The 72,089-nt window shown below is 46.0% G+C and overlaps 1 protein-coding gene and 5 non-coding genes across 6 annotated transcripts; 5 read left to right on the top strand and 1 right to left on the bottom strand.

Moving 5' to 3' along the window:
• The first annotated feature begins 24,801 nt into the window (after positions 1 to 24,801).
• On the top strand, positions 24,802 to 24,873 carry trnaq-cug (transfer RNA glutamine (anticodon CUG)). The gene has a single exon. It is a non-coding gene; the product is annotated as a tRNA-Gln (tRNA).
• A 5,200-nt stretch (positions 24,874 to 30,073) lies between these two features.
• Positions 30,074 to 30,155, top strand: trnal-aag (transfer RNA leucine (anticodon AAG)). Its single transcript has one exon. It is a non-coding gene; the product is annotated as a tRNA-Leu (tRNA).
• A 972-nt stretch (positions 30,156 to 31,127) lies between these two features.
• Positions 31,128 to 31,209, top strand: trnal-aag (transfer RNA leucine (anticodon AAG)). The gene has a single exon. It is a non-coding gene; the product is annotated as a tRNA-Leu (tRNA).
• A 1,745-nt stretch (positions 31,210 to 32,954) lies between these two features.
• Positions 32,955 to 33,026, top strand: trnae-uuc (transfer RNA glutamic acid (anticodon UUC)). Its single transcript has one exon. It is a non-coding gene; the product is annotated as a tRNA-Glu (tRNA).
• Positions 33,027 to 42,379: 9,353 nt separating this feature from the next.
• trnan-auu (transfer RNA asparagine (anticodon AUU)) lies at positions 42,380 to 42,453 on the top strand. The gene has a single exon. It is a non-coding gene; the product is annotated as a tRNA-Asn (tRNA).
• An 8,595-nt stretch (positions 42,454 to 51,048) lies between these two features.
• On the bottom strand, positions 51,049 to 67,242 carry LOC144481068 (uncharacterized). Its single transcript, XM_078200721.1, has 5 exons — positions 67,068 to 67,242; positions 55,408 to 55,707; positions 54,415 to 54,525; positions 53,942 to 53,974; positions 51,049 to 52,362 (listed from the first exon to the last, which is right to left on the bottom strand). The coding sequence occupies exons 1-5, from the start codon at positions 67,123 to 67,125 to the stop codon at positions 51,872 to 51,874; spliced, it is 993 nt and encodes a 330-aa protein (XP_078056847.1). The 5' UTR covers positions 67,126 to 67,242; the 3' UTR covers positions 51,049 to 51,871.
• Positions 67,243 to 72,089: the final 4,847 nt, after the last annotated feature.

Genomic DNA, 72,089 nt, shown 5'->3' with positions numbered 1-72,089 from the left:
ACCATTACTAGCCATTAACTGGATCATACAATACCGTGCAACTTAAAACAACTGGTGAAAATGGAGAAGGGAAAAAGCAGAACCTTCTTCAGTTCATTTCGGAACTTGGTTTGGGATACTGCATAGATAAAGGTATTGTTGCAGGAACTGAGTAACTGCAGCATGTTTGTAGTTTCTTGAAGCATGAAGTGCGGGTCATTGAAATCCAGGCCGGTGAAGTAGGCCTCACCCGTAATCCGCACGTAGAGGAAATGTCCGACGTATGTGACCCACAGGAGGAGGAAACTGAGCGAGATAGTGAACAGCAACACAATGGATCTCTTGCGGTTTGCCATCTCTGCATCTCCATGATTCTCGGCGCTCCGGAGCCTCCTGCGGGCTCTGCTGGCCACTAAAATGTGCTTCACGGTTAGGGCGTTGAGAATCAGAATGAGGAGGAATGGGAGAAAGGGCGTTAATATATGGTCCAGCCAGTCATAGGCCTGCCAGGTGGGCAAAGAGTAATAGCTGGACATAATATCACAGAACCAGGGTACCCCGTCCAGTATGTACAAGGGCTGATAGGTGAAATAGAAAGGAATGTTCTTCACGTAGCTTAGAGTACAGACAAGTCCTATAACCAGCAATGCTGTTTTCTCAGTGCAGTATCTGGCCTTTAGTCTCTGACAGCAGATGGCCACATAACGGTCTAAGGTGAAAGCCACTGTCAGCCAGACTGAACCATCCCGGGTTGCATACACCAGCACAGTGCTGACAGCGCATCCGGGGGTGGTAGATAGGACACTGTACCGAAAATAAATGCCACCTATCCGGTTGAGGATAACAGCAGTAACCATGACAAGAAAATCAGTCACCGCTATCGCCACTAGATAGTAAGTGATGCACTGGGAGAGTCCACACCGTCCACGGGATAGGATGATGATCGCCACCAAGTTAGCTGTAAGAGAATAAAAGGAGAAAGACGTTACCAAGTGGACAGCAAAAAACAACTACTCCCTGATCCAATCAGTTGCTGAAACCCTCCTGATCCGTCTATTTGCCACCTCCAGATTTCAATTATTCCAAAGCCATTGCTACTTGTTCCACAGCCACTGCTGGATCAAACATTTGTCAATTCATAGAATATACTAATCAGTCCCTGTCACAAACACCACTCTCTGACAACTGATTCAATTCTTGTGGCTAACCATCATCTGAGGCTGGAAACTGTTTACAATATCGATGTTTTGACAGTGGGCTGAAATTGCAGATGCCACGTTCCTAAGTTGACCATAAGTGGCAGGTGGCACAGTGGTTAGTACTGCTACCTCACAGCGTCAGGGACCTGGGTTTGATTACAGGCTTGAGTCACTGTCTGTGTGGAGTCTGCACGTTCTCCCCGTGGCTGCGTGGTTTGCTCTGGGTGCTCTGGCTCCCTCGCTCAATCCGAAAGATGTGCTGCTTGGGTGCATTGGCCATGCCAAATGCTTCCTCTGTGTATCAAAACAGGCGCCAGAGTATGGGGACTGGGGATTTTCACAATAACTTCGTTGTTGTGTTAATGTAGGTCTACTTTGTGACCAATAAATAAAAATAAGCACGAACGCAACTTACATTTACTTTCTAATACAGTCCATGGTGTCGCCTGTGCCTTAGCGTAACTTCGATTAAAATCCTTTATTATATCTCGGCTCACGACCATAGGAATAGGTTCCTGCAGCCTCAGTGAACTCTAACCGACCCAAAAGATTTGTTCCCAATGCTTATACTCATGCCACACCCATTCAGCCATCATCACTACGCTTGCTGATCTATTTTGGACAATTGCCTAGTTACAGCTCAGTTTCAGTATTCCCTCCACAATGATCCATTAAGTCGTTAGCCTCGTCAGCCTCGCCACTCCCTATCCTTGTAATATGCTGCAGCCCTAAAGCAATCTGAGAGGCTATCGTACATCTAAATCTGCCCTCTTGTCAATTCCAGACATTAACGATCCATCGCTTTCAGTGATCATTTTAGCTGCCTACACTCTTTTGCCTGGAATTCCCATCTTCAAATTCTCATTTTTCCTCTCTCTTACCTTATCTACGATTTATTGAATTAACGTACCTCTTTGACCAAACATTTCGTAATTCTGCTTGATGTACATTTCTCTGGTTCAGTAGAACTGTTGAATAATATAGCGTGTGTACAATGTTACAGTTATAATTCATATTCCTGCATTCTAATAAACTGTTGTTCAAAAAGTGTGAAGTGCAACATACTGAACTGCGTATTGCCACACACCATAATGCAAATGGAAGCAATGCACCCGAACACACGAAAATACAATGAGGCCTTTTCACCACCGTACAAATGAATAATTTAACGGGGATTCCTTTCTTACCTGGGACACCAATAGCAGCGAGCATCGGATAATAAATAGCATAAAATGGTCCATTCGCTGGCCCATGCATCGCCTTTCAGAAACTAATTGAATTCTGCAAGTTGCGCACACTATCTGCGCAAGAGCAAAATACACTCTCCTTTATACCAGGTGAGAGCCTCCAGAGGGACAGTTAAGTTACAACATCCACTTTATTAACAGGTCAGAGAACAAACAGATTAAAGGATGATCTCATATATTTCATTTGTTACATTTGTAAGGGAGATGAATGCATTGCCGATGTTTGTGAATTGCTGTCCACAAATTTACCGTCCCTCCTCGGCTCACACCATGTCCTAGCATCTCCATCAATCAGAACCCATGTTTTGTATACTGAACTGAGGTCCCACCTCTAATGGAAAAACCATCTCTTCCCATCCCACCATGATGTGGTTATAGTTGGTGGATGAGTTAATGTGTTTGGCTTACTTGGTAACTTTCTGGTGTTTAGTGCTCTATTGCTGTACAAATATTTGAACAGATTTATGATGCAACTATTTGAAATAACTATTCGCGAATATGGGGGGATGTATGAGGTGGAACCCATCGCTTGCAAATACTGCGCTCTGTGGAAACACCACACCACTTCGGTTGTTCTGATAAACCACACCTGTTGAAAGTGCCTTCAAATGATCAAGAATGAATTTAGAATTTCTAGTGAAGGAACAATTGACGCATGTCCTGCTGTGTATAAATTGATATATCGTTGGGGCAAGTAATTGCCGAGACGTGGTTTAGAACTAATAGCACCAAGTGCAGTGAAAATGAAGACAGTATCGACATTAAATAGAAATATAAATTGTTGGTGTAATAATAACTGAGACAAAACCTCATGAAATGCGAGCAGCACCAAGGCGTTATAGAATACTTGGAATATATAAATAAATATTGTCCTCGTACATCGGAGACAGGGCAGAGTGAAGTACAAATGCAGTCGATAGAATTAATTAGCATCCAGCTTCTCAGGAGCAAATGATCGTTCTGTAAATGAGCGAGGGCCGAGTATAATATTAACAGGGAAACATGTCAGATAATTCACCTCATGCTCACATGCCCTTCGTAGACCTACTGTAGTGCTTTGCTGATGCCCAAATGATTTGAATAACAAAACTTCATATTCCCTTTCAGAACATTACAGGCTGCTGGATACAACGTTGAATTCAAGAACTATGGATAGTAACCCCTCCCCCCATCCCTATTAATTTTACCACCCCGCTCCCCCCCACCCACATTTGTACCGCCCCCCCCCACCCCACATTTGTAGATTGCTGTTAGTTGTTTTTCCGCTCTCATGGCCTGCCCCAACACAAGAGACAACATCCACCCATTTGACCACCTGTCACTGTTTGTTCAGTTCCATCATTCCAATATCTGACCTTTTGCAACTACTAACATTCTTCGTCCCTCCATGGAACCATTAACACTCCTCTTTCTCTTATGTTCAGGATAAAACTGCCATATTTCTTTGGTGCCGACCTATCCATGTTATTTTATTCTGCCCCATCTCTTACTATGTAGTTTTTTTTTACCTTTCCTCAGTTCTATAAACAGATCATTTATATCTTAAAGGTTAATTCTGTCTATCTCTACAGAAAGTTCCAGACCTGCTGAGTTTATCCAGCATTTTCGATTTTTATTTCAGGTCTCACAACGTAGTGACTGTGACCATTGAGTCAAAACCAAGAATGGACTGCCCCCGATGTCCATTGTGCTCCAAATGTCTCCCGACTTCTACAATATTTTTTTTCTCTATGTTGTGTGTTTCTGACAATTAATGATGACATTAGCACTTTAGAGAGGAATGACCTAAGAACAGGAAAGCATGATATGGAAGCAGTTTGGGTTGAGGTAAGAAATGATAAAAGTAAGAAGTCACTTGTGGGCCCTAACTGCAGCTATATGGTAGGACAGATGATAAAGCAAGAGATAATGGGTGCTTGTCGGAATGGTACGGCACTAATCATGGATGATTTTAATCTACATATTGAAAGCAAAAATCAGATGGGTAAACGTAGCATAGAAGAGGACATAATAGATATGTTTTCTGGGTAGTTTCATAGAATTACACGTTTTGCAGCCAACCAGTGTGTACGTTATACTAGACTTGGTATTGTACAACGGGATGGGATTCATTGAAACTTTTGGTGAAGGCACTGCTTGGTAGCAGCGTTCATAATAATAAGATTGAATTTTGCATTTAGTTTGAGGGAGAAAAGACTATTATTTTAAACATAAATATGGGTTACTATGGGGGCATGAAAGTGGAGCTCGCGAGAGAGAACAGTAAAATGTCTTTAAAGGATAAATCAATAGAGGTTCAATGAAAGACATTTGAATAGACACTTCAGAACACAAAACAGATACATTCCAATTAGAAAGGAAAATTCAGATGGGGACCTAATCTCAGATGGCATCTTAGAAAGTAAAGACACCATTAAATTGAAGAAAAAATCAAACTTGTGCAAAGATGAGTAGCATATCAGAAGATTGGAAAAGTTATAAAGCACGTAAAAGAATGGCAAAATTATAGAAAAGGGAGAAAAACACTGGAGTACCAGCGGCAGCTAGCCATTAACTTAAGTATGAAAAGTAAGAATTTCTATCGAGATTTAGGAAAGAATAGAGTTAACAACGTGAGCGATGGTCCAATAAAAAGTACATCTGGGAAATCGGTAATGGATAGTTGGGCTGTGGCGGATTACTAAAACAGGTATTTACATTGGGCTTCACTATAGTGGGCACAAGTAACATCCCAGAAATAGCTGTAAATCAGGAAATGAAAGGGAGGGAAGAACTCAGGAAAGTCAGTGTAAGCAGCAAATGGTATTGAGCAAATTTTTGGGTCTATGGGCTGACAAATTCTGGGGTCTGAATGGCCCTCAGTGGCAGGTTCTTAAAGTAGTCGCTGATCAGATTGTTGATTGTTTTCAAGTTCCCAAAACTCTCGAGTTTCGGTGAAAAATCTATTGGAGTGGAAGATCGCAAATGTAACTTTTTTTTTGAATAGCGAGTTACGCCGTAGTACAATTAGCATTATATCTGTCGGAGGAAAAACAGTCGAAGAGATTATTAATGATGTTATAGCAGGGCACCGTTCAAGGTAATTAGGCAGAGTCAACATGATTTTGTGAAAGGAAAATCACATGAAAACAATTTATTGGAGTTCCTTGAAGGAGTCACATGTGCTGTGGATGAAGGGATATAATGTACTTAGATTTCCAGAAGGCTTTTAATAAGGTGCCATATCGAAGATTCTTACATGAATTAAATCTCATGGAGTAACGGGGTACGAAATCAGCATGAATCGAAGTTGGCTAACAGAACACAGAGAATTGGAATTAATTAGTCTTTTTCAGGATAGCAGGAGGTGATGAGCAGTGTGCCACAGAGCTCAGTGTTGGGGAATCAACTTTTTTCTTCTCATATAAATTACTTGCATGCAGGGACTAAATTCGCTGATGTCACAAAGGTAGATAAGAAAATAAACTGTAAAGAGAAAGCCAGGGGACTATAAAGCGAAATGGACACATTAAGTGAGTGAGAGAAGCTCCAGTAAATGGAATATCGTGTGGGCAAATGTGCAACTGTCAGGAAGAATAAAAAATAAAGTTAGCAATCTAAATGATGAGAGATTGCAGAACTCTGAGGCACATAGAGACCTGGATCTCGTAGTTCATGAATCACAGGGGACTAGTCTACATGTACAACAATTAATTAAAATCATACCGTTCTCAATTTTGTGAGGGATTTTATAACAAAAATAGGCAGGCGATGCTTCATTTGTACAGGACATTGATAGGATAACATTTGGAATGCCGTGTACAATACATCACGGCCCCTTCTGTCGAAAGTGATTGATTTGCAGGTATCAAAATGGGCGGGGAAAATAAACCCCAGCCAATCGCATTATATTCTCCTGGCTCTTTCAAATTCTCGCATTCCAGGTCAGGCACACACAATTATCGCTGTTTCTGTTTCAGGAGCTAATGGTAGTGGAATCATGGTAGTGAAAATGTTCTTCATTTTGCTTTTTACCCTGGTTAAAAGTCAATCAAACTTCCTAAAAAGTATTGCGATCTTTGTGCAATTCGCCCTTCCTGTCTCTGCGTGATTATCATCTTCATCCTACTTCTAATCCATCCTGTGTCTATTGTTTATACGGTAAGAAGTCTCACAACACCAGGTTAAAGTCCAACAGGTTTATTTGGCAGCAAATACCACAAGCTTTCGGAGCACTGCTCCTTCGTCAGATGGAGTGGAAATGTGCTCTCAAACAGTGCAAACAGACAAAATCAAGTTGCAGAATACTGATTAGAATGCGAATCCTTCGTCGTCCAGTACTTCCCCAGAGCGGAGAAGCTACGGCATCTCCTCCGGAGCCTTCAACATTTCATTGATGAAGACGAACATCTCGCCAACGCCATCCCCACACCCCCACTTCTTGCCTTCAAACAACCACGCAACCTCATACTACCCAGCCTTCAGGAGAACAGTGACCACGACACCACACAACCCTGCCACAGTAACCTCTGCAAGACGTGCCGGATCATCGACATGGATGCCATCATCTCACGTGAGAACACCATCTACCAGGTACACAGTACCTGCAACTCGGCCAACATTGTCTACCTGATACGCTGCAGGAAAGGATGTCCCGAGGCATGGTACATTGGGGAAACCATGCAGACACGACGACAACGGATGAATGAACACCACTCGACAATCACCAGGCAAGACTGTTCTCTTCCTGTGGGGAGCACTTCAGCAGTCACGGGCATTCAGCCTTGGATCTTCAGGTAAGCGTTCTCCAAGGCGGCCTTCACGACACACGACAGCGCAGAGTTGCTGAACAGAAACTGATAGCCAAGTTCCGCACACATGAGGACGGCCTAAACCGGGATGTTGGATTTATGTCACATTATCAGTAAACCCCACAGCTTGCTTCCTGGGCTTGTAGAATCTCACTAGCTGTTCTGTCTGGAGGCAATACACATCTCTTTAACCTGTGTTTAATGCTCCCTCCACCCACATTGTCTGTACCTTTAAGACCCGGCTGGCTGTAGGATTCGCATTCTAATCAGTATTCTGCAACTTGATTTTGTCTGTTTGCACTGTTTGAGAGCACATTTCCACTCCATCTGACGAAGGAGCAGTGCTCCGACAGCTTATGGTATTTGCTACCAAATAAACCTGTTGGACTTTAACCTGGTGCTGTGAGACTTCTTACCGTGTTCACCCCAGTCCAAAGCCGTCATCTCCACAACATGACTTCTATTGTTTATATTCAGAGATGAGTAATTGAGATTCAGTGTCCCAATCAGAACCAAGAGTTGAAGCAACAGGGAGTGAAGGTTCAGCAATACCCTGCAGTTACCCTGTACAGAGTTTAGCTAGAGTATATGGCCTGTTCTGGTATCGGCAGTCTTCACTCCAAGCTCCTCAGTATCTGCTCAGAGCCGATAGTTACGGGTACAAGAAGACGGCCCCCGGCCTTGAGCTCTTCAGCGGGAATCACATGCAAGCACAAAACACTTTTCACTTGTCCATGAAAGATTTGAAGATGACAGACAGCGCCGTGTATTATTGTGCACTGAGAACCACAATGAGCGAGGGTCTATTGGGCCTCATACAAATGCTGCCACAGGTCGATAGTCAAGAGTTTGGTGTCAGGAAAGCACATGGAGTTGAATTTCATAAAAAATGCACAGATAGTGAACGTGACATTGTGCCTCATCTGAATGGTTTTCCCTCACTGAGGTCAATGATTGCCACTGTCGAGAAATTTGACTTTTGGCGGTCAGATTACTTCTGGATCAAATCCAACCATTTTGCGATGCCATTCACACAACCCACAGATCTTCCAAGTGAATGCCATCATCTATTTGTACACTTAACCTTTCTGTATCAGATGCCTCGCTGTCAGGGGACACGTTTTTAAAGTGAAATAATGTCATAGGCACACTCAGTTGTTTCACATTTTCTGGGTACAAAATATTGACTGGGTTAATTAAGTACCTTAACGGTACAAGAGCAGTCCCACTGGAACTGCATCTCGACATGAAGTTGGGTATCAACGTTCGCCCAGTGTAATTAAGACAGTAACCTTTCATTTATGCTCATGCCCCTTAATAATACCGGATTTAAAAACATTTATTTGATCTTTCACTTTCATTAGAGAGAATGATCTTCCTCAGGAAAGAGTTCGAAGGAAGGCAAGTTCAACCGAGGTAGAGACAGAATGAGTGACAAAGTGAAACCGAGGAAGAGAGAGAACGCCAGGTAAAAGCAACCAGGGGTGGAATGTGATTGGTGTGGTTCAGCCGTATAAAACATTTAGATGATTGGGCAACAGCTGACATCATCTCAGGGAGACAAGCCAATCGCGGCACTGAGGAACAATTTCGCAATAATTGCAAGATGCCTCTGATCTGAGTTTATTTTTAGATATAAGACTAGAAGCACCAGCACATCTGAAACATGTTCATGTCCAATCACGAACCATGTGTTCCCTGTGTGCTTTCTTGATAATAATGGACATGCTGCCCGGTGAGTCTGAGCTCAAATCCTCAGTGTGTGTTTCACGGATTATATTTACTCACCGATTTCTCACACATTCCATATGTTGTTGCAGGAACCAGTGCCAATATCTAGTCTCCCAGGAGCCGCTTGAATTAACTGTTCAGGAAGGACAGGTAGTAATATTAAACTGCAGTTACACAACAAAATACTCTGCTCCAACTCTCTTCTGGTACATCCACTATCCCGGAGAAGCTCCGAGATATTGACTGAGGAGTTACGGCAACAGATAGGGGGATAAGTCTCTAGATTTCCCTGACCTGTTTTCTGCTGATTTGGACAAAAACAAGAGAACAGCTCTGTTAAATATCACCGGGGTCTGTGTCTCTGACTCTGCCATGTATCACTGTGCGCTGATCCCCGCACATTTGCAGAGGCACAGTTCATAGAATCATAGAACCCTACATTGCAGAAAGAGCCTGCACCGACCACAATCCCACCCAAGCCCTACCCCCGTATCCCTACATATTTTACCCGCTAATCCCTCTAACCTACGCATCTCAGGACACTAAGGGGCAATGTTAGCATGGTCAATCAACCTAACCCGCACATCTTTGGACTGTGGGAGGAAACCGGAGCACCCGGATGAAACCCACGCAGACACGAGGAGAACGTGCAAACTCCACACAGACAGTGACCCGAGCCGCGAATCGAACCCAGGTCCCTGGAGCTGTGAAGCAGCAGTGCTAACCACTGTGCTACCGTGCCGCCTAGCCCGTACAAAAACCAGCAAAGGCATTCCCACTGCCTCTCAATAAATTCAACTTGTAACATGGATTATGAACTGTTAATACAAACAGGACAATATTACAAAGGACAGCAAGCCCCAATTCTCTCTTTCTGTGGCGCTGGATGTGGGCTGTTTGATGGAAAATTCCTCTTTATTCTAATTTTCATCGTTTGCAAGCAATTCCCTGAACGGAAAACACTGGAGGTGTTATCGCGGTATTGATCCATATCCATCATTGATTTCGGAGAGCTGCTTGCCTCCCTGGAATACTAGATCAGCAGCAGAACCTCAATGCTATTGTTCCCGTACCCGCTGCAGTAAACCCACTACCTTGGTGAGGCAGCTCCTTTTGGTGGTGATCTGAGCTAACTGGCCAATTACGGGAAAACCATCGAAATCTCAACGTTCTGAACGGCGTTGCTGCACGATTATGTCGCTTTATTCTTGCACATATTGTTACTATTGTACTGCAATGAACGCATACAAGAGAGCAAATTTCATCTTTATTTTAAACCCTGACGATTCTCTTTCTTTAGTGTAATGTCCGAGCCATTCTGATGAAAGACTGTGGAAGGAAACATGAGCACCTGGAGGAAACCCACGCAGACACCGGGAGAACGTGCAAACTCCACACTGACAGTCAGGCAAGGCCGGGAAGGAACCAGGGTCTCTGACACTTTGAAGCAGCGAGACGTGGAGAAATTAGATTTTCGACACTCTGAACTTTCGGGAAAACGGGAGACACGATAATCCAAACTCATCAGTTGTTGATCTATGAGTCGATTAAGCGACGTCCATATATTCATACACAGCAATATGTACTCTACTAGTTACGTTGGAATGCCAGCAAACGAGGAAAAATAATATTGTAATTAATATTAAGTAGGAAACGTGACAAAAACAAAACAACGAGAAAGCCATAAGCAGCAGGAATAATAACATGAAAGCAGTAAAATCCGTTATTAACTGGCATAATAACATTTCAGTAACATCATGATGCAATATTGGAGACTAAATGTGTTTACAGAGAACATTCCAATAGGTGGCTCTACAAGACATTATGTTTGAACAAAACTGCATGAAACTACAGTTCACCGCTTTCACAGGTGTCAGCCATAAATTACAGGAAATAATTTTGCGATGTGACATTGCACTGTGAACGACAGTATATATCGGACAAGCAACTGCTGATAAATTTCTGCTTTTTATATTTCTATAACTTTGTCTGTTTTCACGAAGAAATTAGATATTGCTCCAGAAGTGAGAGGGGTGTGGAGGGATATGGTCCAAGTGCAGGTCAGTCGGACTAGGCATAAAATGGTTCGGCACAGACAAGAAGGGCCAAAAGGCCTGTTTCTGAGCTGTAATTTTCTATGGTTCTATGGTTCTAAGTCTGAAGGGATCTTGGGATATAGGGGAAAGGGGTTCAGGATATTAAATTTGATGATCATCCGTGTTCAAAATGAATAATGCAACTGGTCTGTGGGCCGAATGGCCTACCGCTGCTTCTGATCTCTATGTTTCTAAGTTGCCAACGATATAGCACAGGTGAGTTAGAGAGTGACCTGTATAAACCATTGTACTCCATGGTCCAATACCACAAGTTAGTTGGTCGAAAATATTCAGCCAATGTTTCTAATTAATAGCGTTGATCAGAAAACAGTGTGTTTTTGTCTGTCTGTGTGTGTGTATGTATGCGTATGTGTGTGTTTAAAGAGAGTGAGAGAGAGAATGAGATGTGGGGAGGGGCATTAGTTCTTTCCATGCCGAAAGACTTTGGTTACTATTGATCACAAACTCAAAGTATCCAGAAAATTATGGGACTCGCAAATCTCTTCACTCCACTATGAGGCTCAGTGTGACAACGCTCTCAGATAGAGATCCACAACGCCCATAGAATCATAGAATCATAGGATTCTACAGTGCAGAAGGAGGCCATTCATTACACTAATCTATCTGCACGTGTAAATATAAACTATACATTCATTGTCAAAACGGTGAAAGTGTCTCAGAATTAGCAGTACAAGTGTTAATCTACAAACACCAATTGTCAGGCGAGGTTCAGTTGTTCGTTCTATCGCCTATGAATCAGACGTTTTCAAAATTCCAGTCGTTCTCCAGAGACTCCAGACCCAGGATCCATTCATACGCGGCAGTGCAGTCCGAGGGTAATGGTGAATTATGAGAGGTCTTAGATTTCGAATAAGATGTTAAATCGGGGGCACCGACTGCCCTTTCGGAAGGGGGTTATCGATCTCAAGGACACTATTTCTATGAAAAGCTGTGGAATTGCTCTAGTCAGTAACTACCCAACAATAAACGTCCTAAAACATGTTATTCATTAAAATGGTGTTGTTTGAAGGATAATGCGGGGGTCAACTTGGCTGCTGTGCCTTGTCCAGTCCATTAACACAGTGACAGTGAACACACTGTGGCACATCAAGAAAGGCGTCATATAAATACTCAACTATCATTCAATCAACTTCCCAAATTAGTGTACTGAGTGACGCTGTGAGAGTTTTTGTGGAGGTTCAGCGCAGCTCTATGCCTCTGTGGGATCAGTGCACAGTAATACACCCCGGAGTCTCTCAGTTTTGTTTTAGACACTTTCAGCGGGATAGTGCTCTTCAACAAATCAAACTCGGCAGAGAATCGGTCCCCTGGAAATCTCTCTGTTTTTCAGCTGTATCTATTCCTCTGCAGCAGAAACTCCATGGGTCCGCTGGAATACTGACGGTACCAAAATAGGTCGGGGTTGCTGGCTGTATCTGTAAAGTTACAGAACAACTGAACATCATCTCCTTCCAGCCGTTGTCTGTGTAACAGAGTCTCCTCCACAATGTCCTGTAAGAATCCAGAGGATCGTCAAATCAAACGCTGACAATCAATTACTTTTAACTCACAGAATCCGCTTTTTGCTCTGAATCACAGCCCGATAAACAAATCAGCGCCACTAAAAGTGTAACATATTTCCCACAGCTCAGGGACTGTACCGAGAAGGAGTTTGAATGAGGTAATAAACTCTCACGAACGCACATTTGGCACCGTCTATCGGGATCAGTTCCCTGTCTGTGTTTTCTGCAATTTGAAGGGGAACCTAAAACAACTGTCCGTCGAATTTAAACTCCAGTGTTCGTCACAAGGTGTGTGGAGGCAAAGTGGATAGGGTTCATTTACTGAGCTGCGATCAATCCATTGTTCTCGATGTGTTAATGCAATGTGTGGTAAAGATGTGAAACTTGTGAACTTACCGGTTAACTGTAGGGATTCTATGATTCTCTATTCTATGAATATTTCGGATTGTTACTTAAGTTGCCATCTGTATGTATCAATATGTTTATCCGGCTTGATGACCGTTTTCCAGTAGTTACGATGCAAGAGCGTCACCAGTATGATCAGAAACGTCTCTAACTGAATCCCCCTCAGTAAATCGGAATGGGACGAGTCAGAGATTAAGAAGGAGAGAGGGAACACGGGCTCTGTTCAGCTGATTGCAGTATGTGTGTGTGCGTGTGGGGGTGGGATGGGGGGGGGGTGGTGAGGGAGGGGGGGGGGGTGACTCTTCTGTGTCATCACAAGCCTACCATACATACAGATTTAATTTATGACGCTGGGGCTTGAATTTGGCACCGTCTATCGTTTTCAATGCACGTTCGGATTTTCCTGATGAGTTGATTCAAGGTTTACTATAACATATGCCAAGACAAAAATGCAGCTCAGATATCTAAATTGGAGCTCTTTAGATACTGACTTTGTTACTGTTGATAGGCATTTGGGAAAACGATGCGAAATCTGCGGAAATCATTGCTCGAGGTCTCTGTTCAAATCCTGGAGACAACGAAGTCGAGAGAACACCAAGTCGTCGGAGAAATTGGGGGAGTTATAAATCAGAATAGCGCCAGGGATTAACAGACTAATTTGGTTTATTTTGCTTAGAAAGCGACCGAATTGATTTGTTTAGAATGTTCCCCTTTTCAGGGAGCAAAATGTCGTGTTATCGATATATTGCAAATTCACCGCTTCTTCTGTCTGAACTGCTGAGCACAGCGGCTGGGCGATAGCATATCTGGGAAAGGATTCTATTTGTCTGTGGGAGATGGACTCATAACAAAAAAGATTCTTCACCCAGGTGCAGTCTAAAATTTGAATAAAGGGTATAAACAAAATCGTAGCAGAATTCAAGATCGGAAATTGCTGAACAAGAACTTGAGTCCCGAAGACTCACAAGTGGGAGCAAGCTGCACTTTGTAGTTCCATTTCACCCCCACCAGAGGGCAGTGAAATACCGTGTTGGGTTCAGCGTCGGGGCGAAGTCCAGACTCACAACCGTGGCCAGTAACCACATTGAGGAAATGTAACTAAAAGAATAAATATCGAAACAGAAATATCATATTAACATCGATTGCAAACTTATATTGCTTCAAAGATATATATTATTATGGTTGCCAAAGTTGTGAATTTTTAGAAACTCTTTGGGAACAGGAATCACAGAAGATTCCTGTTCCCAAAGAGTGGACTGTCTGACTGAGCAGAGACAGTAAAGGGGTCTTTCCCTTCTGAATGATACTGGAACATTGAATTTGACGTTAGCAGTGAAATTAACTGATGGGAGATATTGAAAGTATTCTCGTTACAGCGCATCAGGAATTCAAACCTAATATCAGCTTCGGGACAGTCCGAATGTTTGTTTACAGACAAGTCACCGAAAGGCTTGAAGGGAGACAGCACCTATTATAGGAGAGCTGGTTCCCGGTGACATGCATGTGTCTGCAATGGGTGTTCTGCGACGATTAGCCTTAAATTGTGTCTGCTTCGAACCCAGTAGAAATCCATTCAATTATTCCATTCTAACATCCCCAGTAATTATTCTCTCTTCCTCATTCTACAGCGAATGAGACAGGGGAGAGCAGCAATATTCCAGCCGCCCCCGCCCCCCGGTACTGTCCAAATACCTCCTGCCAGCAGAAAGCACTGGCGATTTTGCTGTGTGTGTTTTCTCAGAAAAGGTGAAGATAAAAATATTCAATATTTTGATTGATACCCAGTTCCGTTCGCATTCAACAATAAAATTGAATTCGGAAAAATCAGAACACTGAGTTTTAATAATGTTGATACCCCGTTGACCAACTGGGACCTCTGCAAATATAAACTGAATGTGGTAACATTCAGTACACAAAGTCCTCTCAGGAGAAAAACGAATGGTCTAGAAGGGCAAACCGTGCAGTCTGATTGAACTTCAGAACCTGTGTTGTGGAAGTCCAATTCGGCTGAAACCCTTATTGATGCGGCAGAGAAATTGATCTAACATTTGAATCATAAATTTAAATTTGTGCCAATTCTTGTCTCTGTCGACATAACTGAACATTTTGCAGAATAGCATCTAATACTTGGGTAAGAGTAAATGTGAGATAATGTTTTCTGTCAATGCTTAAGAACAAACGGATGGGGCTGAGGTATCTTTTCCTGACACTGAGAGATGGGTAAGTTTGAAGACTGTTGTCCTATTTCAAACAGGGAACCTTTCGCACGTTAGGTGAAAGTATTAAACACCACACTTCAGAAACAGATAAAACATGGATCTGAAGTGCAATCAGACTGCACGGTTCGACATTCCAGCTGGACCCAGGATTATAAAACATCGCATTTGTAGTGTAGTGACCGTCACATTCACCGACACACGAACGTTTCGCGTGTCGAAAACGTTTTTTTAACCCCAGAGCGAGGAAAAGAGCAATAATTCACGTTTACTGTTGAATATCAACAGAATACTGTGTCTTACACTGTGTTACATTGAGCCTTCCCCTTCACAGTGCACATTCAAACCCGACAGAATATCATTCACTGACTCCGTTTCGAGCTCTGACGGTTCAGAAAGCTTCCCTCAAACCTGCACATTCCGGCTGATTGCTGTTGATTTGTCTCAGATTATTAAAGGCTCGTGCAGCACCACCTCCGTTAATAACAGTGGCTCGAAGACAGTGGCGGATTAACCATTAGGCTGAGTAGGCTTAAGCCTCGGGGCCCGGAAGGGAGGGGGGCCCGAGAGCAAAACAAAATTGGTTTAACCCTTTTAAGGGTGAATAAAGTTTCATAACTGTACCCCGTGGGTGAATTAATATTACAAATACCTATTTATAGAGGATCTTCACCCCGGACTTGTACTACATGCAAATAAATACAAAATAAATGCAACAGTTTACTTTCATGCTATAACATGTATACATACTTATTTTAGTGCATATTTAGTTACATATAGTACTTTTTTCAACATTCACCCTAACATAGTATTAGTCCCACACCACAGCACGATGACTGTCACCACTGCCTCCAGTACTATCAACGTATCATCAAATTCACGATAATCATCTGATAATTCACCAATATCAACATCAAAATCCTCGGCATCTAAATCACTCCCACGATCATCACTGCATAATCCAACATCAAAACTGTTGTTGAGCGCATTTACCGCCTGTGAAAACGTCAAAACAGACTTTGTTTGCGCGCCGCCATTGTTGTTTACAACGCGACAAATGACTCGCTGTCACCACTCACCAGACAAAGAGTCCTAATTCATTATCATAATGCATTCATAACACGTGTATGACATCATCATGAAGCTGAAGAAAGAAGGCATCTGATTGGAACAAGAGCTGTTCGTTAATCATGTTTGACCAATCACTGCAGACATGACAAAGTCAGCCTACCGAGAAACGACATTTATGTCGCCTTACACTGAATACGATGGACGACATTCATGTCGCTCTACCCTTCAAAGGGTTAATTGAGTGTACTCGTGAGTATTTTGGATGATATTCCACTACTTTTGCATATACTTTTTTTCATACCTGGAATATTACAAATACTATTTCGTTTTCTAAATTGGGCTCCAAACATATAAACATTTAGAAGTAATGCTTTTAGGACATCGTACTGCAACCGCGAGATTGTGTTTACAATGACGAAGTTATTACATCACGAGTTGGCGTTAGCAATGAAAATGTGGACCTAAAGCTCTCTGTTCATACGAGTATTTTGTATTGTTGACAGTTTTTTCCCCTGCAAAATGGCTACTATTGAATACAAACATAAAAGCAGAGCACAAAAAAGGAAAGAGACCAAGAGAGTACAAGAAAGTCTACGAAGGAATACATGCAAGCTTGACAAGTTTTTAAGCCAGCAAATGAAGCAGTACTTGATGATGTGGACGGTGATGTGGACGATGGAAAAGTAGGCGAAGATTCGCAACGTGAAGTTCATTCCGGATCCGATGATGAAGAAATCGCAGACAAGTCGTCGAAGTCGATGGAGAGTGATTTGGGCACGTGGCCTGCCGCCTGACAAAATTACAGAAGACATCACCGTATACTGGTTAAAGACAGGGAGCGAAGTCTGTTGGAACATGAATGCCAGTGTTGTGAAGTCTATCAAATATGACGCTAAACAGAAACGTTACTTTAGTAAGTCCATGTTTTACCGCTCCCTTACAAATGGCGAGAAAATCAGGAGAAGTTGGCTGTGCTAATCTCCAAGCACAGGTAAGGCATTCTGTTTTAACTGCAAACTGTTTTCAAGTGAAGACCATGCTTTTTCGAAGCATGGCTTCTCTGACTGGAAAAATGCAAGTCAAAGATTCGAAAGTCATGAAAACAGCCAAAGCCATTGGGATGCGACCATTGCCCTCACTACAAGGTCTCGAGGTATTGAATGTGTAAACCGCTTGATTACTCGACAATACCAGTCAGAACGTGATTACATGAAAGCACTTCTGGAAAGGGTTGTTGCTACAATTAAATTTCTTGCTGAGCGGGGACTAGCCTTTAGGGGACACAACGAGTGTAGTGGTTCACCAAACAATGGCAATTTTCTAGGGACACTAGAATTGTTAGCGCAATTCGATCCTTTTTTTGGCAACTCATATTGAAATGAATGAAATAAGGGTAAAGGCTCTGTTTCCTACCTTTCATCCACAGTATGCGATGAGCTGATTTAAATACTTGGACAAAAGGTGTCAGAGAAAATTATTTCGGAACTCAAAGAAGCCAAATAGTTTTCAATATCTGTGAATTCATCCCCTGATATTTCACACGCGGATCGGCTGTCTTGCATTTTTCGATATGTGCGTGAGAGTGGTCCTATTGAAAGATGCGTCATATTTCTGAATTGCAGAGGTCACAGTGGTGAACAACTTGCCGAGAGTATTCTGATGTTTTTAGAAACAGATAAAATAGACTTAGAGAACTGCAGAGGTCAATCATACGACAACGCCTGCAACACGAGTGGCAAGTGTAATGGTCTTCAAGCTAAAATACAGGAGAGAAATATAGTAGCTGACTATATTCCTTGCGTTGCTCACTCGTTGGACCTTGTCGGTCATTCAGCAGTGGATTGTGTTCCGAAAGCTGCTGCTTTTTTTGATTTTGTTGAACAGTTGTACAATTTCTTCAGTGCTTCAACCCACCGATGGGAAATACTTGTGGGTGAGCTTGGAAAGAATCTTGCAGTTGTGAAGAGACTTAGTGATACTCGGTGGTCTGCTCACGCAAGTGCTGCGGCCGCCCTCAATCAGGGATACGAGAAAGTGAAATCACAATTGGAAAGCATTGCTGACAATGCAGATGAAAAGTCAAACACGCGACAAGAAGCGAGAGGTCTTGTGAGCAAGATGGAATCTCTGGAGTATGGAATACTTCTCAGCGTTTGGGCAACAATTTTGAAGCGATTCCACAAAACTAGCTTGAATTTACAAAACCCAGAAATATATCTTAACGAAGGCGTGAGACTTTTGCAGTCTTTGGAGGCCTATATCTTAGACCTCCGGATCAATGACTCATTTGAGAACTTTAAGCAAGAAGGCATTGCAAAGACTGCGACATCAGTTCACAAAGAAGAAACGCAAAGGAAGCGAAAAGTTAGTACCAGGAAAACAAAGCACAGGCAACAGATTTTTCACCTCGCCAGAGTTTCAAAATTAACGTGTACTTACCGATCTTAGACAAATTATCAGCAGAGCTTAAAAAACGCACTGAAGCATATAAATCTGTGTCCAAGCGATTTGGATTTCTTTCTCGTATTTGCAATATTGATGTCGACGCACTTAAAAAGGCAGCGAATACCCTCATACAAGTTTATCCGGACGACTTTGACTTGGCCTTTGTGGAAGAGCACGTCCACTTTCAGAAGTACATTCAAGGACAATCCGATGATGATGTCACTGTCACTGGGATGTATCGAGCTCTGGCAAGAGATCGACTGCACGAGGTGTTTCCAAATACATACATTTGCTTTAGAATTTATCTGTCCTTAATGATCACTAACTGTTCAGGTGAGTGTTCATTTTCGGCACTGAAGAGGATCAAAATCTATTTGCGCTCAACAATGAGCGATGAGAAACCTAGTCATCTGGCACTCATGCACATTGAATCAGACATGCTTCGATCTGTTGATTTACATGCTGTTATCGACACTTTTGTAAACCAAAAAACATGGAAGTTTTTTAAAGTACAAATGTAAAGAAAATGAAAAATAAATGAATAAAAGGGCTGTAATTGATTCATATAATTTTATGATATTACACATGTAGTACATTATACATAGTACAACGATATAAGTTATCTGACGTCATTTAACGTCACTTTATTCCATTCAACGAAGGTGGGACAGGGGGCAGGGGGCAAGGTCAGGGGGCCGTACTAAAGCTCAGCGTAGGGGTCCGGGTGGTAGTTAATCCGTCACTGCTCGAACCCACATTTCAGACGGGGAAACTATTCTCCAGCTTCACAGTGAGTGAGATAGGGACACGCATCAAGATTTTACTCCGCACTCTCCAATCACCCGCTAACAGCAGAAAGCAGCGACTGCAGATGCACCTGTACGTTGTTTTAAACTCAGAGTGAGGATTAATAATTTACTGTTGAAAATTAACCGAATACAGTATTTTACATTTCCCCATCCCTCTATAGACTCCCGTTTCCAACTCTGACGGTTCAGAAAGCTTCTCTCAAACCTGCATGTTCAGACTCTTTCTTTCGTTCGTTCGTGGAACATAAGCGTCGCCGACCAGTATTTATTTGCCCGTCCCAAGTTGAGATGCAAACACTTTGCTGTGGTTCTGGAGTCACGTGTCAGCCAGACCAACTAAGAACAGCAGATTTCCTTCCCTCACGGACATCAGAGAATCATCGGTCAATGGACACTGGTTGCATGCTCACTTCCAATCGCCTTTATTGTATTCAAATTCCACCAGCTGCAGTGGCGGTCCCCCAGAATCTTCGCTGGACGAGCGATGATACCGCGTGGCCAACTTCTCACCTAAAACACTTGCCTCGGGTGAGGTTCGAACTCACAACCCCGGCATCGCCCGCTGGCTGTACTGCTGTATAAATACCACACGCTAACCGATTGCGCCACTGGAGCAGTACCTTTTTCTGTTTTGCGTCATATTATTAATGGCTCCACCAGCGACACCTCCGTTCACAGCCACACAAAAGGGCGGCACGGTAGCACAGTGGTTAGCACTGCTGCTTCATAGCTCCAGCGACCTGGGTTCGATTCCCGGCTTGGGTCACTGTCTCTGTGGAGTTTGCACATCCCTCTCGTGTCTGCGTGGGTTTCCTCCGGGTGCTCCTGTTTCCTCCCACTGTCAAAAGATGTGCGGGTTAGGTTGATTGGCCGTGCTAAAATTGCCCCTTCGTGTCGTGGGATGATTAGATTACAGGGGTTAGCGGGTAAAATATATGGGGGTAGGGCCTGGGTGGGATTGAGGTCGGTGCAGACTCGATGGGCCGAATGGCCTCTTTCTGTACAGTAAGGTTTCTATGATTTTTTATGAAAAGCACATTTCAGTCGGCGAAACAACCCCATCAATGATTCTCTTTTCCACATATCCACAGTGAGTGAGACAAGGACACGCAGCAGGATTTCACACCGCATTCTCCATTCACCCATTCGCTGCCAGCAGACGGCGACGACTGCAGCTTCAACCTGTGGGTTACTGCACATCTGTGGGACAAAAGATCTGAGTTGGTTCAAACCTCCCAATACACCAAGCACAGGTTCAGGAAAACAAAGGCAGCTTAAACCCCGCCCACTGAACCTTCGAGCGGCATTTACACAATACACGAGTGAGCCACAAACAATATTCAGACCAACTTTCCAAAACTTTTCAGTGATAAATTCCTCCATTTGAGTGAAAAGCTGAGTGTTGTGAATCTGGAAATCAGCACCAAGGGATTTGTGTTCCCCAGTGACTTGTTTCCCACTGTTTGTCCGTCAGGTTTGCAATTCCATTTGTGTTGTATATTGAAGCGAATCTCATTTCAAAATGAGGGGAAAAAAACAGTAAATATTTAATCTTGGAACAAATTCTGACGGAAATGGATCACAATATTTGGATGGGGGTGCAGCTGTGAATGGTGTTATTGATGTTTGAATGGAAAGTATTGGTTCCTTGGGGTCATTGACACCCCGGTTTAGAATATCGTGCAAAGTTGCATTCTCAGTCTCTGTGGTGCAATTCGTCAGCGCGTTCGGATGTTAACCGAAAGGTTTGTGGTTCGAGACCACACAGGGACGGAGCTCTTAGTGTTTTCTCACATCAGCATTCAAACGCAAACAGTTGGCAATGGATCCGTGGACGTTCATAAAAATTATCTCTGAAGTGTTACCCGCTGTGGTGTTGCCAACGTTATTTAATGACTATTGATTTCAAATATATTACATATAACATATACATGCATCCATTATACTGTTAAGCTTAACAATTCGAATAGAAGCAGTAATTTGTGGCTGAGCATTTGTTCCAATTCCATATTCCTGTTCCCAGTCATTGTTGGAGAGATCAGAAATCTGCCTAACCCAGACTGAAATGTGTTCAATGATGGAACATCTACAGGCCTCTGGCGTAGAGAATTCCGAAGATTCGCTCTCGTTTGAGTGATTCAATTTCTCCTCACCTCAGACCTAAATCATCAGCGCCTTATCGTGAGATTGTATCCCGTGTTTTAGATTCCCGGACCAAGGAGAATATTATCTCAGCATCCACCCTTCAAACTCGTAGAATCAGAGAATCCCTGCAGTACACCAAGCCTATGCCAATAACAATCACAACAACACTATATCCCCGTCAAACCACACATTCACCTTGCTCGTCCCTCTGACACTGAGAGGCAATTTAGCATGGCCAATCCACCGAACCCACACATCTTTGGACCGTGGCAGGAAAGCGGAGCCAGAAGTAAATGCACACAGACAAGGGGAAAACGTGCAAACTTCACACAGACAGTCAGACGAGGCCGGAATTGAACACGGGTCCCTGACGTTGAGGGATACACCCTCATCCCAGAGAAGAATCTAGTGAAGCTTCGCTGTACCGACTCCGATAAATGTTTAGCCTACACTGACGAAGTGTCATCGTCATTCAAAACGTTGACGTTATCCTCTCTCCACAGATGCTGGAAAACCTGTTGTTATTTTGCGGCATTTGCTGTTTTTGATTTAGTTTCCAGCATCCTCATTATTTTTGCTTTCATTCTGTCTGAAATGTGGAGACCCAAACTGCACACACTATTCCAAATGTGGTCTCAACAAAACCCTGAACAACGGTAGCAAGACTTCAAACACTTCAAAACTTAACTCCGTGCTGAAAGCTGGAAGTAGAGGGTGACAGTGGATAATTGGCACTATGTACATTCCTGTAATCAGTAACTGGGAGGATCAGGAAGATGATATATCTGTGTCTCTTTATACTGTCATTTCTAAACACCATCTCCTCTCAATGCTGTGTGTCTTACACTCCCTGCCCCTGCTTTCCAGGTAAAACTCGTTGTCACCAACTGTCTGTGTCTGTATCAAGCAGCTAATTGACCCTGAGAGCTGGACGGCCAGAGGGAGCTGGATGAGAAGCAGCGACAGAAACAGGAAGAGAAGCGACATGATAGTGTTTAGCAAATGACTTGTGTCAGTTGCTCTCAGTGATGAATGCCTGCCGTGTGTTAACTTGTAAGCTTCACAGAAGCCACAGTGATGAGTTTGGTGGGTTTTGGAAACTGAAAGTGCCACATGAGCAGCTTGCGGGACTATTTCACCTCACTGTCGATTTCATGTTCCAGCGAACAGGAATCGCTCTGCTCATTGGCTGATGCTGTCACTTGTGTTCGATCTAAACATGACAATTTCAAGGAGAAACTTGTTTTTGGTGAATAAAAAGTCTGAAATAAAAATAGAAGACAGATGGTTCATGGATAAAGTAATGTTTTAAGGGACATGCATCAAACTTCCTGATGGTCCAGTCGTTAAGATTCGGCCCTTTCACCACCGTGGCCCGGTTTCGATTCCCGGTCAGCGAATGTTGCAACCCTGCGTTAAGGCTTTGACAAAGGGTCATCTAAACTCGAAACGTTAGCTCTTTTCTCTCCTTACAGATGCTGCCAGACCCATTGAAATTTCCTCTTTTGATTAAAGTGAGCAACTGATTGGCTTGGCGGACGAGTTTAGTTGCTCCACCCGTAAACCGAAACTGCTTCAAATGCGCACATGGCTATGTCGAGTAGTGGTTCTCACGTTCGTTTCACACGCGGAAAATCCCCACTTCAAGATCGGGCCGAAACATTTCCAAATGATTTCATTTCAAAGTGATTCAGATTTCAGAATTATTCTCGTTTCTCATGAAACATTAATTGAGCTGTTGAGTTTTTTTTATGATGTGGAGATGCCGGCGTTGGACTGGGGTAAGCACAGTAAGAGGTCTCACAACACCAGGTTAAAGTCCAACAGGTTTATTTGGTATCAAATGCCATAAGCTTTCGGAGCAATGCTCCTTCGTCAGATGGAGTGGTCTCTGTTCTCAAACAGGGCACAGACACAGAAATCAAATTACAGTATTCTGTAATTTGATTTCTGTGTCTGTGCCCTGTTTGAGAACAGAGACCACTCCATCTGACGAAGGAGCATTGCTCCGAAAGCTTATGGTATTTGCTACCAAATAAACCTGTTGGACTTTAACCTGGTGTTGTGAGACTTCTTACTGAGTAATTTTTTTAAACAGCATTTAACACGGGAATCTCTCAGTAAAGAATATAAAAGGGAAAGTCTGCGATAGCGAGCAAGACAGGATGGATTAACTGGCACAAGGAATAATGGACAAGGGCAACATTGGTTGCTTCCCATTACTTTGAATCTTTGCTGTTTTTCTGGGTGAACTCCAGCTCTCCATTCCTCTGGCAGTGTCACCACTCAAACTGAGTCTTTCTCCATCCCGCTTTGCTAATCTCACAGTTACAGCTTTCTGAATGAAAACTGCAGTCAGTAGAAGTCAAATTGTTTAGTCTTTCATTCAGTGAGAAGTTTTCTTGTCATTTCGCCCGAGAATTTTATCCCGAAATGAGTGATATTTCTGTCAATGCAAACGATTAAATCTGACCCATTGCCACCCAGAATTTACCTTGTATCACCATCTCTATCGGCAGCGCTTTGCAGTCTATCAGTGCCTTTCACTTTCTGTGCTTGTTCTTGACCTGTTCTCGATGTGACATTTTCCACTCGGAAGCAAAACTGCAAATCTTACTCCACTGATTCTGGCAGAGCTGCTTTGGACAAGGAAGTATTGCTGGTCTGTTTATAAAAAAATATTAAATGTTAATATATCAAAGGCAGTCTGCAACCCTGAAAGCTGGACCACCAGGATCTCATTTGCCTTATTCTCCCAGACACTGATTGCAGCAGTGTGCACAGTACCAATTATCCGCAGGCACAAACTCCTTCCTGTCTGTTAAGATTTGAAATTGTTCATATTTTCACACTGCCTTCCATTGTGGCGGAAACAGAGCTGTGATCAGCTGATGTTGTTCAGTACATTTATCCCAGTAAGGCTTATATCAGTTCGATGCTAACATTGCTCTTTGAATGTGGTGAGCTGCAGCGAAATTTAATGCGGTTGAAGGTAGCTTACCCATTTTTCCAGGAGGAAAGGGCACTGTAAATCTGAATTGTTGTGGGTAATTGACGGGATTGTGTAATGGGACTGATATTTCTCCCTGCTGCTCAAATTGGCACAAGTATTGAGCGACCATTTTCAGGCTACTGCCGTGTGGTGGGTTCCGTGGTGTAACGGTGAGCACTCTGGACTCTGAATCCAGCAATCCGAGTTCAAATCTCGGCGGGACTTCGCCTTTCTTTGTCAAATCCTGATGGTTGATTTGCTGAAGGGCATTTCGCTAAATTTTCTCACGAGCTGCGATTACAATGCACATTGCTGAGCCTCTGGCGCCAGATGCCTGCAATGTCAGTGTTTTTCATCTTTTCGACAATTCTTTAACTCCTATGTTGAAAGAAAGAAGCAGTTGGTGTCACACAATAACAATTCGACTGGAGTCTGGGAATTATTGAGCAAATGTGTGCGTGTGTGTGTCTGAGAGAGAGAGAGAGAGACTAGATACGTGTGTGTTTTGGGAGAAAAATCTTGTGTCTTCGGTCAGAATGCTGTCGATTCCATGGTGTAACGGTTCGCACTCTGGCCTCTCGCCTCCCATCTCTTTTTTAAAAATTAGGACAAATAACTGAGTGAATGACTCCTGTAGGTGGACCCCATGCACACTGTGGCTTCCCTGCCTATGGTAGTCATGATGTGGAGATGCCGGCGTTGGACTGGGGTAAACACAGTAAGAAGCTTAACAACACCAGGTTAAAGTCCAACAGGTTTATTTAAAAAAGGTGTGGCTTTTGCTACCAAATAAACCTGTTGGACTTTAACCTGGTGTTGTTAAACTTCTTACTGTGCTTCCCTGCCTCTCAGCGCTTTGTATTCTTGAGCAATCGTCCTCTGGGGCTGATGCAATGATGCCAGGAGAGTCTTTCGCTGCAACATCTGCAATTGATTGCGGTGGAATTTGCTGAAATTTCCTCAATGTTTATATTTCCACTTTCTGAGAATTTAAAATTAAATGCTCTTCAGAAAACCCATCATCGGCTTGAGCAAAAAAACAACAATCCTTCACCGAGTTCTGAACTCCAATTGCTGCATTCGGAGTCCAGAGTGCTCACCATCACACCACAGAACCAGCAACAGAGCCGTCAGATGCAAATGGTCACTCAAAGCACGTGGCCTTTTTCATTCAATGTGGCAGTAACGGCAAGTGGGTCAAATGCTTTGGGTGACCATTTGCAGCCGGCTGCTATATTGTAGGTTATCTTGTCTCATGGTGAGCATTCTTCTAATATACAGAGAAAACAAATTCATCCCACTGAATCTCTCCTCCCAGGACAACCGCCTCATCATAGGATTAAATCCAGTGAACCTTGGTTAAACATAGACAGCGAGAGAATCTAGGGAGCAAAGAGCAAAAGAGGGAACAGTGATCGATGCACAGATAGAGAGACTGAGGGGTGAAAGAGTCTGAGACAGGTCTCCAGTGACAAAAAGAGACAGTGCGGGACAGAGAGTGGGGCAGACACCTACAACCCAATATACATACAATAGCTGTCTGAACCCACAAGCATGGGGTCCTCTGAATGGGTGAATATGGATTAAGTGAATGTCCGCAAGCATTGTCACCCTTTGAAAATATCTGGATTCTCTGTGTGTGTTGTACTTACAGAAGACTTGCAGAGTGTGCTCAGGTTCTCAAATCATACCACATGTGAGCCAATTCCGCCATGTCACGGGAAATAAACTAACAAACTCCATGACTTATCCATTACAAAGCAAAAGGTTGTCTGGGATTTGAACCGGGGAGGCCTTTCACAGTCATGCGGATTTTAACACCCAAAGCGGGAATCGTACCTTAGACCAACCATCGTTGGAAAACACGCATCAACTAAATATATTTTCATTGCCATCGAAAAGCGGATCAGACATCTGCACTGAAAAGTGATAATGTTGGAAAAACTCAGGAAGTCAGCCAGCGTGTGTGCAAAGGGAAACAAAGATAAACTTTCACCTCCATGATCTTTCATTAACATTGGGAATGTTTAGAAATGTAGGACGTTTAAAACAAGTGAAATCCAGCAGGGAGGAAACATAACAACATCTGGTATGGTGGAAGCCAGGGGAAAATAAATGAGGGCAACAGAGAATGACAGAATGATTATACCACATAATGAGATGATTACAAAGTTACTTGCACAACTCACCTGCGTTGTGGGTGAAGGGGAACCAGAGGACGTACTGTACATATATTACAACAGAACCGCAGTGATGAGTTTGGTGGGCTTGAAAATTGAACCTTACACATAGAAACATAGGAACATGGGAATTGGGAGGAGATGTAGGCAAATTCAGCCCTTTAGTCCTGCTCTGCCATTCAATCAGATCATGGTTGACATCTCATTGAACTGAAATCCACCTCCCCACCTGTTCTCCATACTCCTTTAATGCGTTTTCTTTATCAGAAATATTTCTATCCCTTCTTGAAATGATGCAATGATTCAGACTCCACCGCGCTATGGGGCAGTGAGTTCCACCAATTCACCACCCTTTGCGAGAAGTAGTTCTTCCTCATCTCAGTTTTAAATCTTCCAGCTCTCAAACTGTACACGTGACCTCTTATTCTAGATTGCCCCATAAGAAGAAACTTTTGGTCTACCTTCACTTTATCCATCCATTAATAATTTTATACACCTCGAACAGACCCCCCCCTCAAACTTCTAAACTTCAGCAGCTTGTGGGACCATATCACCTCACTGTCAATTCCATGACCCAGCTCAATCCGCATTGTCATTTGCTGAAGGAGGTAATCATGTTCCATCCAAACAGAACATTTTGGAGGAGAAACGTGTCACACGTGAAAAAGATCTGAGATGAAAATAATAAGCAAAGGGATATATGTTAAGTCAGTTTGAAGAACACAGTTCACCGGTTTCCCTGGCAGTCCAATGGTTCATGTTCAGCACTCCCCCAGTGATGTCTGGTTTCAATTCCCGTTGAGGAAAATAAGAGTATTTGCTCTCAGCAAACCATTAATAATGATCTGCTTTTCTCTCTGATCGAAAACAGATAAGAACATAAGAACATAAGAACATACGAAATAGGAGCAGGAGTAGGCCATCTAGCCCCTCGAGCCTGCCCCGCCATTCAATAAGATCATGGCTGATCTGACGTGGATCAGTACCACTTACCCGCCTGATCCCCATAACCCTTAATTCCCTTACCGATCAGGAATCCATCCATCCGCGCTTTAAACATATTCAGCGAGGTAGCCTCCACCACCTCAGTGGGCAGAGAATTCCAGAGATTCACCACCCTCTGGGAGAAGAAGTTCCTCCTCAACTCTGTCTTAAACCGACCCCCCTTTATTTTGAGGCTGTGTCCTCTAGTTTTAACTTCCTTACTAAGTGAAAAGAATCTCTCCGCCTCCACCCTATCCAGCCCCCGCATTATCTTATAAGTCTCCATAAGATCCCCCCTCATCCTTCTAAACTCCAACGAGTACAAACCCAATCTCCTCAGCCTCTCCTCATAATCCAAACCCCTCATCTCCGGTATCAACCTGGTGAACCTTCTCTGCACTCCCTCCAATGCCAATATATCCTTCCTCATATAAGGGGACAAATACTGCACACAGTATTCCAGCTGCGGCCTCACCAATGCCCTGTACAGGTGCATCAAGACATCCCTGCTTTTATATTCTATCCCCCTCGCGATATAGGCCAACATCCCATTTGCCTTCTTGATCACCTGTTGTACCTGCAGACTGGGCTTTTGCGTCTCATGCACAAGGACCCCCAGGTCCCTTTGCACGGTAGCATGTTTTAATTTGTTTCCATTGAGATAGTAATCCCATTTGTTATTATTTCCTCCAAAGTGTATAACCTCGCATTTATCAACGTTATACTCCATTTGCCATATCCTCGCCCACTCACTCAGCCTGTCCAAATCTCTCTGCAGATCTTCTCCGTCCTCCACACGATTCACTTTTCCACTTATCTTTGTGTCGTCTGCAAACTTCGTTACCCCACACTCCGTCCCCTCCTCCAGATCATCTATATAAATGGTAAATAGTTGCGGCCCAAGTACCGATCCCTGCGGCACGCCACTAGTTACCTTCCTCCAACCGGAAAAACACCCATTTATTCCGACTCTTTGCTTCCTGTCGGATAGCCAGTCCCCAATCCACTTTAACACACTACCCCCAACTCCGTGTGCCCTAATCTTCTTCAGCAGCCTTTTATGGGGCACCTTATCAAACGCCTTTTGGAAATCCAAAAAAACCGCATCCACCGGTTCTCCTCCATCAACCGCCCTAGTCACATCTTCATAAAAATCCAACATGTTCGTCAAGCACGACTTTCCCCTCATGAATCCATGCTGCGTCTGATTGATCGAACCATTTCTATCCAGATGCCCTGCTATCTCCTCTTTAATAATGGATTCCAGCATTTTCCCTACTACAGACGTTAAGCTGACCGGCCTATAGTTACCCGCCTTTTGTCTCCTTCCTTTTTTAAACAGCGGCGTAACATTAGCCGTTTTCCAATCAACCGGCACTACCCCTCGATTAGAATCAGCCGAGTGAGGTTTGCAGGTTTATATCAGAGCTGGAAATTTCACATGTGCAACAGTTCAAGAACAAACACAGAAAAAGAAGGATAGTGATAAGCTGCAAATTACTAACGATTGAGATGTTGTTGCAAGTTAAAATCTGTCTGGTAATGGGTCAGATTTTGCTGTTTATATTGACACTGAATAATCAGACTTTTCCCTCACTCTGCATTGAAAAGCATTTGGAAATGTTTCTGTCCGGTTTCGAGCCGTCGGAAGCGAAAGTGATAATTGCACTTGAGTGTTCGTGGTATGTTGTCATTGGCTGAACACATCACTAGTGTTGAAGCAGAAGGTGCCGTTTTGCAGGAAAAAGCTGTTTGTGGTGAAAGTGGTCTGGCGTGAAAATTAAAGTAACAAAAGCAATAACAAAATAAATTAATTTCTAAAACACACTGCAAGCTGCTGGTCTGGTGGTTAGAGTTTGACTCTTTCCCTGCTGTTTAGATTACTGGTCTGGAATTGAAGATTTATTGCTCCCATCCAAACTCTGAAAACAAATGTGAGTTATTGCCTGGATGAAGATATAAAACATAATATGGTCCTTAAGTGCAGACCGTGAGCAAATTCAACAGGAGGTTCTCTTGTCATTTCTGGCAGGAAATTGGAAAGAGACGAGCTTAAGGACAGTTTAAATGATGCTGGCCCTTCACTGCAGCTCATTGTGTTTCTGACGTGAGATGATTTCTGTTTGTTCCGCAGTTCAGGCTTACCTGATTCAGAGAAGGAGTAGGCTCATGCTTCCTGATGGCCATTCCAAGCTCCGTTGCTTTTAATGAATTTCAGTAACATTATCATTAAATAACATGATTGCGGTACAGTTTAAAGTGGTAGTATGGCCGAGCGGTCTAAGGCGCTGGATTAAGGCTCCAGTCTCTGCGGAGGCGTGGGTTCGAATCTCACCGCTGCCAAAGTGGTTTTAAGTTTTGGTCTTTGAGTTCGGATTGAGTGCAGGAGTGTGTGCGGTGTCATTTTCGTCAGGAACAACGAGCAGAGACATTACTAACTTAAAAAGTTGCTGGGGTAAAGCAGCGTGTGTGCAAGTGGCTCCTTTCGAGAGCACACACAGGCTGAATTTCTGACTGCCGAGTTAAACAACCTGATGAAGGAGCAGTGCTCCTGAAAGCCTTCAATTACAAATAAACTTGTTGGACTTTAACCTGGTGTTGTGAGAATTCTTACTGTACCCACTCCAGTCCAACGCCGGCATCTTTGCATCATGATATAAATGACAGGATTCCAAACAGTCAGACTATTCCCTGATGTGGAGATGCCGGCGTTGGACTGGGGTAAACACAGTAAGAAGTCTCACCTTGTTGGAGGTTTCATTAATTACACATCACTGGTGTTGAAACAGAAGGCGCCATTTTGCAGGAGAAAGCTATTTGTGGTGAACGTGGCGTAAAAATTAAAGTAACGAAAGCAGCGTGGATAAATTAAATTCTAAAACAGGGTGTAAGCTGCTGGTCTGGTGACTCTTTCCCTGTTGTTTAGATTACTGGTCTGGAATTGAAGATTTATTGCTCCCATCCAAACTCTGAAAACAAATGTGAGTTATTGCCTTGACGAAGATACAAAACATAAATTCGCCTCGTGTCCTTAAGTGCAGACCGTGAGCAAATTCAACAGGAGGTTCTCTTGTCATTTCTGGCAGGAAATTGGGAAGCAACGAGCTTAAGGACAGTTTAAATGATGCCGGTCCTTCACTGCAGCTCATTGTGTTTCTGACGTGAGATGATTCCTGTTTGTTACGCAGTTCAGACTTACCTGAATCAGTGAAGGAGCAGGCTCATGCTTCCTGATGGCCTTTCCAAACTCCATTGCTTTCAATGAATTTCAGTAACATTATCATTAAATAACATGATTGCGATGTAGTTTAACGTGGTAGCGTGGCCGAGCGGTCTAAGGCGCTGGATTAAGGCTCCAGTCTCTGCGGAGGCGTGGGTTCGAATCCCACCGCTGTTTTGAGTTTTGGTCTAACAGCTCAGATTGAATGCAGGAGTGCGTGCGGTGTCGTTTTCGTCATGAACAACGAGCAGAGACATCACCAATTTAAAACGTTGCTGGGGTAAAGCAGCGTGTGTGCAAGTGGCTCCTTTCGAGAGCACACACAGGCTGAATTTCTGACTGCCGAGTTAAACAACCTGATGAAGGAGCAGTGCTCCTGAAAGCTCGCAATTCCAAATAAGCTTGTTGGACTTTAATCTGGTGTTGTGAGAATTCTTACTGTACCCACTCCAGTCCAAGGCCGGCATCTTTGCATCATGATATAAATAACAGGATTACAAACAGTGAGGCTGTGTTCCCTGCCCAGGAATTAAGGTGATGGACTTGAATTTACTAACTGAAGTTCAAATCCTATCATGGACACGTCCCATCATTCCTCGTTCGAACCAGATATTTTCAGAATTAACCTGGCTCTTGTGATAACCACCGAACTACAGAAACATGGTGATGACCTCAAGGCAAGCAGATCCGGTTTACTGGAGAAACAACTAGACTGGCTCCAGAAGCCCATCTTTTGCCCACAGCAATTGATATTACATTGTCTCTGCTGATTTTTCCTGTCAGATTGAATCCTGATACTTCCTACTGCATTAAAGTTTCGTAATAACATGTTGGAGAAAAAGTATTCATGACGTTTAAAGCAAATCAACTGAACACCTGAAATTTGCGGCATTTGATCACTTTCCCCCACAAATGCTGCTGCCTCGAATTCAATGCCTCAGAACACTCACCAACCCTTTTAACAGAGGTGATCCCTATCAGATCTGGTGCTGCAGGGAACGGAATTAATGGAGTAGGATTGGCTCCCATGTCCCATGGAGTCTCCTCCACAATTTAAGGAGATCATGACGAATCCCAGGAATCAACATCAATTTCCAAACGTATCCTGATGGCTCTTCATTCTCTTAGATTCCAAAAACATCGCTCTCTATAGAAATCTTAGAAACCCGACAGTGCAGAAAGAGGCCAGTCGGCCCATCAAGTCTTCACCGACCACAATCACACCCAGGCCCTACCCCCATTATCCCTACATATTTGCCCACTAATCCCTCTCGCCTACGTATCCCATGACACTAACCTAACTCGCACATCTTTGGACTGTGGGAGGAAACGGGAGCACCCGGGGGAAACCCACGCAGACACGAGGAGAGCGCGCAAATTCCACACATACAGTGACCCAAGCCGGGAATCGAACCCAGGTCCCTGGCGCTGTGAAGCAGCAGTGCCAACCACTGTACGACCGTGCCGCCACTGCTCAGATGTTCTAGCATTGCCTGTTTTTGTTCCAGATTCCAGCATCCGCAGTATTTTGCTTTTACCGCCACCATTTACATTCCCTTTGATTTTTTTTTTCCATCACAACTTTGTCAACTCTTACCCACGGCTCCCACCCTCACCCCCCGCATCTCTCACACTTAAAGTATCAATCTCGTCCTCTTTTCCTGTCTTCAGCTTTGATGACTGACCATACAGATTTGAAATGTTGGCTCTATTCTCTCTCCAAAGATGCCGTCATGTCTGTTGAGATTTTCGAGCATTTTAAGTTTTTCTTTTAAGTTCCAGAATCTACAGTAATTTGCTGTTGACTGAAGGAGTCATTCGTGTTCGATCTAAACATGAGGTTTTTTTTCCCCCCAAACCTTTCTCGAGTATTTGAAAAACGCTGAAATGTATCGGTCAGATTAAAACGTTTGCTCGCATCTTCCCTGGTGGTCTAGTGGTTAGGATTTGGCGCTTTCACCGCCGCGACCCGGGTTCGATTCCCGGTCGGGGAATGTGTACTTTATAGCTGCCGACCAGCGCATGATTTAGGAGGGGCTGAAATTACTTCCTGATCGATAACAGGAATGATCATTGTGCCAGTTTGAGCTCCGTGGAGAAACAAAATAAACCCATTTGCACAATCCCGTCAATTGTCCCCGGCAATTTTTCATGACATTCCCCTTGCTGCTTCCTCCTGTCAAAATGAATAATAATGCATTCTGCTCCACTAAATTTCACTGTTGTTCACCACATTCATAGATCATTCGTAACTTCTGCGTCTTCTGTGGCTTCTTGTGGTAAATCTGCTGAACAACATCAGAGATTTGTATCTCATTGTTCATCATTACTGTCTCCATTGCTTCATTCCAGGTCACTGTTGCTACAGACATCGTCACACAGTCATTCTACCTTCTGCAGCAAATGATATTCTCTTCCTTTGCTTTCAGATACTTTCACCTCCAGAAACTGATTAGACGCTCAGTAAAATGTTCTGTTTAGTTGACAGTTTATCATCAATCCCGGGCCTTGGCGGTGAAAGCATTGACTCTGAACGACTTGACCACCTGGCCTCCACCATCACCAGCTAAATCTTGCCTTATCCATCACTCCTTGTTTCATTGAATCATCCTCCCTTGCTTTATATCACAGAACATCCGTTTTGTTCTTTTCACAGGTTGATTCATGGCGTTACCATCAGAAAATGTTGGAAATACTCGGCAGGTCAGTTAATGTTTCGTGGCAAATGCGTGATTATTTCTGAAAGCTGAATTACTCTGAAATTGAAAACATTTGGAAATGTTTCTGGAAAGGTGAAATATTGCTCAGGCTGGAACCTGAAACACAAAAAAAAGTACTTGAAAATCTCAGCAGGTCTGGCAGCAGCTGTGAAGAGAGAACAGAGCCAGTGTGTCGAATCAGGAAATCTGATGAAGGGTCATCCAGATTTGAAACATTTGTTTCCTCACAGAGGCTGTCAATCCTGCTGAGATTTTCCACCATTTTCTATTCCTGTTTAATAAGTTTCTGCTCAGGATTGAACCAGGAAATTTGCATGTGTACGGCGACCGTGATAAGTACCACACTACAGAAACGCTGCGATGCAATGATGTCAGGAAACTGGCTCCACAAACACGTCAATTACCGACAGCAATTTATATTTGTATTGTGTCTGCTGGTAACTCCTGTTAAAATGTTGAACAATACATTCTACTGCGTAGAATTCGTGTGATAACATGCACGACCTACCTTGCATTAAATTGATCGTTCTCTACACCCAAACTATGACTGTAACAGTACATTCTGCACTCTCTCGTTTCCTTCTCGATGAATGATATGCTTTGGCTGTGTAGCGCGCAAGAAAAATACTTTCCGCTGTATGTTAATGCATGTGACAATAATAAATCAAATCAAAGTTACTCCATGAAGTTAATTAATTGAACATTTAGCAGTGATGGGCTTCGATCACGCGCTTTAAGGAACGCGACTACCTTGAATTCAGGACCTGAGACTTCAATGCTGTCAGCAGAATCCATTGGTACCGGAACTGATATTGACAGTGAACAGAATCAATGAATGAAAACTGGACTACATGTCCCATTGAGCCTCCTCCACGACAAAAAGAAGGCAGATCCGCAACCTCAACCCCAATTTCCCAGCTTATCCCAATAGGTCTTCATTCCCTTCGATTCCAAAATCACTCCAACTCAACCTTCAATATTCTCATCGACTGAGGATCCACGCACCTCTGGGCAGCTGCAGAATTCTAAAGATACACAAGCCTTTGGGAGAAGAAATGTCTCCTTACCTCAGTCATAAATGGCTGACACCTGACTCAGAGAATGTAGGTCCAGAGTGCCTGACCGAGACACTTGTCGCCATCCTAACCCACTTACCCTCACACATTTACCATGGCTCATCCATCTGACCGGCATCAACTGCACCGTGAGTGAGAGAGTGAAAACAGAAATATGACTGTGGCGATTTTACTGAGCGCATTTTCTTTCCAATAAATGGTTAAAAAAAACAAATTAGTATTTTGTTGGATCCATATTCAGTTCATATTCAACAACGAAATACAATCTGGGAACTTTCAAGCAGCGGGAAGTGTAGACCGAGCCAATGGATGGGAGGCAAGGTTGCGTGATGAACTGAGCTACGTTCACGACCCTTTGTAGTTCCTTGCGGTCCTGGGAAGAGCAGGAGCCATACCAAGATGTGATACAACCAGAAAGAATGCTTTCTATGGTGCATGTGCAAACGTAGGTGAGAGTCGTAGCCGACATGTCAAATTTCCTTGGTCTTCTGAGAAAGTATTGTTGGTTGGCTTTCTTCACTATAGTGTCAGCATGGGGCGACCAGGACAGGTTGTTGGTGATCTGGAGACCTAAAAACTTGAAGCTCTCGACCCTTTCTACTTCGTCGCCGTTGATGTAGACAGGGGCAATTTCTCCTCTGCGCTTCCTGAGGTCGATGACAATCTCATTCGTTTTGTTGACATTGAGGGAGAGATTATTCGCGGCACGGTAGCACAGTGGTTAGCATTGCTGCTTCACAGCTCCAGGGACCTGGGTTCGATTCCCGGCTTGGGTCACTGTCTGTGTGGAGTTTGCACATTCTCCTCGTGTCTGCGTGGGTTTCCTCCGGGTGCTCCGGTTTCCTTCCAAAGATGTGCAGATTAGGTTGATTGGCCATGCTAAAATTGCCCCTTAGTGTCCTGGGATGCGTAGGTTAGAGGGATTAGTGGGTAAATATGTAGGGATATGGGGGATAGGGCCTGGGTGGGATTGTGGTCGGTGCAGACTCGATGGGCCGAATGGCCTCTTTCTGTGCTGTAGGGTTTCTATGATGATTATTGTCGCCGCGCCAATTTCATCAGATTCTCTATCTCATTCTTGTACTCTGTCTCGTCATTATTTGAGATCAGGCCCCCTGCGGTGGTGTCGCCAGCAAACTTGAAAATCGATTTGGAGGGGGATTTGGCCACACAGTCATGGATATATCAGGACTGTAGTAGGGGGCTGAGAACACAACCTGGTGGGGCACCGGTGTTGAGGATGACCGTGGAGGAGGTGCTGTTGCCTTTCCTTACTGATTGTGTGCTGTGGGTTAGGAAGTTGAGGATCCAGTCGCGGAGCGGAGGTCCAGGCCATGGAGTTTGGAGATGAGTTTCGTCGGAATAAGGCTGAGCTGTAGTCAATAAATAGGTGTCTGACACAGGCGTCTTTGTTATCTAGGTGTGCCAGGGTTGAGTGCAGGGCCAGGGAGATGGTGTCTGCTGTGGACCTGTTGCGGCGGTAGACGAACTGTAGTGGATCCAGGCAGTCCTGGAGGCTGGAATTGATTCGTGCTATGACTAGCCTCTCGAAGCACTTTATAATGATGGATGTCAGAGCCACCAGACGGTATTCATTAAGGCACTCTGCTTGGATTTTCTTTGGTACTGGGATGATGGTTGTCTTCTTGCAGCAGAGGTAAAGAGAGGTTGAAGATGTCTGCGAATACCCCCGCCAGCTGATCCACGCAGGATCTGAGTTCACGTCTGGGTATCCCATCCGGGACAGTCGCTTTCCGTGGGTTGAACTTCGAGAAAGCTGCTCCGACATCTGCAATGATGACCTCTGATACAGTTTCATCCAAGGCTCCCAGAGTGGAGGGAACGCATCGTTTCTGTCATGGAGTGATTACCACATTCACCGAATCAAAGATCCCTGTGGGAAAGTGGGCGGAAGTATACGTTTAACCACAGAGTGAGGAAACGTGCAATAATTCACGTTTATTGCTGAATATTAACTGAACACTGTATCTTATACTGTGTTACACTTCCCCTTCCCCTTCACAGTTCCGTATTCAAACCCGACAGAACATTTTTCGCAGACTCTCCTTTCCAACTCTGAATGTTCAGAAAGCTTCCCTCAAACCTGCACAGTCCGGCTGATTGCTGTTGATTTGTTTGTGATTATTAAAGGCTCCTGCAGCACCACTTCCGTGAATAACAGTCACGCGAAGCCACGTTTCAGATGGGGGAACAAACCCAACAATGATTCTCTCTTCTCCGGCTCCACATTGAGAGAGACAGGGACAATCAGCAGGATTTTAACCCGCACTCTCCAATCACCCGCTGACAGCAGAAAGGCGCGACTGCAGATGCACCTGTACGTTGTTTTAAACTCAGAGTGAGGATTTATTGCTGAAAATTAACTCAACAGAGTATTTTACACTGCATGTTACATTTCCCTATCCATCTGTGCACACACAAACGCAATATTTTTCACTGACTCCCGTTTCCAGCTCTGACGGTTCAGAAAGCTTCTCTCAAACCTGCACATTCCGGATCTTCCTTTCGTTCGTTGAACTGAAGCACCGCTGATCAACATTTATTGCCTGGGGGAAGCAGCAGTGGCCGTGTCTCCGCAGTGGAGTCCAGCCCTGTAACTCAGAGGGCGAAGGAAAAGAGGAGGAAGGCGGTATTAATCGGGGACTCGATGGTGAAGGGGACAGCCAGGCGTTTTTGCTGAAGTAGGCGGGATTCTCGCATGGTGGTCTGCCTCCCTGGGGCCGGGATCCAGGATGTCGCTAGTCGCGTCCCGGAAATCCTGAGGTGGGAGGGAGAGGAGCCTGAGGTAGCGGTACATATTGGTACCGCTGATGTGGGTAGGAAGGGAGAAGGGGTCATGAAAAGGGAGTACAGGGAATTAGGGAGACAGCTGAGAAAGAGGAAAGCAAAGGTAGTAATCTCAGGATTACTGCCTGTGCCACGGGAAGGTGAGGGCAGGAATGGAGTGAGGTGGAGGATGAATGTGTGGCTGAGGGAGTGGTGCAGGGGGCAGGGATTCAGGTTCCTGGACCATTGGGACCTCTTTAGGGGCAGGGGTGATCTGTATACAAAAAACGGGTGGAACTTGAATCACACGGGGACCAATATCCTGGCCGGTAGGTTGGCTAAGGCTACTGGGGAGAATTTAAACTAGATAGGTTGGGGGGAGGGGAGCTAGAAGAGTTGACTAGGATCAAGGAACTAATTGATGGGGGGGAGGATGCAGGGGTAAGGGGAATTACAAAATTAATGGGAGAGGAGAGGGTGCAAGTGAATGAAGGCGGTAATTTAGATAAGGGAGTAGAGGGAGAGGGTGTTCGCGACTCATCAAAGCGGGTCCAGATAAAAGCTGGAATAAGGACACTTTGCCTGAATGCACGAAGCATTCGGAACAAGGTAAATGAGTTGATGGTGCAAATCAGCACAAGTGGGTACGATCTAGTGGCCATTACAGAAACGTGGCTGAAAGGTGACCAGGACTGGGAGATGAATATCCAGGGGTATCAGGCGTTTAGGAAGAATAGACAGGAAGGAAAAGGTGGTGGGGTCGCGCTATTAATAAGAGATAATATCAGGGTAGTACTGAGGGATGACATAGGCTCTGAAGAACAAAACGTGGAATCATTATGGGTAGAGATGAGGAATAGTAGAGGGAGAAAGACACTAGTAGGTGTGGTATATAGGCCCCCAAATAATAATGTTGAGGGAGGGAGGGCTATAAACAAGCAGATAAGGGATGCGTGTAAAAACGGAACGGCAATAATCATGGGGGACTTCAACATGCACATTGACTGGCAGACCCAAGTCGGTAAGGGTGGAATGGAGGAAGAGTTCTTAGAATGCTGTCGGGATAGTTTCCTTGAACAGCATGTTACGGAACCGACGAGGGAACGAGCTATTTTGGATCTGGTATTGTGTAACGAGGTAGGTAGAATTAACGATCTTATTGTGAAGGACCCTCTTGGGTCTAGTGACCACAATATGGTCGAATTTCTGATTCAGATGGAAGAGGAGAAAGTTTGGTCCCAAACCAGTGTCCTCTGTTTGAACAGAGGGAAATATGATAGGATGAGGGATGAATTGGCTAAGGTAGACTGGGAGAGCAGGCTGGCAGGTAGGATAGCTGAGGAACAGTGGAGGATTTTTAAGGAGATCCTTTTCAGTTCTCAGCAAAAATATATTCCAGCAAAAAACAAGGATTATAAGAAAAGGGAGAACCAGCCGTGGATAATGAAGGAAATAAAGGAGAGTATTAAAATAAAAACAGCTGCGTACAGAGTGGCCAAAAATAGTGGAGAAACAAGTGATTGGGAAAAATTTAAGAAACAACAAAGAGAGACTAAGAAAGCGATAAAGAAAGGAAGGATAGACTATGAAGCTAGGCTAGCAATTAATATAAAAAATGATAGTAAAAGTTTTTATAAATATATAAAAAGGAATAGAGTGGCTAGAGTGAATGTTGGACCCTTGGAGGACGAGAGGGGGGAGTTAATAGTGGGAAATGAGGATATGGCTGAGTCTTTAAATAAGTTTTTTGTGTCGGTCTTCACGGTGGAGGACACAAATAGTTTGCCAAATATTAACGATAGAGGGTTGGCAGCAGGAGAAATACTTAATACAATTAATGTTACCAGAGAGGCAGTGCTGGGTAGACTAATGGGACTGAAGGTGGACAAGTCCCCGGGTCCGGATGGAATGCATCCCAGGGTATTGAAAGAAATGTCAGAGGTAATAGTGGATGCGTTAGTGATTATTTATCAAAACTCGTTGCATTCTGGGGTAGTGCCGGTTGATTGGAAAACGGCTAATGTTACGCCGCTGTTTAAAAAAGGAAGGAGACAAAAGGCGGGTAACTATAGGCCGGTCAGCTTAACGTCTGTAGTAGGGAAAATGCTGGAATCCATTATTAAAGAGGAGATAGCAGGGCATCTGGATAGAAATGGTTCGATCAATCAGACGCAGCATGGATTCATGAGGGGAAAGTCGTGCTTGACGAACATGTTGGATTTTTATGAAGATGTGACTAGGGCGGTTGATGGAGGAGAACCGGTGGATGCGGTTTTTTTGGATTTCCAAAAGGCGTTTGAAATGGTGCCCCATAAAAGGCTGCTGAAGAAGATTAGGGCACACGGAGTTGGGGGTAGTGTGTTAAAGTGGATTGGGGACTGGCTATCCGACAGGAAGCAAAGAGTCGGAATAAATGGGTGTTTTTCCGGTTGGAGGAAGGTAACTAGTGGCGTGCCGCAGGGATCGGTACTCGGGCCGCAACTGTTTACCATTTATATAGATGATCTGGAGGAGGGGACGGAGTGTAGGGTAACGAAGTTTGCAGACGACACAAAGATAAGTGGAAAAGTGAATCGTGTGGAGGACGGAGAAGATCTGCAGAGAGATTTGGACAGGCTGAATGAGTGGGCGAGGATATGGCAAATGGAGTATAACGTTGATAAATGCGAGGTTATACACTTTGGAGGAAATAATAACAAATGGGATTACTATCTCAATGGAAACAAATTAAAACATGCTACCGTGCAAAGGGACCTGGGGGTCCTTATGCATGAGACGCAAAAGCCCAGTCTGCAGGTACAACAGGTGATCAAGAAGGCAAATGGGATGTTGGCCTATATTGCGAGGGGGATAGAATATAAAAGCAGGGATGTCTTGATGCACCTGTACAGGGCATTGGTGAGGCCGCAGCTGGAATACTGTGTGCAGTATTGGTCCCCTTATATGAGGAAGGATATATTGGCATCGGAGGGAGTGCAGAGAAGGTTCACCAGGTTGATACCGGAGATGAGGGGTTTGGATTATGAGGAGAGGCTGAGGAGATTGGGTTTGTACTCGTTGGAGTTTAGAAGGATGAGGGGGGATCTTATGGAGACTTATAAGATAATGCGGGGGCTGGATAGGGTGGAGGCGGAGAGATTCTTTCCACTTAGTCAGGAAGTTAAAACTAGAGGACACAGCCTCAAAATAAAGGGGGGTCGGTTTAAGACAGAGTTGAGGAGGAACTTCTTCTCCCAGAGGGTGGTGAATCTCTGGAATTCTCTGCCCACTGAGGTGGTGGAGGCTACCTCGCTGAATATGTTTAAAGCGCGGATGGATGGATTCCTGATCGGTAAGGGAATTAAGGGTTATGGGGATCAGGCGGGTAAGTGGTACTGATCCACGTCAGATCAGCCATGATCTTATTGAATGGCGGGGCAGGCTCGAGGGGCTAGATGGCCTACTCCTGCTCCTATTTCTTATGTTCTTATTGCCCATCCCCAGTTGAGGGACAACCACTTTGCTCTGGCTCTGGAGTCATGTGTTGTCCAGACAATCTCACAACAGCAGATTTCCTTCCCCGACGAACTTTAGTGAATCATGATTTTTAGCAACAATGGATGTTGATTCATGGTTTTTATTCCAATCTTACTTATTGTATTCAAACTCCACCAGCTGTCCTGGCCGTTTCCAGAATATTCGTTGGTCGAGGGATCACACCACTCGACAATCGTCTCACCTAAAACAACTGCTCGAGGTGAGGCTCGAACTCACAACTTCGGCAAAGCTTGCTGGCTGTACTACTGTATAAGTACCGTGCGCGAACCGATTGCGCCACTGGAGCACTGCGATTTGCTTATTTGTGTCAGATTATTAAAGGCTGCAGCAGCGTTACCTCCGTTAATAACAGTTATTCGAGGCCACATTTCAAACAGGGAAACAAATCCATCGCTGATTTTTTTCCCCCGGCTCCACAGTGAGTGAGACAGGGAGAAGCAGCAGGATTTGACCTCGCAGTCTCCAATCGCCAGCAGAAAGCGGCGATTGCAGCTTCAATCAGCGGGTTCCTGCCCATTCCTGGGACACATGGTCCAATTCCGTTCAAACCTCCCCATAAACCGAACACAAGCTCAACAAAACGCAAATAGATCATGTCCGGCTCACTGAACCTTCGAGTCGCATTTACACAATACCCGAGTGATTCACAAACAGAATTCACACCAACTTTCCATAACTTTTCATTGAAAAATTCCTCCATGTGGTTGAAAAACTGAGTGTTGTGAATCTGGAAGTGAGCACCATGGGATTTGTGTTACCCAGAGACTTGTTTCCCACGGTTAGCCCTCAGGTTTGCAATTCCATTTGTGTTATATATTGAAGCGAATCTTGTGTCAAAATGAGGGGAAAACAAGGAAAATATTAAATCTTGGAACAAATCGTGAGGGAAATGGATCACAATATTTGGAAGGAGGTGCAGATGTGAATGGTGTTATTGATGATTGAGTGGAAAGTATTGGATCGTTGGGCTACGAGTGGTCAGTTCCCTTCCCTCCCGATGAATTCCTCCCTGTGATAAGAGACATGGATTCATTTTACCTGCACGTTCATAGGAGAAAGGGAATAACCAATACGCTACAGCGATGCTGCGGGATCAACGGAACCAAAGTGAGTTGTATAGAATTGTCAACAGTGCGGTCACGCAGCAGTTCTGGAACAGGTTTTGCAGAAATAGAATTGTGATCATTGACACGCTAGTTTAGAATATATTTATGGTCTCTGGTCACAGTCTCTGTGGCGCAATTGGTCAGCGCGTTCGGCTATTAACTGAAAGGCTGGTTGTCCGAGACCACCCAGGGACAGAAGTTTACGATTTTCTCACCATCTGCATTCATAGGTAAACAGTTGCGGGTTGGCAATGGGTCCGTGGGCGTCAATAAAAAATAGCTCTCAATTGTTACCGGCTGTACTGTTATCTGGTATTAGCAACATTACTTAATGACGATTGACTTCAAACAAATTATATACAACATTATATACATGCGACCATTAAACTTAACAATTACAATCGAAACATGAATTTGTGGCTGAGCATTTGTTCCAGTTCCATATCCCTGCTTCCATTCATTCCTGGATAGATCATAAATCTGTCCAAGCCAGACTGCAATGTTTTCAATGATGGAGCATCTCCAGCCCCCTGGCGTAGAGAATTCCCAATATTCACTACTCTTTGAGTGAAGAAATTTTTCCTCATCTCAGTCCGAAATCATCAGCGCCTTATCCTGAGATTGTGCCCCGTGTTTTAGATTCCCGTACCAGGGAAAATAATGTCTCAGCATCCACCCTATCGAACCCATAGAATGATAGAATCCCTGCAGTTTTTCAATGCTATCCATTCTTTCTCGTTAAAGCTGTTGAGGTTTTCCAGCATTTTCTGCTTTTGATTCAGGTTTCAGCATCCTCAGTATTTGCTTTTATTCTGTCTAAAATGCAGAAATCCAAACTGCACACACTATTCCAAATGTGGTCTCAACAAAACGGTGAGTAACTGTGGCAAGACTTCAAACGCTTCAAAACCTAACTCCGTGCTCAAGGCTGGAAGGAGGGTGTGACAGTGGATAATTCGCATTGCGTACATTCCTGCAATCAAGTAACTGGATCAGGATGATGAAATATCTTTGTCTGTTTGTACTGTCATCTCTAAACTCCATCTCCTCTCAATGCCGTGTGTCATACATTCGCTTTCCCTGCTTTCCAGGTAAATCTCGTGTTCACCAACTGTCTGTGTTTGGATCAAGCAGCTAATTGGCCCTGGGAGCTGGACAGCCAGAAGGAGCTGGAAGAAAGGCAGCGACAGAAACAGAAAGAGAAGCGACATGATAGAGTTTCGTAAATGATTTGTGTCAGTTGCTCTCCGTGATGAATGCCTGCTGTGTGTTACCTTGTAAGTTTCACAGAAGCCACAGTGGTGACTTTGGTGGGTTTTGGAAATTGAAATAGAAGATAGCAGCAGGAGGAGGCTATTTGGCCCCTCCAGCCTGCTCCGCCATTCAATAAGATCATGGCTGATCCTTACGTGGACTCAGCTCAACATCACCCTTAATTCCTTTACTGTTCAAAAATCTATCTCCCTTTGCCTTGAAGACATTCAATGAGGTAGCCTCAACTGCTTCACTGGGCAGGGAATTCCACAGATTCACAACCCTATTGGTGAAGAAGTTCCTCCTCAACTTAGTCCTAAATCTGTTCCCCCTTATTTTGAGGCTAAGTGCCCTCGTCGGATGGGGTAGGGCAGTGGATGTAGTCTACGTGGAATTCAGTAGGTCCCTCATGACAGACATGTGCAGAAGCTGAAGTCGCATGGGATCAGTGGTGAGCTGGCAAGGTGGATACAGAACTGGCTCGGTCATAGAAGACAGAGTGTAGCAGTGGAAGGGTGTGTTTCTGAATGGAGGGCTGTGACAAGTGGCGTTCCTCAGGAATCAGTGCCGGGACCTTTGCGGTTTGCAACATATATAAATGATTCGGAGGAAAATTTAACTGGTTTAATTAGTAAGTTTGCGGACGGCACCAAGGTTGGTGGATATGCAGATAGTGATGAGGACCATCAGAGGATACAGCAGCATATAGATCGGTTGGAGACTTGGGCGGAGAGATGGTAGATGGAGTTTAATCCGGACAAATATTAGGTAATGCATTTTGCAAGGTCTAATACAGATAGGAAATGTACAGCAAATGGCAGAACCCTTAAGAGTATTGATAGGCAGAGGGATCTGGGTGTACAGGTACACAGATCATTGAGAGTGGCAACGCAGATGGAGAAGGTAGTCAAGAAGGTATACGGCATGCTTGCCTTCATCAGACTGAGTTTAAAAATTGGCAAGTCATGTTGCAGCTTTATAGAACCTTAGTCAGGCCACACTTGGCATATAGTGTTCAATTCTGGTCGCCACACTACCAGAAGCATGTGGAGGCTTTGGAGAGGGTACAGAAAAGATTTCCCACGATGTTGCCTGGCCTGGAGGGCATTCGCTATGAGGAGAAGTTGGAGAAACGTGGTTTATTCTCACTGGAACACCAGAGGTTGAGGGGCGACCTGATGGAAGTCTGCAAGATTATGAACAGAGTGGATAGTTTGAAGCTTGTTCCCAGGGTGGAAGAGCCAGTTACTAGGGGCATTGGTTTATGGAGATGGGCAAGGTTTAACGGAGATGTACGAGGCAAGTGTTTTACACAGAGGGTGGTGGGTGCCTGGAACTCGCTGCCGGGGGAGGTATTGGAAGCAGATACGATTGTGACATTTAAGGGGCATCTTGACAAGTACATGAATAAGATGGGAATAAAAGAATATGGTCCCCGGAAGGGAAGGAGTTTTAGTTCAGTCGGACAGCAAGATCGGTGCAGGCTTGGAGGGCCGAAGGGCCTGTTCCTGTGCTGTAATTTTCTTTGCTCTTTGTTCTTAGTTCTGGTTTTACCCGCCAGTGAAAACAACATCCCTGCTTCTATCTTGTCTATTTCCTTCATAATCCTATATGTTTGTATAAGATACCCCTCATTTTTCTCAATGCCAATGAGTATAATCTCAGTCTACTTTTGAAAGGATGTGAGGTAACCCACCTCTACCACCCTCCCAGGCAGCACATTCCAGACCGTCACCAACCTCTGGGTAAGGAAGTTTTTCTTCACATCCCCCCTTAACCTCCTGACCCTCACCTTGAACCTCTGTCCCCTCCTGACTGAACCTTCAACAAAGGGGAGAACTGCTCCTTATCCACTCTGTCCATGTCCCTCATAATCTTGAACACCTCAATAAGGTCGTCCCTCAGTCTTCTGATCTCAATGTGAAGTTAAAAGGTCATATTCACTTTTGTTAACTTTAAAATGAATTCTCCTGTAAAATATTCTGAGTTTTAAAAAATAAATATTGAATGCAAAATTAACCAACTCTGACTTTGCTTAATTCCGTTCTTCCAAGCCCATGTACACTACTCCATTTTCCCGAGTATACGGTTTTCCCCCTTTCCCTGGCAGGTATTTCTCCAGTCCTGTCTGGGATGTGTTTGAACTCAAGACCCTTCAGTGAGTCACTGCGCCACTCAGTGACACATTTGTGTAAATACACCTCCAGCCCTGCCTTTTTAATGATAAACTCGAGAGACAGAATGATTGAACAGTGTGAGGACCCCGGTTATAAACTGATCTGTCACTATAACGTGTCAGGTAATTCTAAAACTACAAAGGCTCTGCTTCATCAGAGGCCGGTACAGCGCAGTATATGGGAGAAGGAAACGTCTTTTCCCTGCCCCGCCGAACACTACTGCTGCAGCGTTGGTTACCAGAGTAAATCTCTCTCCCAATTGTCTGATCAAGTAATTCCAAGGCTGGTACGCCACAGGCTAGATATAAAACACGGAGAGAACAGTGGGGTAAAGACCATGGAGTGACACTGAGTGACTGGAACATTATTCACACAAGCATAAAATCGAGTACACATTCCCAAATAATTACTAGAATTTGGGCCTGTGAGATATACTCGTTGGGTGTGGGGGTGTGAGGGGGGGAGGGGGGGGGACGGGGGTGGGGGGGGGGGGGGGACGGGGGTGGGGGGGGGGGACGGGGGTGGGGGGGGGGGGGGGACGGGACGTGGAAATTTCCAGACGCCATGTCCATCCAAACAACAAGTAAGCAGAAAATAAGGGAAAAGCTCCCAGATAATGGAGCTCATCAAGCTTTATTTTTTGTACCAATTAACAATGTCCCCGACTCCTTTTACAATTACGTATTATCCCTAATAAGGTCCATTCCCTCAGACCATCTCCGTGAACTCACTGAACATCACCCCAAGGATCCTTCTCCCTGCTCCATCCCCTCTAACAACATCGCTCTGAACTCACTGAGCATCACCCCAGGGATCCTGTCTCCCTGCTCCATTCCCTCTGACTCCATTCCCATGAACTCACTAAGCATCACTCCAAGGAATCGTCTCTCCCTGCTCCATTCCCTCTGCCTCCATCCCCCTGAACTCACTGAGCATCACCCCAGGGATCCTCTCTCCCTGCTCCATTCCCTCTGACTCCATCTCCCTGAACTCACTGAGCATCACCCCAGGGATCCTCTCTCCCTGCTCCATTCCCTCTGACTCCATCCTCCTGAACTCACTGAGCATCACCCCAGGGATCCTACCTGGATCCACTACAGTTGCCTACTGCCACAACAGGTCCACAGCAGATGGCATTTCCCTGGCCTTGCATTCAACCCTGGATCACCTCGATAACAAGGACACAGTCCTATTTATTGACTACAGCTCAACCTTCAATACTATAATTCCCACAAAACTCATCTCCGAACTCTGTGGTCTGGGTCTCGGCACTTCCTCTGTGACTGGATCCTGAACTTCCTAACTCACAGACCACAATCTCGAAGGATAGACAACAATACCTCCTCCACAATCATCCTCATCACCAGTGCCCCACAAGGCTGTTTTCTCAGCCCCTGACTACACTCCTTATACACCTATGACTGTGTGACCAAATTCCCCTTCAATTCGATTTTCAAGTTTGCTGACGACACCACTAGAGTGGGTCGGATCTCAAACAATGATGAGACAGAGTACAGGAATGAGGTAGATAATCTGGTGAACTGGTGCGGCAACAATAATCTCTCCCGCAATGTCAACAAAACGAAGGAGATTGTCATCGTCTTCAGGAAGCGTAGAGGAGAAATTGCCCCTGACTACATCAACGGGGATGAAGTAGAAAGGGTCGAGAGCTTCAAGTTTTTAGGTGTGCAGACCACCAACTATCTGTCCTGGTCCCCCCCCCCCTCCCGCCCCGCCCCCCCCCCCCATGCCGACACTATAGTTAAGAAAGCCCACCAACACCTCTACTTCCTCAGAAGACTAAGGAAATTTGGCATGTCAACTACGACTCTCACCAACTTTTACAGATGTACCATAGAAAGCATTCTTTCTGGTTGTATCACAGCTTGGTATGGCTCCTGCTCTGCCCAAGACTGCAAGGAACTACAAAAGGTTGTGAATGTGCCCAATCCATCACACAAACAGCCTCCCATCCACTGACTCTGTCTACACTTCCCGCTGCCTCGGCAAAGCAGCCAGCATAATTAAGGACTCCACGTCCCCCGACATTCTCTCTTTCACCTTCTTCCTTCGGGAAAAAGATACAAAAGTCTGAGATCACGTACCAACCAACTCAAGAATAGCTTCTTCCCTGCTGCTGTCAGACTTTTGAATGGACTTACCTTGCGTTAAGTTGATCTTTCTCGACACCCTCGCTATGGCTGTAACACTACATTCTGCACACTCTCATTTCCTTCTCTATGAACGGTATGTTTTGTCTGTATAGCACGCAAGAAACAATACTTTTCACTGTATGTTAATACATGTGACAATAATAAATCAAATCAAATCAAAATCATTCTTGAATCAATATGTCTACAGCAGTCCCAATGAGTGTTGCAACATTTCCAGAGAGTCCCATTGGGTCCTACGGGCGCCAACAGTTTCTGTAGTGTAATGGTGGTTGCATTCGCCTCACACACAAAAGTCCCTAGTTCAAAACCATGCCGAAATATTATTAAAAGTTGTTCATTAAGGGTGAGGGAAGTTTACATGATTTAAATCTGTTGTTAAATATTATCCGAAACTCGATATTAAAGCCATATTATCTTTGCTTTGACCTCGGCCTCAAAATCTTTCAGCAAAATCAGAAATCTTGTATTTTTATGACGCAATGAGAGGAAATAGATGTTCATGTTTTGACACCGTGGACATATCAGCAACTCGTTCAGTCCACAACAGAATTTAATGGCTTTGTTCATGCAGACTAACAAAGTTAATCATCATCTGAACCATGTCTAATAATATTGTGTGCTCAAAAAGGCAGACACAAGTGAAACTGTAACTGAACTAGAGGAAATGGCGCACATTGCGCAGAACCATTATTTTAACATCGTTCTTCAGAGTAAAGAAATCGGGAAAACCACTCAGACAGTTGAGGAAATCGAGAATTCGTGCGGATCTACTGGACTTTCCTGCAGCTGAATGGGATTTAGACGTCTGAGTGTTTCATACACAGAATAAAGAGAGATCAAGTATAACTAACAAATCATTCTTAAATGATCTTTAAGTTATCTTTAAAGGTATTTGATTTTGTTTAAAAGCTGATTGTGGTCAATCTCAATGAAGCACCGTGACATGTGTATTACCCAGTGATTCGATTCCTTTTGTTGGTCAGTCATGTTTGCAATTCAATGTTTCCGATTTCGGAGATATTTCATTCAGAATGAGAAGATATGTGATTAATAAAAATATATTAATATTAAACATTGAACAACGAACAAATATTGGACAGAACTGGTTGAAATTATTCGAAGGAAGATGAGAATGATGCATTGATGATTGAGCAGAAATCATTGCTTGCTTCAATATTTGCCGGACGACCGCTGTTAAAGGTTGAACTTCAAGATAAGTTGAGAAATCAGGTGCCAGGTGTGCGAGCATCTTACATAATTGTCGCACTGTGCTCCTGGAGAGCCGCAGCCGGCGGCGGCACGTCGCCGCCGAGACAGCCTCAAATAAATTTCTGGGCCTGTACCACCTTGCCCTCTCAACCTTTTTGAGAGACTGCTCACCCACCTCCTGGACCTCAGCGACAGCTCCCTGCTGTCCTTCCTGAGGGACTGGTATTGACTGCTCCTGCGGTGGTCTCCCCACACCCGCCGCCTCCTGAGCCACCTCCTCTTCCTCCTCATCCACCACCATAATGGCCAGCTCCAAATCTATTAATCTAAAATCCATCTGCACAATGGGGTTTGGAAAGACAAAGAATTACTGATTCGTGTCATTGGAAGCATAGACCCAGCACCACCCTAATCCCTCACTTGGGCCAATACTCCCAGTTGCGGGTACTGTCAACACCACACAATCCATGGTGCCGGACGCGACCTGATTCGGTTGTGTGAAATTCCCATCATGACAAATGCTGGCACAGATTATGCAGGTGAGTGTGCAGCTGTGGCACTGCGCACCCTTGAACAATTGCCATATGTGCAACTGCAGTATCCGTTACAGGCATGGTCAGTGTCACGGGGCAGAGGCAGAGTTAAATCATCACCGGGTAGGTGCCCAGTGACAGCAGATTCCATGCAGTCGAAGTGCGAACCACCGCACCCCGGCCTGGAGCAGCAGCTGCTTGATGTGGTTAAGCCTCAGTCAGCACATGGTGCACTGGCCCCCCTCCCTCCCCCGGAAACACAGTACTCAGTGCAGTTCCTAACCACACCCCAGGTCCAGATAATACCACTGCACAGTGCCCTCAAGGGGAAGGCTGAGCAGCACTCCTTCAGGGCCCCTTTTCCACAAAGTTACAGCAGTGCCCTCTGGGGGAAAGCTGAGCAGAACTCATTCAGGGCCCGCCCACCTAGAGCTCTGAGAAAATAGAAGCCCCCCCCCCCCCCCCCCCACACCCCAACACCAAATCCGCCTCCCCACCCCGCCACCCCAGGTATCACTGGTCCACCAGCCAGCACCGGAAGACAGCCAGGAGGAACCCCACCAAGCACCTCCAGTGCCTGCCAGCAACATCCCCCACATTCCTTTCGCTTCAGGTCCACAGCAGTCACGAAGCTTTGCAAAACACTGCTTCAGCCTTATTGGAATCATGGAGGTGACTCTCCCAGAAAAATCCAAGTGTGGCATTCGCGGGAAAGCTGGAATAATTCACGCTGGTTTAATCAGCGGGAGTTCAGATTAGAGTCTCCCACGCTTTGTACAATGCAGAGCTCACCGGCGCGAATATCATTAAATCTCAGGGGGCGGGGCCTATTCGCAATGGGGGGTGGGCTGAATTCAGCGGGCCTCTGCGCATGCGCAGTGACCCCGCTCGCTCGCTGGTCAGCCCGGGACCCCCGCAGTGTTCCTCCCCAAAACCTCCCACGATCGTGGCCGCCCTGTCCATTTGCGGGCCAACCCCGAACGCCCACGTCCCAGACCGATCTCCAATCTGGCTCCTTCCCACAGTGGGAATAATCTCTCTCTCTAACGACTCGGCCCAGATGTCTCAGAGTTTTAAAACTTCTCTTGAATCCTCTTTCTATGTTCTACGCTCGAAGAAACAGACCCAGCTGCTTCCATCTATCCACAAAACGGTACTTCCTTATTTCTGGTGTCATTCTCTTGAATCTTTTCCACCCACGCAGCAATACTTTAACATCCTCCCTGCAGTACAGAGTGCCGAACTAGAACAATGCTCTACTTGAGGCAGAATCAGTTTTTACAGCCGTGTAAATCACATTTTAACACATTTGTGCACATACATTAAGATAAACTCTTTATACTTTCCTCATTAGCAAGCACAGACGGTTAACATACGAAACAATCATATTGGAAAGCAAGTCTCATACCGATATAAATCTAAGCCTCTGAGCAACCTAGACAGTTCAGAGCAAACAAATAAGGTTTTTATTTAGAGTGCAGTCAGTGTTGCAATGTTAGACATGGGGCAACCATGTTATGCAAAGCGATATCGCAAAAACAGCAATGTGAGACAAGGAGACCAATGTTTTTATCTTTCAAAGCTGTCGTCTGAGAAACAGCGATTGTCCCCAGGAAACAAAGAGAATGTCACACACTTCCTCATAGCCCTGTTCACAGTACTGGCCCTGTGATCTTTACTGAGTTACAGACTGGATTCGAATTGATGGATTCAGGATGGTCTATACATAGAATAACAAATAACTGGGAGTGAGTTACAGACCGGAATCCAAGCAATGAATCTAAGCAGAGGGTTTATATATAGGATAAGATACCCGGGAGTGTGTTACAGACTAGAATCTAATCAAGGGTTTGGTGTGGTTTATATATGGAATAACAGATACCTGGAAATGAGTTCCAAACTGCAATCCAATCTCGGGGTTTGGGGTGGTTTATCTATAGAATAACAGATACCCATAAGTGAGTTAAAGACTGGGGTCCAATCGAGGATTTTGGAGTGGTTCACATAAAATGACAGATACCTGGGAGTGAGTTACAGAGTAGAATCTAATTGAAAGGTTCATGGTGGTTTATGTACAGAATAACAGATACCTGGGAGCGTCATAAACTGGAATCTAATCGAGGGTTTCTGGTGGTTTATAGAACAACAGATACCCGGGAGTGAGTTACAAACTGGAATATAATCAAAGGTTTTCGAGTGGCTTAAATGTAGAATACGCTGGGAGTGAATTTGTACCTGTCTCACTTCCCAAATCTATCTTGTTGCCTTACAATGTTGTCTTAAGTGTCACCTCCTCTGCTTCTGCTGAATATGTTACTGCACTTTGACCATCAGGTCCCTGTCCTCTGAGGAGTTGGTAGTCAGCATCTTTTGGTCGTTTCTTCAGGCTTGTGTATGTTGAATCTTGTACTGGAACCATCTGGGGAGTGTTAGGCTTAGTCTCATCCTGCCTTTGGAGGCTTGCAGCAGGCCCAGCCTCGGCCTGCTCTCTTATTGAGCCTGAGCTCGGCCCAGACTCGGCCTGAATTCTGAGGCTTGCAGCAGGCCCAGCCTCGGCCTGCTCGCTTAGTGAGCCTGCGCTAGGCCCAACCTTATCCAGCCTTCTGAGGCCTGCAGCAGGCCCAGCCTCGACCTCCACTGTCAGTTGCGAAGACCGCTTTGGCCTGCCCTGCACCCGTTGGCCAGTGGCCTGGGCTTGCTCCTTGGTGTCAGGTTGAGTTCCAGGACTTAGCAAATCAGAGTAAATTCCTTCTTCTCCTGCAAAGAGGAAAGATCAATTTCAGTGGAAAAAGAAACCTAAGAACAAGGAGCAGTTGGATGCAGTGAGCTTGGTTCTCGTCCTGTGGCACGATTATGCTGATCCTATCAACTCTATTCTCCACTCCACTCCCCGTTCTCTTTTAGAAAATGCCCGAAAATCTCTCAAACTCTGTCTTGAATCTACTCAATGAATGATCATCTACCGCTCTCTGGGTTAGAGAATTTCAAAGACTTACCACTCTGACTGAAAAGCCTGAAATTTGATCCCTTACCCTGAAACCGTGACCCCCATATTCCAGACTCCGCAACCGGGGGAGACATCCGGTAAGCATGTTGCACTTAAAACTGTGAGAGATCTGTATACGTTTCAAACAGATCACCTCTCACACTATTTGCTTCCAGAATACTAATCTCACATCAGCCAATATCCCTCAGCCCAGGAGTCAGTAGCAAAATGATTTTCTCTGTATCGCTCGAATATGAGTTAATTCGGTAAGGAGACCAAAACTGTTCGCAGTATTCCAGCTGTGACAGTACCAACGTAGCTCTAACAAGAATACCTCACTCTAATACACCAAATGCTTGTGTAAAAGAGGCAAACATGGGTTTCGAGCTGATTCCTGTGCCCGCCTGTTTGACAAATCTCCAGGCAAGGGAGATCGGGAGGCAGATTGACACAGAGACAGTCTGAGCATCTCCAAAATGATGAAATTACACTCAGTAATGTTTACAAATAAAAAATTCCCTCTTACACTGCCCCACAACCAAACATTCCGAACAGGTACAGCACGAGGTTAGGGACAGAATACATCTCCGTGTACATAGTTCCCATCAAACACTCCCAGGACAGGTACCGCACAAGGTTAGATACAAAGTAAAACTCCCTCCACACTGTCCTCATCAAACGTTCCCAGAACAGGTAGAGCACAGAGTAAGATACAGAGTAAAACTTGCTCTACACTGCCTCCATCAAACACTCCCAGGCCAGGTATAGCACAGGGTTAGATACAGTGTGAAGCTCCTTCGAGACTGTCCCCATCAAAAACTCCCAGGACAGGTACCGGACGGGGTTACATACAGAGTAAAACTCCCTCTACACTATCCCCATCAAACACTCCTCGGACAGGTAAAGCACAGGGCTCGATACAAAGTAAACCTTCATCGATACTGTCCCCCATCAAACACTTCCAGGACAGGTACAGCTCAGGATTAGATACAGAGTACAACTTCCTCCACACTATCCCCCCATCAAACATTCCTAGGACAGGTACAGCACGGTGTCAGATACAGAGTAAAACTCCCTCTACACTGTCCCCCATCAAACACTCCCAGGACAGGTACAGCACGGTGTTAGATACAGAGTAAAGCTCCCTCTGCACTATCCCCATCAAACACTCCCAGGATAGGTACAGCACGGTGTTAGATACAGAGTAAAACTCCCTCTACACTGTCCCCATCAAACAATCACCGTTGTACCGGCGGAAAACTGCTGACCTCCTCGTACCCACAGTAATGGACAGCAGTTTGTTAGGCAGAGTCAGACAGTTTTGGCGTACACGCTGGATTGAACCCCTACCTTGGTTTTGTCTCCTTTTCTTTTCATTTTTACCTAGACATAAGAGGCAAAATAAGAGAAAGTCAGTATCAGATGATATTGAGTCTCTGTTATCACTCCCTCCCTCTCCCCACTCTCTCCCTCTGCTGCCACCCTCCATCCCTCTCCGACTAAAACCCCAGTTCCAGTGCGAGATTCCCTCTTTGCCGCACAGCACCAGTGCGAGATCTCCTGTCTCTCACAGCCCAGTGTGACATCCCCCGTCCCTCACACCCCCAGTGCGAAATCTCCTGTCTCCCACACCCCCAGTGTGAGATCCCCTGTCTCTCGCACTCCCAGTGTGAGATCCCCTGTCTCTCATACCCTCGTGCGAGGTCCCCTGTCACTCATACCCCCAGTGCGAGATCCACGACCTCTCACACTCAATGTTCGGGAAGCATTCTGGGATTAAGAGGAGATTGTTTGCTGCTATGAGAACAGACCCAACACTTAACTGCTCTGCTGATGGCACAGATAGAAGGTGATCAGCAAAGCCGCCGTATAAACTGCCAAGAAAATTGCAGTAAGAATAATCTTCACTTTCTGGTACTGAACTGAGGAAACATCTGTAAATAGAACAATATGGAGAAAGAGAGTCGTTCAATAGCAAATGACAACAGCAGGACATTCTCTCACATGCAGTGTGTGTGCGCTTGTGTGTCTCCGTACATTTGTGTGTGTGCATATGTGTCGCGTGTGTGCAGCCTTCTTGAAACGCTGCAGTCCTCGTGCTGTGTGATCCACAATGCCATCGTGATTGTTAACATTGAGTGTTTCGCTGGGCTATTTCTGACAGCAGTTGAGAGTCAACCACATTGCTGTTTTTCGATTCACAGGTGGACCAGTCAGGGTAAGGACTGCAGTTTTTCTTCCCTAAAGGACAGTAGTGAACCCAACCATTTCCAAAAATGGTTTCATGCCACCAGCAGATTCTTAAATCCAGATTTTTGTTATTGAATACAAATACCACTGTCTGTGAGTGCGTGTGTGCGTGAGTGTATGTATGTGTGTGCACATAAGTGTGAGTGTCGACATGTGTGTGTGTATGTGCGTGTGTGTATGTGTGTGTGTGTTTACGTGTGCACATGTGTGTGTGTTTGTGTGTGCGCGCGCGTGAGTGTGTTTGTGTGTGTGTGTTGCACAGGTCTGTGTGTTTGTGTGCATGAGTATGTGTGTATGAATGAAAAAAAAATTCACACTCCGGATGTTGTGCCTCCTAGATGGTGGACAGATTGTGGGGAGTTAGGAAGCGAGTTAATTGACACAAGACTGCTTCATAGTGTCTGAGCAGTATCCTTCCTTATATCATGACGCAGAATATATTACAGTGACAGTGGTAGAATTGATCATCAACCCGCAGGTTAGGGGGGGATTCAGTGTTGGTAACGTCACTGAAAGGCAAGGATTTGTTCATGCATTTGAGATGTAGTAAAACGATAGGTTGTTACCTGGTTGAATTCTGATATTGTTGCTGTAGCCACAAGTTTCTCCCAAATCAACAGTCTGCTCGACTCCTGCTGCAGCTTCCTTGCATTTATAAACCGTTTCTCCAAGCTGGGAATCGAGTGTGACATCCAAAATCATCCCACCAAACTTCAGCTCATGCCTCTGATCACTGATAACCTTCTTGTTCCCTCTGAACCACTCAACAGCCGAGTCACGCAAGCTGGAACACATCAGTTCCACTTTGCATGTCCCACTGCTGGGCTGCTTTCTCTCGAGGCAAATCTGCAGCTCCCCAGCAGTACCTAGTGTGAAAAAGAGATTCGTAACTCGAGCAGCTGGCTGCAAGCAAAGATCTATTTTTATTCTCTCACAAGATGTGGGTGTCGCAGGCTGGAACAGCATTTATTGACCATCTCTAATTGGTCTTGAGAAGGTGGTGGTGAGCTGCCTTCTTGAACCGCGTCAGTCCCCGTGATGTAGGTATGCCCACAGTGCTGCTCGAGAGGGTGTTTCAGGATTTTGACACAGCGACAGTGAAGGAACAGTGATATATTTCCAAGTCAGGATGCTGAGTGACTTGGAGGGGAACCTCCAGGTGGTGGTCTTTCTGCTACTCTTCTAGATAGGAGAGGTCGTGCAATTGAAGCGTGCTGTCGAAGGAATCTCAGTGAGTTCCTGCAGTGCATCGCGTAGAGGCTACTCATGGCTGCCACTGTGCGTCAGTGGTGGAAGGAGTGAATGTTATTGGAAGGGCTGCTTTATCTTTGGCCGTGTAGAGCTTCATGGGTGTTGATGGAGCTGCACTTACCAAGGCAAGAGCAGACTATTCCATCATACTCCTGACTTGTGCCTGATGGTGGGTCTGTCTTCACAAAGGAAGACATGAATAATGTACCAAAAGCTCTGAGAGAAACAAGTTTTAATGAAGTGCTGAAGGAAATCAGTATTTATAGCGAAATGGTTTGGGGGAAAATAATGGGATTGAACAAAGAACAAAGAAAATTACAACACAGGAATAGGCCCTTCGGCCGTCCAAGCCTGCACCGACCATGCTGCCCGACTGAACTAAAGCCCCCTATCCTTCTGGGAACCTTATCGCTGTATTCCCATCTTATTCATGTATTTGGCAAGATGCCCCTTAAAAGTCACTATCGTATCTGCTTCCACTGCCTTCCCCAGCAGCGAGTTCCAGGCACCCACCACCCTCTGTGCAAAGCACGTGCCTCATACATCGCCTTTAAACCTTGCCCCTCGCAACTTAAACCTATGCCCCCGAGTAATTGACTCTTCTACTGTGGGAAAATAGCGTCTGACTATCCATTCTGTCCCCCTTCATAATCTTGTAGAGGTTGATCAGTTCGCCCGCTCAACGTTTGTCGTTCCAGCGAGAACAAACTAAGATTCTCCAACCTCTGCTCACAGCTAATGTCCTGCATACCAGGCAACATCCTGATAAAAGGGTGGCAGGTAAGAAGATTGGATAGGATAGGATAGGATAAAGACAGCAAAGAATGACAAAAAGATTAATAAAGAGGGAGAATGAGAGAAAGTTATCGAGGAATATGAGAAATTGAAATGTAGTATATCATGTAACAATTTCCACAGATACTTAAAAAAGAAAAGTCAACAAAGTGAGCATTGGTCCTATAGAAAGTATGTCTGGGGAGTTGAAAACAAAACAATAAGGAGATAGTAGATGAACTGAACCAGTATTATAAAAAAAGGTTGGTGGCACGGTGGTTAGCATTGCTGCCTCATAGCGCCAGGGACTCGGGTTCAATTTTGGCCTCGGGTAACTGTCTGTTTGGAGTTTGCACGTTCTCCCCATGTCTGCATGGGTTTTCTCCGGATGTTCCGTTTCCTCCCACAGTCCAAAGATGTGCGGGTTATGTTGATTGGCAATGGTAAATTGACACTCTGGTCAGGGGAATTAGCAAGGTTAATATGAAGGATGAGGGGAATAGGGTCTGGGTGGGATTGTGGTCGGTGGCAGACTTGATGCTCTCAATGGCTTCCTTCTGCACTGCAGGCATTCTATTCTATGAAATTTCTTCTGCACCCTCTCCAAAACCTCCACATCCTTCTGGTAGCGTGAAGACCAGAATTGAACACGATATTCCAAGTGCAGCCTAACTAAGGTTCTATAAAGATGCAACATGACTTGACAATTTTTAAACTCAATGCCCCGGCCGATGAAGGCCGATGAAGCATGCTGTATGCATTCTTGACTACCTTATATAAAACTACAGCACAAAACAGGCCGTTCGGCCCCACAAGTTGTGCCGAACATATCCCTACCTTCGAGGCCTACCTATAACCCTCCATCCTATTAAGTCCCATGTACTCATCCAGGAGTCTCTTAAAAGACCCTATTGAGTTTGCCTCCACCACCACTGACGGCAGCCGATTTCACTCGTCCACCACCCTCTGTGTGAAAAGGTTCCCCCTAACATTTCCCCTGTACCTACCCCCCAGCACCTTAAACCTGTGTCCTCTCGTAGCAGAGATTTCCACCCTGAGAAAAAGCCTCTGAGAATCCACTCGATCTATGCCTCTCAACATCTTATACACCTCTATTAGGTCTCCTCTCATCCTACGTCTCTCCAAGGAGAAAAGACCGAGCTCCCTCAGCCTATCCTCATAAGGCATGCCAGTCAATCCAGGCAACATCCTTCTAAATCTCCTCTGCACCCTTTCAATCTTTTCCACATCCTTCCTATAATGAGGCGACCAGAACTGAGCACAGTACTCCAAGTGTGGGCTGACGAGGGTCTTATATAGCTGCATCATTATCCCCGGACTCCTAAACTCAATCCCTCGATTGATAAAGGCCAGCACACCATACGCCTTCTTAACCACCTCCTCCACCTCTGGGGCCAATTTTAGAGTCCTATGGACCCGGACCCCAAGGTCCTTCTGATCCTCTACAGTACGAAGAGTCTTTCCCTTTATATTGTACTCCTTCATCCCATTTGACCTGCCAAAATGGACCACTACGCATTTATCTGGGTAGAAGTCCATCTGCAACTTCACCACCCAGTCTTGCATCCTATCTATGTCCCTCTGTAACTTCTGACATCCCTCCAGACTATCCACAACCACACCAAACTTTGGGTCGTCGGCAAACTTACCAACCCATCCCTCCACGTCCTCATCCAGGTCATTTATGAAAATGACAAACAGCAAGGGTCCCAGAACAGATCCCTGGGGCACACCACTGGTGACCGACCTCTATTTAGAAAAAGACCCATCTGTACCCACTCTCTGCCTCCTCTGGGCAAGCCAGTACTGGATCCACAGGGCAGCAGCCCCTTGGATCCCATGCCCTCTCACTTTTTCTAGAACCCTTGCATGGGGGACCTTATCGAACGCCTTGCTAAGATCCATATAAACCACATCTACCGCTTTCCCTTCGTCACTGTGTTTAGTCACATTTTCGAAGAACTCCACCAGGCTCGTAAGGCACGATCTGCCTTTGACAAAGCCATGCTGAGTATTCTTGAGCATACTAAACCTCTCTAAATGCTCATAAATCTTGTCCCACAGGATCTTCTCCATCAGCCTACCAACCACTGAGGTTAGACTCACCAGTCGGTAATTTCCTGGGCTATCCTTAATCCCCTTCTTGAAAATAGGAACCACATCCGCAATCCTCCAATCCTCCGGCACCTCTCCCGTCTCCATCGACCTTCTCCACCTGCGTTGCCACTTTCAGTGACTTGGATATCTGCACACCCAGATCCCTCTGCCTGTCAATATTCTTAAGGGTTCTGCCATTTACTGTATATTTCCCATCTATATTAGACTTCCAAAATGCATTACCTCACATTTGTCCATTAAACTCCATCTGCCATCTCTCCGCCCAAGTCTCGAACCATTCTATATCCTGCTGTATCCTCTGACAGTCGTCACTGCGATCCACAATTCCTCCAATCTTTGCATCGTCTGCAGACTTACTAATCAAACCAGTTACATTTCCCTCCAAATCATTTATATATATTACAAGCATCAAAAGTCCCAGCATTGATCCCTGAAGAACGCCACTTGTCACAGCCCTCCATTCAGAAACGCACCCTTCCACTACTACCCTCTGTCTTCTATGACCGAGGCAGTTCTGCATCCATCTTGCCAGCTGATCTCTGATCCCGTGCGACTTAACCTTCTGTACCAGTCTGCCATGAGGGACCTTGTCAAAGGCCTTACTGAAGTCCATGTAGACAACATGCACTGCCCTACCCTCATCAATCATCTTCGCCACTTCCTCGAAAAACTCGATTAACTAAGTGAGACACGACCTCCCCATCACAAAACCGTGTTGTGACTCACTAATACGTCCACTTATTTTCAAGTGGGAGTAAATCCTGTCTCGAAGAATGCTCTCCAATAATTTCCCCACCATTGGCTGAAGGCTCACCGGCCTTTAATTACCTGGTTTATCCTTACTACCCTTCATAAACAAAGGAACAACGTTATCCAATCTTCTGGGACCTCCACTGTACTAGTGAGGATACAAAGATTTCTCTCAAGTCCTGAGCAGTTTCCTGCCTTGCATCTCTCAGTATTCTGGGGTGTTTCCCATCAGGCCCCGTGGACTCGTCTAATTTAGTGCTTTTCAAGAACCCAATATTACCTCCTTTTTGGTCTCATCATGACCCAAACTATCTACACACACTTCCCCAGACTCATCATTAAGCAAGTCCTCCTCTTTTGTGAAAACTGACGCAAAGTATTCATTTAATACCGCGCTCATTTCCTCTTTTCCTCCAGCTCCATGCATAGATCCCCTCCCCTGTCCTCCTCCAGGTTCCTTGCTTTCTCTTCATATATGCATAAAAAGGATTTTCCTTAATCCTGCTGGCCAATTACTTTTTGTTACCCCTTTTAGCCCTCCTTACTCCTTGCTTGAGCTTCTTTCTACTTTTCTTGTATTCCACTTCTCCTTCGTGTGTTCCCATTCTCCTAGCCTTGACAAATGCTTCCTTTTTCTCCAGCCAAAAGAGAACATGCTGGAAAATCTCAGCAGGTCTGGCCGCATCTGTAAGGAGAGAAAAGAGCTGATGTTTCGACTCCAGATGACCCTTTGTCAAAGCTAAAAGACATAGAAAGTCAAAGATATTTATAGTGCAGGGTGAGGAAATGAAACATGAGTCATCGCCACAGGAACCATGAGCTTCCTTTTTTCTCTTTGACTAGGCTCACAATATCTCTCACTATCCAAGTTTGCTGAAACTTGCCATAATTACCCTTCAGCCTCATAGGAATGTGCCAGTCCTGAATTCCTACCAACTTGCAGTTGAAAACCTCCACATGTCAGAAATTGATTTGCCCTCAAATATCTGCCCCAATCTATATTCTTCAATTCCTGCCTAATAATGTTGTAATTCGCCTTCCCCTAATTTAGCACCTTCACTTGAGGACTACACTTATCTTTATCCATCAGTACCTTAAAGCTTACTGAATTGTGGTCACTGTTCCCAAACTGCTCTCCTCCTGAAACGTCGTCACCCGGCCAGGCTCATTCCCCAATAACAGGTCCAGTATGGCTCCTTCCCGAGTTGGACTATCGACATAATAGTTCAAGACATCCTCCTGGATGTGCCTTACAAACTCTGCCCCATCCACGTCGCGAGCACTAAGTAGTCCCAGTCATTTTGGGGAAGTTAATATCTCCCTCCACAGCAACCCTGTTACTTTTGCACCTTGCCAAAATCCGCCTATATATCTGTTCCTCTGTCGCTGGCTTTTAGGGGGACTACAGTAAACCCCCAGCGTTGTGACTACACCCTTCCTATTCCTGAGCTCTACCCATGTTGCCTCGCTGTATGAGCTCTCTGAGGTGTCCTCCCACAATACATTTGTGATATTCTCCAGTAGTGTAACTCCCCCACCCCTTTTAGATCCCCCTCTATCCCACTGAAAACATCTGTATCCTGGAACGTAAAGCTGCCAATCCTGTCCTTCCCTTAGCCAAGTCTCTAATGGCAACAACATCATAATTCCAAGTATTAATCCAAGCCCTAAGTTCTTACCTGTTACACTTCCCGCATTGAAACAAATGTACATCAGTCCACCAGAACCTCTTTGATGAGCAACCACACTCTGCCTGCTCTTTCTCTGAATTTTACTGGACCTACTCTCCAGTCCTCCTTAAGTGGGCGGCATGGTGGCACAGTGGTTAGCACCGCTGCTTCCCAGCGTGATGGACCAGGGTTCGATTGCCTTCTTGGGTTACTGTCTGTGTGGAGTTTGCACGTCCTCCCCATGTCTGCGTGGGTTCCTTCAGGGTGTTCCGGTTTCCTCCCACAGTCTGAAAGACGTGCTGGTTAGGTGCATTGATCCGAACAAGTGCCAAGTGCGGTGACTAGGGGAATTTCACCGTCACTTAATTGCAGTGTTAATGTAAGCCTTATTTATGACTAATAAATGAACTATTACTTTAAGTTAATTCACCTTTGCTTTGGTTCCTATCCCCTGCCAAAGTACTTTAAATCCTCCCGTGTGATACTAGCAAACCTCCCGGTCAGAATATTAATGCCCCTCCAGTTTAGATACAAGCCGTCCTTGTACAGATCCCACCTGTCCCGTAAGAGATCCCAGTGGTCCAGATATCTAAACCCTTCCCCGTACACCAGTTGTTGAGCCACATGTTGAGCTGTACTATCTTCCAATTTCTCGCCTCACTGGTACATAGCGCAGGGTCACTGTCTGTGTGGAGTTTGCACATACTCCTCGTGTCTGCGTGGGTTTCCTCCGGGCGCTCCGGTTTCCTCCCACAGTCCAAAGATGTGCGGGTTAGGTTGATTGGCCAGGTTAAAAATTGTCCCTTAGAGTCCTGGGATGCGTAGGTTAGAGGGATTAGCGGGTAAAATATGTGGGGGTAGGGCCTGGGTGGGATTGTGGTCGGTGCAGACTCGATGGGCCGAATGGCCTCCGACTGCACTGTAGGGTTTCTATGTCTTCTATCTAGGTAATAATCCTGAGATTACAATCCTAGAGGTCCTGCTTTTTAACATTCTATCTAACTTCCTAAACTGCTGCAGGATCTCATCACTCTTTCTAAAATGGTCTCTGGGGCCTTATAATCTTCATGTCAGAGTACATAACGGAACAGCCCTAGAGGGGGGTGGCACGGTGGCACAGTGGTCAGCACTGTTGCCTCAAAGCTCGAGCTTTAATTCCAGCCTCGATCACTGTCTGTTTAGAGTTTACACGTTCTCCCCGTGTCTGCGTGGGTTTCCTCCGGGTGCCCCGGTTTCCTCCTACAGTCCAAAGTTACAGAGTTAAAGGTTCCAACAGTGCAGAAGGAGGCCATTCGGCCCATCAAGTCTGCAAGGAACGCAATCCCACCCAGGCTCTATCCCCGTAACCCCATGTATTTAACCAAGCTAGTCCCTCTGACACTATGGGGCACTTTAGCATGGCCAATCCACCTAACCCACACATGCTTGGAATGTGGGAGGAAATCGGAGCACCTGGAGGAAATCCACGCAGACACGGGGAGAACGTGCAGACTCCGCACAGACAGTGACCCAAGCCAGGAATCGAACCCAGATCCCTGGCGATGTGAGGCAGCTGTGCTAACCACTGTGCCACCGTGCCGCGTGCAGATTAGGTTGATTGGCCATACTAAATTGACCCGAGTGTCAGGGGATTGGCAGGGTAAATATGTGGGGTCATGGGAATAGGGTCTGGGTGGCATTGTGGTCGGTGCAAACTCGATCGGCCAAACGGCTTCCTCCAGAACTGTATGAATTCTGTGATTCTATGAAATAGGGACACATTTGGTGTCATTTTCCAGTTCTTTGGACTCGGACTGGTTCCTGCGGATTGGAGGGTAGATAATGTAAGCCCACGATTCAGAAAATGGGGTAGAGAGAACAGGGTACTATGGACCAATGAGCCTGACATCAGTATTGGCGAAGTAGCTGGAGTCCGTTTATCAAGTATTTCAAAACTCAGCAGTTGGAAAACAGTGGTATAATCAGACAATGCCAGCATCTATTTACAAAGGAGAAATCATGCTTGATGAATCTATTGGAATTATTTGAGAATGTAACTAGTCGAGGAGAACTAGAGAAGGTGGTTTATTTGGACTTTCAGAAGGCTTTTAACAAGTTAGTGTTTTGAGATAGATAGAGAGCTGATTAGCAGGCAGGAAACAGAGTTAGCATAAATGGGTCTTTTTTCGATTGGCAAGCAGTGACTCGTGGACTACTGCAGGGATCGGTGTTGGGATCCCAACTGTTCACATAAAAGATTGATGATTCGGAAGAGGGAACGAAATGTACTAGCTCCAAGTTTGCAGATGACAAATTATGGTGGGAGGGTGAGCTGTGAGGGGGATGCAGGGATTCTTTAATCTGATTTGGACAGGCTGAATGAGTGCGCATACGCATGGCAGATGCAGTACAACGTGGACAAATGTGAGATTATCCACTTTGGTGGCAATAATAGGAAGACAGATTATTGTTTGAATGGTTGTAAACTGAGAGAGGTGGATTCTCACCGAGACCTTGGTGCCCTCGTGCATCAGTTGCCGAAAGTAAACACTGAGGCACTTAGCAGGCAGTAAAGAAGGCAAATAGTATGTTGGACTTCATAGCGAGAGATAAGAGTGTCGGAATAGGGATGTTTTATTGCAATTGTGTCGGGTGTTGGTGAGGCCACACTTGGAGTACTGTGTGCAGTTTTGGTGTCCGTATCTGAGGAAGGGTGTCCTTGCTATAGGAGGCAAGCACCAAAGGGTTACCAGGCTCATTCCTGGAGTGGCAGGTCCGTCATGTGAGGAGAGACTAAATCAGTTACGCTTATATTCACTGGGGTTTAGAAGAGTGAGAGGGGATCTCATAGGAATTATTAAATGGCGGGGGAGTCCAGAATTAGGTGTCGTACTTTGAGGATAAGGGATGAACTGATTAAGACTGAGGTGATTAAAAATGTCTTCACCCAGAGAGTGGTGAATCTGTGGAATTCAATGTGACAGCAAGGAGTTAAGGCCAAAACGTTGTGTGATTTCAAGTTATTCGATATAGCTCAAGGGATCAAGGGATATGCGGGGGGTGGGGGGGGGGGGTGAGGTGGTGGGGGGATGGTTGAGGGAGGGGGTGATCAGTTTCTGAGTATCTGACTGAGAAGATGAGTGGTTATCCTGTAGCAATGAGAGGCAAACATAAGAAATATTTCTAAAATCAACAAATGAGACGCCATCAAATCTGAATTTCAAATTGAGCCTGAGGGTTTTTAAAGTCTTAATCAAAGGGATTTCAGGAAAAGGTGAGCAGATGATGTTTGATCTCAAAGTAGACAAGATCATGTTGAAAAGCTCAACAGTTTTGTACTGCCTGTCCTCAACTGCCTCACACTCAGACCCTTCCTCACACTCACACACACCCCTCTCACCCTCCTTCATACACCCTCTACTATATAAGCACCCTCCATCACAAGCTCACCACCTCCCCCTCACATTATCTCCCTCACACCCCCCCACCCCTTTCCCTCACCCCTTCTCCCTCACCCCCTCTCCTTATGCACCCTCACTTATATCGTCACCCGCCCTCACAATCACACCCACCTTCGCACCCTGTCCTGCTTATACCTCCTCCTTCCCTCACATCCTTTCCTTCACACCCGCTTCCTCATGTGTATTCTCCTTCATACTCACCCCCTCTGCCACACTCTCCCCTTCCCTCTCCCTCACACACTCTCCCTCACACTCACACCATCCTTCAGGCTCACCGTTCCTCTCGCTCAGTCACATTCACTCACGCTGGTGCTCACTCACAACTCACACCTTTTCCCTCTCATACCTTCTCCCACCCTCTCATCCTTTCCTGCACACTCGCCCTCCTCCGCACTTACGCCATCCCACGCCCTCATCCCCTCTCCCCCACACTCACCCTCTTCCCGCACTCTCGCCCCCTGCCCTCACACGCCCTCACCCCCTTCCTCATCCTACCACTCCGCACTCTCGAGTCATAGAAACCCTACAGTGCAGAAGGAGGCCATTCGGCCCATCGAGTCTGCACCGACCACAATCCCACCCAGGCTCTACCCCCACATATTTACCCGCTAATCGCTCTAACTACACATCTCAGGGACAATTTTTAACCTGGCCAATCAACCTAACCCACACATCTTTGGACTGTGGGAGGAAACCGGAGCATCCGGAGGAAACCCACGCAGACACGAGGAGAATGTGCAAACTCCACACAGACAGTGACCCGAGCCGGGAATCGAACCCGGGACCCTGGAGCTGTGAAGCAGCAGTGCTAACCACTGTGCTACCGTGCTGCCCAAGTCATAGAGCTTTATAGCATGGAAACAGGCCCTTCTGCCCAACTAGTCCCTGCCACCCTTTTTTTTAACCACTAAGCTAGTCCCAATTACCTGCATTTGGCCCATATCCCTGTCGACCCATCTTACCCATGTAGCTGTCTGAACGCTTTTTAAAAGACAAAATTGTACCCGTCTCTATTACTATCTTTGGCAGCTTGTTCCAGACACTCACCACCCTCTGTGAAAAACTTGCCCCTCTCGACAAATTTGTATCTCTCCCCTCTCACCTTAAACCTATGCCCTCTAGTTTTCCCCTACCTCTGGGAAAATATGTTGATTAGCTAACTGATCTATGGCCCTCATTATCTTATAGACCTCTATTCTCACCCCTAGGTCCTCCTAAGTCTCCTGCTCTCCAGGGAAAAATGTCCCAGCCTATCCAGCCTCTCCTTAAAACTCAAACCATTAGGTCCTGGTAACATCCTAATAAATTATTTCTACATTCTTTCTAGTTTAATAATCTTCTTTATGAAATAGGATGACCAGAACTGTACACAGTATTCCAAGTATGGCCTTGCCAATGTTTTGTACAAATTCAACAAGACGTCCCAACTACTGTATTCATTGGTCGAACCGAGGGAACCAAGCATGCCGAATGCCTTCTTCACCACTCTGTCCTCCCCCTCCTCTCCACTCACCCCCTCCCCCGCACTCTCACCGTCCATCACAGGTACCCTCCATCACAGGCACCCTCCATCATAGACACTCTCCATCATAGTCACTCTCCATCTCAGTAACCCTCTCTCACACACCCCTTCCTCACGCATCCTCTGCCACTCCCTCTCTCTCAGGCCCTAATTCAATTGATGTGGTTCACTCCATCTTATCACTTTCTCACCTCACATCCTCCCCTCACTCTCTCACCTTTGCTGAATCTCTCTGTGACTCCCTCCCTCTCAATGCCTCTTTCTCACTCATCCTCTCTCGCTCCCTTCCTCCTACTCCCTCTCTTCACTCACACCCCTTCCCAATTTCTTCCTTTCCTCCCTCACCACTGTCTCCCTCATTCACCCCTCCATCACTCAAAACTCCCTTCCTTACTACTCACTCTATAACTCACTCACCACTTCTTCCCTGTCCCTCCCTCACTCTACCCCTCACCCCTTCACCACTCCCTCCCTCCATCACTCTTTCCCTCCCTCACTCACAACTCCCTTCTTCACTCACAATTCCCTCCCTCACTCACTCACCACTCCCTCCCTCACTCACTCACCAGTCCCTCCGTCAATCTTTCCCTCACTCACTCCATTCCCTCTATGTATAACTCACTCACCAGTCCCTCCGTCACTCTTTCCCTCCCTCACTCACCACTCCCTCCCTCACTCACCACTCCACAGTGACAGCAGGATCATGGTTCCCCACAGATTTCCATACACTGGATCCATTGGTTGATTCCTGCGGATTGGAAGGTGCAGAGAGATGATGGACGAACGAGGCTGAGAGAATCTTCAGAAACTGCTGACGAATTGAATCCGTTCAGTGCAAGAATTGAAGGGTTTGTTCCAGAAACTTGCGATAGCATCTGAGACTTGGTCACTTCCTGAGAAAAGGTGTCAGCTGATAACATCCACAAAACCAAAATAGACGCCAGAGCACAAAATTCTTCTCGGAACTGACCACGACAAAGAGAGAGAGAGAAACAGAGTTAAAGCAACAGCAGAAAGGGAAAGGGAGAAGGAGTAACAGAAAGAGGAACACAAAGGGAAACAGACAGGAGAGATGAAAAAGCAGCAACAAAGATTGAGAAACAGAAATAGAGATAGAAAGAAACAAAATGGCAGAGAAACTCGTCGAGAGAAACAAATTAATACAGAAAGGCAAGCAGAGAGACGTGGGCAGACAGAAGCAGAGGCCAAAAGAGAGAGACAGAAACAGAGAGAGAGAGAGACAAACAGGGAGACTGACGCGGGGGCCAGCAAAGGGAGAAAGAAACAGAGAGAGAGGGAGAAAGAAACAGAGATAGATAGAGAAAAACACACAAACACAGAGAAACAGAGAAAAAGACAGAAAGAGAGAGAGAAAGAGAGAGGGAGAGCAACGGAGACAGATAGAAGGAAACTGAGAGAGAGTGAAACAGCGGAAGAGAGAGAGGCAGGGAGAAAGAGACAGAGAGAGAGCGATGCAGGGAGAGAGGGGGGGGGGTCGCAGGGAGAGAGAGAGAGGCAGGGAGAAAGAAAGAGAGGCAGAGAGAGAGAGAGAGAGAGACAGAGGGAGTGAAGCGGGGGGGGGGAGAGGAGAGAGAGAAGCAGGGAGAGAGAGCAAGGCAGGGAGAGAGAGACAGGCAGGTAGAGCGTGAGAGAGAGGGAGAGGCAGGCAGAGAGAGAGGGAAAGGCAGGGAGAGAGAGAGAGAGAGAGGCAGGGTGAGAGGGAGAAGCAGGCAGAGACAGAGAGAGAGACAGGGAGAGAGAGGAAGAGAGGCAGAGAGAGAGGGAGAGAGAGAGGCAGGTAGAGAGACAGAAAGGCAGGGAGAGAGGCAGGGGGAGAGGCAGGGGGAGAGAGAGGCGGGAAGTGAGATAGAGAGAGAGGCAGGGAGAACGAGAGAGGCAGGGAAAGAGAGAGAGAGAGTGGGACAGGGAGAGCGAGAGAGGGGGCAGCGAGAGAGAGGGACAGGGAGAGAGAGGGGGGAGCAGGGAAGGAGAGAGAGAGACGGAAAGAGGCGGTGAGAGAGAAAGGCAGGGATAGAGAGAGAGGCAGGGAGTGTGAGAGAGAGAGAGAGACAGGGAGAGAGACAGAGGGATAGAGATAGAGAGAGAGACAGGGAGAGGGGAAGAGAGGCAGGGAGAGAGAGTGGCAGAAGCAGGTAGAGAGAGAGAGAGAGAGAATGAGAGGCAGGGAGAGGGAAAGAGAGGCAGGGAGAGAGAGAGAGAGGCAGGCAGAGAGAGAGAGAGGCAGGCAGAGAGAGAGAGGGGGAGGGTGAGAGAGGGAGGGGGTCAGGGAGAGAGAGAGAGAGAGAGAGAGGCAGGGAGAGAGAGAGGCGGGGAGACAGGAAAAGGCAGGGAGAGAGAGAGAGAGAGAAAGAAAGCGAGGCAGGGAGAGAGGGAGAGACAGAGGAAAGAGAGAGGCAGGGAAAGAGAGAAGGAGAGAGGGAGAGAGAAGCAGAGTGCGAGAGAGAGTGAGATGCAGGGAGAGAGACAGGCAGGGGGAGAGAGAAAGTAAGGCAGGGAGAGAGAGGGAGAGGCAGGGACAGAGAGTGTGTGTGAGAGAGAGGGGCAGGGAGATTGAGACAGAGAGGGAGAGAGAGAGGCAGGGAGAAAAAGCGAGAGGCAGGGACAGAGAGAAAGAGAGGCAGGGAGAGAGAAAGAGAGGCAGGGAGAGATAGAGGGAGGGAGGGGATAGAGGCTGGAAGAGGGAGGCAGAGAGAATGGCAGAGGGAGAGAGACGGGGGGGAGAGGCAGGTAGAGAGAGGCCGAGAGAGAGGGGGAGAGAGAGGCAGGAGGACAGAGAGCGAGAGGCAGGGACAGAGAGGAAGAGAGGCAAGGAGAGAGGGAGAAAGAGAGGCAGGGAGAGAGAGAGTGAGGCAGGGAGAGAGAGAGTGAGGCAGGGAGGGAGCGAGTGAGAGCGAGAGAGAGGCAGGTATAGAGAGAGAGAGAGGGGCAGGGGGAGAGAGAGAGAGAGAGAGGGAGAGAGAGAGGCAGGGAGAGACAGAGAGAGGGGAAGGGTGAGAGAGGGAGGGGGTCAGAGGGAGCGAGTGAGAGAGAGAGAGAGAGAGTGAGAGCTGGAGAGAGAGAAACAGGGAGAGAGAGAGAGAGGGGGAGACAGGGAAAGGCAGGGAGAGAGAGAGAGAGCGTGAGGCAGGAGGAGAGAGAGAGGGAGAGAGACAGGGAGAGAGTGAGTGAGAGGCAGGTGGACAGAGAAAGAGAGGCAGGGAGAGAGGGAGAGAGAGAGAGAGGAAAAAAAGAGGCAGGGAAAGAGAGAAGGGGAGATGGAGAGAGACGCAGAGTGAGAGAGAGGCAGGTGGATAGAGAAAGGGAGACGGAGAGAGGGAGAGAGAGAGGAAAGAGAGAGGCAGGGAAAGAGAGACAGAGAGAGGGAGAGAGAAGGAGAATGTGTGAGAGAGTGAGATGCAGGGAGAGAGAGAGAGGCAGGGGGAGAGAGAAAGCGAGGCAGGGAGAGAGAGAGAGGCAGGGACAGTGAGTGAGAGAGAGAGAGAGAGAGAGAGAGAGAGGCAGGGAGAGAGAGGCAGAGAGAGAGGGAGAGAGAGGGGCAGGGGGAGAGAGAGCGAGAGGCAGGGACAGAGAGGAAGGGAGGCAAAGAGAGAGGGGGAGAGAGAGAGGCAGGGAGAGAGGCAGGGAGAGAGTGAGAGAGAGGGAGAGAGGCAGGCAGAGAAAGAGAGAGAGAGAGGCGGGGTTGGGGGGAGAGAGAGAGAGAGAGAGAGAGGCAGGGTGAGAGAGAGAGTGAGAGGCAGGGCCAGAGAGGAAGAGAGGCAGGGAGAGAGAAAGAGAGGCAGGGAGAGAGAGAGGGAGGGAGGGGATAGAGGCTGGAAGAGGGAGGCAGAGAGAATGGCAGAGGGAGAGAGAGGCAGGGGGAGAGAGAGAGGGGGGGAGGCAGGGTGTGACATAGAAGCAGGCAGAAAGAGAGTGAGGCAGGGAGGGAGAGAGCGAGAGGCAGGGAGAGAGAGGAAGAGAGGCAGGGAGAGAATGAAAGAGAGAGAGGGGCAGGGAGAGAGAGAAGAGGGTGAGAGAGAGAAGCAGTCAGAGAGAGAGTGAGAGGTAGGGACAGAGAGGAAGAGAGGTAGTGAGAGAGGGAGAGAGAGAGAGGCAGGGATAGGGAGGCAGGGAGAGAGGCAGGTGGAGAGAAAGGCAGGGAGAGAGCCAGGGAGAGGTAGGGTGTGGCATAGAAGCAGGCAGAAAGAGACCAAGGCAGGGAGGGAGAGAGCGGGAGGCAGGGAGACAGAGGAAGCGAGGAAGGGGGAGAGTGTGAGAGAGAGAGAGAGAGAGAGAGGCAGGCAGAGAGAGAGACAGAGAGGGGCAGGGTGAGAGAGAGAGGGTGGGGGAGAGAAGCAGTCAGAGAGAGAGCGATGGAGAGAGAGAAAGTGAGAAGCAGGGACAGAGAGGAACAGAGGTAGTGAGAGAGGGAGAGGGAGAAGGAGAGTGAGGCAGGGAGAGAGAGAGTGTGTGAGAGAGAGAGAGGGTGAGGGGCAGGGAGAGAGTTAGAGAGAGAGGCACGGAGAGAGAGGGAGAGGCGGGGAGAGAGACAGAGAGAGTTCGATAGGCAGGGGGAGGAAGAGAAGGGAAGGGAGAGAGAGAGGGGGAGGGTCAGAGAGGGAGAGGGGGTCAGGGAGAGAGAGAGAGAGAGAGCTGGAGAGAGAGAAGCAGGAAGAGAGAGAGGCAGGGAGGGAGGGAGAGAGAGAGAGAGGTAGGGTGAGAGAGAGAAGCAGTCAGAGAGAGGGCGAGACAGGGAGAGAGAGAGTGAGAGGCAATGACAGACAGGAAGAAAGGCAGGGAGAGAGGAGAGAGAGAGAGGCAGGGAGAGAGAGAGAGAGAGGCAGGGAGAGAGTGAGGCAGGGAGAGAGAGAGAGGGAGGGGCAGAGAGAGAGGCAGCGAGAGGGAGGCAGGGAGAGAGGCGGGGGAGAGAGAGGCAGGGAGAGAGAGACAGGGAGAGAGACAGAGACAGAGAGAAAGAGGGAGAGACAGGGTGAGACAGAGAAGCAGGCAGAAAGAGTGAAGCAGAGAGGGAGAGAGCGAGAGGCAGGGAGAGAGAGGAAGAAAGGCAGGGAAAGAGGGAGAGAGAGATGCAGGGAGAGAGTGAGAGAGAGGGAGAGGCAGGCACCGAATAGAGGTGTACAAAATTATGAAAGGCATAGATAGGGTGAACGGTGGGAAGCTTTTTCCCAGATCGAAGGTGACGTTCACGAGGGGTCATAGGTTCAAGGTGAGGCGGGGGGGGGGGGGGGGGGGTGGGGGGGGCGGGGGGGGGGGGTGAGGTTTAACACGGATATCAGAAGGACGTATTTTACACAGAGGGTGGTGGGGGCCTGGAATGCGCTACCGGGCAAGGTGGTGGAGGCGGACACACTGGGAACGTTTAAGACTTATCGAGATAGCCATATGAACGGAGTGGGAATGGAGGGATGCAAAAGAATGGTCTAGTTTGGACCAGGGAGCGGCGCGGGCTTGGAGGGCCGAAGGGCCTGTTCCTGTGCTGTATTGTTCTTTGTTCTTTTGTTCAGCGTGAGAGAGAGGCAGCGGGGCGGGGGGGGGGGGGGGGGAGAGACAGGGTGAGAGAGAGAAACAGTCACAGAGAAAGCGAGGCAGGCAGAGGGAGAGCAAGAGCAAAGGAGAGAGAGAGGCATGGAGAGAGAGAGGCAGAGGGAGAGGCAGGCGGGGGGAGAGAGGCAGGGATGGAGAGA

The sequence above is a fragment of the Mustelus asterias genome, chromosome 30 (genome assembly GCF_964213995.1).
Source record: "Mustelus asterias chromosome 30, sMusAst1.hap1.1, whole genome shotgun sequence".
Classification (NCBI taxonomy): Eukaryota; Metazoa; Chordata; class Chondrichthyes; order Carcharhiniformes; family Triakidae; genus Mustelus; species Mustelus asterias.
This window is presented reverse-complemented; position numbering and strand designations above follow the sequence as displayed.

Excerpts from the sequence above, each read along its gene's own strand:
- LOC144481068 (XM_078200721.1), bottom strand. The coding sequence starts at position 67,125 with ATGGATCCAGTGTATGGAAATCTGTGGGGAACCATGATCCTGCTGTCA. Across the intron at positions 54,526-55,407 it reads CAATATCAGAATTCAACCAG|ATGTTTCCTCAGTTCAGTAC; the intron begins GTAACAACCTAT and ends TTCTATTTACAG. Across the intron at positions 52,363-53,941 it reads GAAAAGGAGACAAAACCAAG|GAGAAGAAGGAATTTACTCT; the intron begins GTAGGGGTTCAA and ends TCCTCTTTGCAG.